Source organism: Falco peregrinus, chromosome 2 (genome assembly GCF_023634155.1).
Source record: "Falco peregrinus isolate bFalPer1 chromosome 2, bFalPer1.pri, whole genome shotgun sequence".
Lineage (NCBI taxonomy): Eukaryota > Metazoa > Chordata > Aves > Falconiformes > Falconidae > Falco > Falco peregrinus.
The window spans coordinates 106,788,537-106,848,319 of record NC_073722.1 but is presented as its reverse complement, the minus strand read 5'-3'; the positions used below and the strand labels follow the sequence as shown (position 1 = coordinate 106,848,319).

At 41.6% G+C, this 59,783-nt stretch overlaps 3 protein-coding genes across 9 annotated transcripts; all 3 read right to left on the bottom strand.

The window, feature by feature from the left end:
• Positions 1-1,503: 1,503 nt before the first annotated feature.
• On the bottom strand, positions 1,504-20,222 carry TMEM248 (transmembrane protein 248). Of its 2 annotated transcripts, none has more exons than XM_055794772.1 (7): positions 20,098-20,222; positions 8,956-9,130; positions 7,988-8,273; positions 6,589-6,739; positions 5,658-5,841; positions 5,042-5,185; positions 1,504-4,267 (listed from the first exon to the last, which is right to left on the bottom strand). In XM_055794772.1, the coding sequence occupies exons 2-7, from the start codon at positions 9,112-9,114 to the stop codon at positions 4,247-4,249; spliced, it is 945 nt and encodes a 314-aa protein (XP_055650747.1). In that variant the 5' UTR covers positions 9,115-9,130; positions 20,098-20,222; the 3' UTR covers positions 1,504-4,246. The 2 variants fall into 2 exon arrangements, with proteins under 2 accessions (XP_055650747.1, XP_055650746.1); XM_055794771.1 differs by lacking the exon at positions 20,098-20,222 and adding an exon at positions 19,185-19,412.
• Positions 20,223-21,734: 1,512 nt separating this feature from the next.
• Positions 21,735-46,274, bottom strand: RABGEF1 (RAB guanine nucleotide exchange factor 1). Of its 5 annotated transcripts, XM_055794766.1 has the most exons (11): positions 46,163-46,274; positions 35,664-35,849; positions 33,091-33,257; positions 31,922-32,041; positions 29,768-29,788; positions 28,688-28,854; positions 27,015-27,096; positions 26,085-26,217; positions 25,599-25,690; positions 24,974-25,230; positions 21,735-23,961 (listed from the first exon to the last, which is right to left on the bottom strand). In XM_055794766.1, the coding sequence occupies exons 2-11, from the start codon at positions 35,840-35,842 to the stop codon at positions 23,563-23,565; spliced, it is 1,617 nt and encodes a 538-aa protein (XP_055650741.1). In that variant the 5' UTR covers positions 35,843-35,849; positions 46,163-46,274; the 3' UTR covers positions 21,735-23,562. The 5 variants fall into 5 exon arrangements, with proteins under 5 accessions (XP_055650741.1, XP_055650745.1, XP_055650742.1 ...); XM_055794770.1 differs by lacking the exons at positions 29,768-29,788; positions 31,922-32,041; XM_055794767.1 differs by lacking the exons at positions 29,768-29,788; positions 46,163-46,274 and having other exon boundaries at positions 28,688-28,857.
• Positions 46,275-47,069: 795 nt separating this feature from the next.
• KCTD7 (potassium channel tetramerization domain containing 7) lies at positions 47,070-58,018 on the bottom strand. Of its 2 annotated transcripts, XM_013301641.3 has the most exons (5): positions 57,587-58,018; positions 56,601-56,770; positions 54,801-54,979; positions 53,930-54,302; positions 47,070-48,296 (listed from the first exon to the last, which is right to left on the bottom strand). In XM_013301641.3, coding segments are annotated over exons 1-5 (867 nt in total). In that variant the 5' UTR covers positions 57,731-58,018; the 3' UTR covers positions 47,070-48,295. The 2 variants fall into 2 exon arrangements, with proteins under 2 accessions (XP_013157095.1, XP_005240511.1); XM_005240454.4 differs by lacking the exon at positions 47,070-48,296 and having other exon boundaries at positions 51,083-54,302.
• Positions 58,019-59,783: the final 1,765 nt, after the last annotated feature.

The window sequence follows — 59,783 nt, the reverse complement described above, 5'->3', positions numbered from 1 at the left end:
TTACATAATTTTTCATTGCCCTTATTTCAGTTTGTTAACAAACATCATCGTTATGAGCAAACAGCCTGATTACAGTGTTATCAAATGAATCCCTCCTGCTCGCTCCACCCTTCCAACCTTCCAGCACCTGGAAGTATCAGCAAAACAGCCAGCCTTTGCCCCCTGCATCCTACCACCTGCTTAAAACACCTAGTTTTAAGCTGTTCATACTATCAAGGGGCATGAGGGAGCCCTGAAAGAACCTGACTTAAGGCAATGGCACTAAATTCCAGCAAGACTTTCCTCATCCAAGAGGCTTGGGAAACATTCCAGGCAGCAGGTTGCTCACCTTTACTTTAGAACGGGATTAATTCAATCCTTGATTTGCCAAGTACTTTTTTCCCCAGTGGGAACTTGGCGGAGATCCTCCTGTGAGTTTACCCTGGTGTAACTACGCAGTAAGAGCTATGAAAGCAGGAGTTTCTTCAAGGAAGTGGCGCTTCTATAGAACTCATTGAACAGAACTGTGCACTTGACAAATAGTGGCTGCTTGCGTTATGAAAGAGAGTTTGTTTAAGAAAACAAGTGAATATGTGTCCAGCTGCCTTTCTCTTCCACTTTGCTGGCTGAGGGACAGAATTCAGCAGAGGCCAAAGACTGCTTCGCTAACTGAAGTGGTGACAGACTTGTTCCAAGCTGAGACCATGCTCACACAGGGCAGCGGTGCTCGTTCAGGGCAGACATTTCAGAACTAGCCATGTTTCCTAGAGCCATGCCCAGGGGATGTGTAAAAAAAAAAAAACAAACAAAAAAATCTACAAAAATAATTTTTTCTATTAAGTTTCTCTGCCTGGTAAAAATTATTTTTAAAAAGTTACAGATTTGCTTTTAAACAATGCTCTCATTTGCCACCAGATTTGAATAGGCACCATTTGGATGCTTTGAACTGTTTTTTCAGAGAAGACAGACAAGCTGGCCTCCTTGCACTTTCAAGTACACGGCTTTTCAAAAGCTTCCAAGAGCAAAACGAAGTATGCTGTTCCTGCTCCCTCAAGCACCAAAACCACACAGGTGCAACTGGTTCCAGCTGCACAGTAACTGGATCTAGAAGTTAGCAAGTTACATCATCTTCATTTCAACAGCCATCCATACGTGTCCTCCTAGCCATCTCCTGCCACCTGAAACACTCAGCATCGGGTCTCAGTTCAGCTGAGGAAGTTACACAGCACTTGTAGTGAGGAAGCAGTGGAAGTAGTGATCATCCTCAAGGAACAGCAACAGGACAGAGGGGTCTAGGTCAAAAATTCTGCATTTCTCATGATGGGCACCAGCTACACTCACTACACTGCAATATACAAAGAAAAAAGTCTATGCAAGGTGCTCACTGCACCACAGGTACGCAAAGGGTTTGAAATTCCAATCTACCGTGGACTTACACCACTAATTTCCTCCGATGGTCCCTATAACACAGGTGATTTATGAAACCTCCACAGCAACTGGGCAGTACAAATAAAGACAACAGAATAAACTTCGTTGGTTTTATTCCGCAAAGCAATATGCACATCTTACAAACACAAAATTAATCTAGGAGAGAAATGTCATTTCCAAATCAGCTATTAATCATCATGCAACAAGACAAGTGAAATGTCAGAACAAAATAAAAAAGCCATCTTCACCCTACAATCACCTGCAGAGGGTCGAAAACCAAGGCTCAGATTTTCTATGTAATGCCAAAGAAAAACGCAACAGAAAATGGCAGCTTTCTAAGAACAAGAAAACACGTACAAATAGAATCAAAACTGATTCAAGTCATAGTTAAAAAGAAAAAGAAAACAAAAAAGGAAAGATCAATATGATCTGAACTTTAATATTAAGTTTTTACTCTTCTGTTTGGCTGCATTTAACTTTTGTACATTGCGCCTAGGAACAATCCAGTACTCCTCAGTATTACAGCACTGCAACCCGATGGACCCCCTTACCTCTCTGCTGCAATACAGGGGTGCAAAGGGGTAAACTAAGGCCAAAAAATGCAACTCTTAACATTTTCCCTTTTGCCTTTGTGGGTCGTAGTCTTCTTATTTCTGGGTACTTCAATACAGCGGGTGGTAAGTTGCAAAGCAGGCTCCTTTTATTATCAAATAGCAAAACCAGATAAAAATATTTCTTTCCCCCCCCAACAGACCAAATCCCAGTTCAGATTGGTATTTAATTTGCTTAAACCAGAAGGGACTCGGCTTTACTTTTTTTAAAGAAGTTGTGTTATGTTGGGTGGTTTCTAGCTATTTCCAGACCATGCAACACCACCCCAACCCATTTCCTATTCCTGCCTTTGGTCCCCAGATCAAGCCACCCTCACAGGCAACCCTAAAGTCAGTATTAATGCAGAGGGCTGGGTATGCATGAATTAGGAACAGCTCAGACAGTTTTCATGAGAAGCCATCTACCTGTTTTGACTTTACTGATTCTTCTCAGTGGAGCAGTATTAGCCCATAGCAGCATCAGGAGAAAACTGGAAGCTTCGTTTTATCCCTAGAATTCAAACTAGGCCATCTCTTAAAGCTTTGCCTTAACATCCCTGGAGAAAAACGCATGTTAGTTAACACCATTTAAATAACTGAAATTCTATAAAGGAAACATGTTCCGAAGAAAAATGTGACTATTTTGCTTGAAACACTCTGAAGACTCATGAGCTTACTGAAGTCTAATGCATTACAAACCGGTAGGGTACCATTCAATAGTGTCTATAGGTAATAAAGTAAGAATCTTATGCCAGCATAACTGAGACAAAATTGGGAGATTTTGACTTGTATTTCTTCTTTTGTGTAGGGTAAAGCAAAAGGAAGAGCAGGAAAAAAAACATTGTGTGGATGTATGCAGACCTACAGTTATACTACCTGGCAAGAAAGCTGAAAGACAAGATGAAAGGTCAATTAAGGCAACCAGTGAGATTTTTAAAAGCAGTGGTGGCAACGTCTGCAGGAAAACCCTGACTCCTGGAAATGAAGGAGGCTAACTCAGTAAGAAGCCAGAAAGAAACAGCAAAAGCCAGAATGGGAAAGGGAGAAACGCACAGAACAAACCCTCCGATTTAAGAATGGACAACAAGAACAGTATGTTTTACTGGGTAGTTTCTTTGACCTTAATCACAACAGCCCTAGTTTTATCCTTGTCATTTTCCCCTGAGTAGACCGCATTAAATGGAAATGGGACAAAGCTAATAAAAGTGTCATTTTCAGCTGCCCTTCAGAGATGGATGCAGAGTCCCAAAGTGAAGCTCTATAACAGACTATGGGATTTCTTTTCCTTTCATTATTTGCACTTGCCCAAGGCTGTGCGGAGCCCCAATAGACTGTTAATACAATACATCTTTTTATTAAGTTTCACTTTCTAGAAAAAAAAAAAAAGTTTACAGAAAGCTGCTCTGCAGCAGAGACGCACAATCCTGGTTTGAGGGCTGTGGATGGGAGGCCAAGTGGAAAGCTTTCCAGATAGTCTCTATGCTGACTGGTTCTCTGGCATTCAGCAAGCCAAATGAAAATTAAAAAAAAAAACAACCAAACCACACCAGGAAAAAAACCCCAACAAACCAAACAGTCCTCTTCAGCAAGAAATATTTTTAAATGGGACTTCACTTCTTAACTTTTTTTACTATGAATAAAAGCACAAGTTTACCCTAAATACAGCAATATTAAAATGTGAATATGTATTTCTTTAAAAAAAAAAAATCTAAAATGTTGATATCTTTTCTGGCAAGCAAGGAGCAAATGGAAGAAAGTATTAGGCCACACAAATACACATTTAATTCATGTAGTAGATTGGTGGCTTTGGAAATGCAGTATTATATCAAAGGTGCATACTGTTTCAAACACACTGTACATATCATTGGGCAAAAAACAAAGATCTGTTGGTTTGTTTGAGACACTTGCAAAGGCATCTTAACCTGCCCAGATGCAGCTAGACAAAAATATCTTGCTCTGACTATATGTAGCCATATCACTAAACATATCTACACAAACATTCGGCTATGTCCACAGGTAAAGACTGAAAATTTCTGGCCGCACTACAATGCGGAACAAGTGCGTCATCTGACTTATTCTGAATATACCTTTATAAATATGTACAAATCAATTACAGGCACTTGAAATGTCTTTGGTTGGAATAAACCAACATTGCAAGATAATGTATTCACAGAGTGTTAAGACCCATTCTGGGTTCAGCAGGCAATGATTACGGTTCTCAGTCATTCTCGGTAAAAGGAGACAATGGATTATGCTTCTGACAAAGCAACCTAAACAAAAGAAAAAGAAAACATTTAATTAGAAGTCAAATTCTTAATCCCGTAACAGTGATATTACTTATCTCCATGCAGCTGGCATATCTGTCCTTGCCTTTTCAAAGAACCTGGAAGAGTCTAACTTGGAAAGGAAATCAAAGTAAGTCTGAAGGTCTTTTTTGTACTTAGCATAATCAATTAAAAAAAGCCAAAAACAACCTGCCCCAAAACCAGCTTATACTACAAAATATCATTAAGATCAAAAGCTGCCATTAGCTTTCTCCTTCACAATTAAATATATTGATATTTAATCCTTCAAAAAGTGCAGGTCTCCAATGCAGTATGAATAGTGACCATTTCAATACCTTGTCATTGGTTTTAATTTAATTCTGATTAACCACCATTAGAATTACGTATCATGTTTTATTCAAACAGTTTTCAGTTTGTTCTGATAAAAGATAAATAAAACCACTCAATGCCATCTATTCAATCCTTCATACAAAACGGTGTAAGCAACATCAGAATTATAGCAGAGGAGCTGCACTACAGCATGTACTGAACTGCAATAATCCATTTCTGTAGGAGATAAATAAACTCTGAGGACCTACAAAGCACATATATATATTTTGTAGCATTCGTCTGTACTCTCCACAATTAAACACCCATGTCTGTCTAAGAAGGAATTAAATCTGTATCTCCAGAGATAACAAAAACCAGTCTGTACTATGTAAGAAAGGAGGTTTACTGTGTTTTCTTATCAGAGTCAATATTTTGTTATTACACACTTACCTTTTCAGAGCAGAATTCTGTATTGCTTTGCCTCAGTTTGCTTGGTCTGCCTTTAATAACTGCATAGCAGAACATTGTAATCACCATCACAAAAAGGAAGTAACTGGTATGCATGAGGTGCAGGTTTATTAGAGAGCGATCGTCCTGCACAGAGAATTAAAACCATTTACTGACAATGCACCAATAGCTGGCACTTTATATTAAAGCAATAATTATCATATCAACATGGAAATTACTTCATGAATCAACTTTCTCCCCTTTACGCAGCTGGTGTAGTGAAGAAAGTGACTCCTAATTGTGGCACAAAGAGCCAAAATGTTCCTTGTGTTAAAAATCTGTACTAGAAATCTCTTCCTATATATGGGCAGTGTCTTTTGTCAAACGATTTCAAAATATAAATTGTAGTTCTGAAAAGCTGCGAGGCACACGGGACACGTGCCCGTGTGACCACATGAAGCCCATCACACTCACCAGGGGTAAAGCACACCCAACTCAGCCCTTGCACTACATAGCCAACCAGCACCAAACATGACTATTTTATGAACAGAAACATATTCAATCAAAACAGAGCTAAGCATTTATTCAACATAACATATAAAACCACCACGGCACTTACATCTGGAACTATAACAGTTAGTTTGGGATTTAAAGCATGATACACTTTTCCGATTGCTCCTTTGTAACACCAGAAGGGGTTATAATCCTGTGCATATTTTGTATTAGAGTCCCTTGCTGTGGTGAAGATCTTGTACCAAAGTGTAGCATTGCTGTATGTTTCAGGAACACAATGTGGTGGCTGACTGCAGAAAAACAGAAATAATTAGCACCCCAATTACCATTCTCCATGTTCAGTACGGCTAACTTCAGTCTTCTCAATGGCAGCGTAAAACATGGTTTTAGTTTGGACCTTCCAAAACCACAACAAAACCCAAAGCTTAACCAAAAGTGTCTAAACCCCCCCTGTGATTCCTATACTAAGATCAGAATTTAACTGCACATTGTTCCAGTAAGTCGACATCCCACAGCTTCATTAGAAAACCAGCGGTTTTCCTAAATCATGTGAATCCACCTGGTGGCTCTCCAAGTTGTATTGAATAGTGTCAGGGAGCCTAGAGAAAACAAAGGGAAACTGTTTTGATGCGAGGTCTGGACCTGCTGGGGTATGGTAGCAAAGCAGCACTCGGCTTACGCTGATCTCGGCAGGGAAGAGGGTAAGAATCTTAGTGTCAAGCCTTAACTCTCACACAAGGTAGTGAAACTAAATTATAGGGTATCTTGCTCAAATATTCCTGGATTCTTTTGTTCCCAGTGAAGTTTAAATCACAGGCAGCACAGGGGCTATAGTTCAAAATACCCACTGAAAAAAATCTAGTGTTGCTAAACAACAGCAAAAGTCCCAAGACAAGTTTTTTACTGTGGGGAAAGGAAGGTTGGTACATCATTTCCACAGCCAACAGTGATGTTCATCAGGAAGTAACAACCTCAGAGACCCGGGTGAGGAATTAATCAGTAACCAGTCTATAATGGAGCGTTTGAAATGCACTTACACTGTGACAGGGAATACATTGCTGGCTGCTGTCACCGTCATGCAGGTTGTGAACACAACCTGTTCGCAGTGGCCGTGAAGAACACAGTCATCTGAATTCCAGGCAGCCGGCAGGGTGAACGTAATATTTATTTCCTCATGGGATTCTCTGCCTTTGAGAAAGAGAGAAGGAAAGCTTGTTTTCGTTCACAAAAGTATCTGAGCAACGATTGCTAGGCTAAGGCCAACACGCAAATGACTGAGGCAGCAACCACCACCATCACCTTTGAAGTCATCCAGGATCTTCACTATCAAAGAGAGCAAAAAGAAAGTTAAAAAACAAAACAAACCGAACTACAAAACCCCCAGCTGCTGGTCTTTCTACTCTGTCCTGCCCCCAGAAGAAATGGGGTCATTACACTCCTTTCAGAAATGAAAAACTCACTACTTGTACGTGAATTCACGCATGTTCAGAGAACTTTATTAGAAAGTAAAATCACAGATCTTTGGCCTTTCTCCTCCCAAAGACTTTGTTCCCCATTTCCTTTTTCTGGTGCTTACTTTTCAAATTGGAGATATCCTTGTAGACAAAAAGGTGCCAGCAGACATTGAACTGCAGATCAAGTAATGTACATTAACTCCATGTGGACATATTCACACTGGAAATAAATCCAGGCTACTGGAAATGGAACTTGCATTTGATAGCTCTTAAAGCAGTAACAAAACAACAACAACATAAAATACAGTAATACAGATTTAGAGCTGTGTTAAATGTCTCTTCACAGGTCTCTGAGGTTCAAGGCACCTTCAGGCATTAGAATAAAATGCAACCCTGGCTAAAAGCTAAAATTCAATGACGTTCTATTATCAGTTTCTACAATCTCCTATCAAAACTTACTGGCAGGGCAGCCACACAGCAGATCAGTCTCTTCACACCACAGAAACTGTAACCACTTTTTTGTTGCTGTTTTCGATATTAAAGCTTTTTCACATGCATTTTATATAAGCTATTTTTTTTAGACAACGTGCTACTTGATCTCTAATGTATATGTATTAATGCCTTTAAAACGCGAGTTGAGGAATTGAAGATGTATCAAGATAGAAGTGAAGATAGTCAACGCAGAAGCTTTTGCTGCTTGGAACTTTGTTGGCTTAAAAATGACCTTCCAGTCATTAGGTTAATCATTTAAAACTGCAAAGCCTAATTGTGGCAGACCTGCAGGTTCTTTTCCATTCTGCATGCAGGGAAAAGCTTTTTCTGCCAAACAAGTGAAGGGCTCTATATAGGAGTACACTCACAACAAATCTGGAAACACATCTATGTTCTAAACAAAAGATATATCCCACCAATAATAAGCTGGAGAATTTTTATTTGATTATAGAATTACCATTCTAATTTATAAAGGTCAAGCTTTGCATACCTGACAGTCCAATTTGGTGTCCAAAGATTGTGGAACTTAGATGTGTGACGTTGCGAGAATATCCGCCAAACGGTCTAAGCGGGTCCAGCGTCAACGTGACCGTAACAGAGATGTTTATCGGACCAGAGTCCTCAAGAGTCTGTGGAGACTGCGTAGAAGATCTCGCCTGCCCACTCGTCACGGTACTTTCTGGAGTTGTGGTATCATTGATGAGATGCTTTAAGGTTTCGTTCTCAGATATACAGAAGTCCAAATCATTAAACCTCAGGAGGAAAGTATTCCAGTCCTTAAAACAAACACGAAGATTTCAACCAGATTAGCAAGTTTCCCATTGGCTGCCCCGTCTCCCGGCAGGGCGGCACAGCCCTTGATGTGTACCATCCTGCCCCCAGTTCCGAGCCATTTAACATTTAAGACATCGCTCACAAAGCAAGCCCAAATACCACCATGGCTATCTCAACAATGGGGCAAGCTGTTTAAAGAGGTTAGACGTGTTCAATCCCAGCCCCCGCCTGACTGCCGCCCAGCGCAGCAGCAGAACATCCTCCTTTAAACTGCAAAAAGATCCTAGTAACTTGCTCTGTTCTCACCACGCTCGCGGGATGAGCAGTTTCTAGCAAGGTCTCCCTCATTACAGGACAGTACTACTAGAGAAGAAGTTTCACAAACAAGCTAGCTGACACAACAGATCAAGAAAAAGAAACGCCTCTAGGCATAGCAGGGAAGATCAATGTCAGATGATTTAGCCTCATCCTCGAAATAAAACAAGGCTATTCAAACATTCAGCCCAATAGCCTCCTTCCTTGTGAAATTAGAGGCAAGTATAAATGAAGACAACTCCCATAAGACACCACACACTCCCACAAGAGGGTTATCAGGGGGCGGGGGGAACAAACAACTCATGAGCTTTGGGCATGTTTTTCAAATTAGTATTCCCACTGTTCAGCTCAGGAACTTTTTGTACCTACCTCTGTCATTTCTGGTGACTTGATCTCCTTGATTTTGAAGAAATAACCCAGTGTCAGAAAAGCTATTGCCATAGCGCTTACACTGATCATAAAGACCACAAGTGGTGGTCGACTGCTGATGTAAACCTTCAGGTTCTCCAACAGGTTTATGTTGAACATTATTCTGATTGTTCGCCTGAAAACAAAGAACATTACAACAGAGTGACTGGGCTGTGTGTATTACAGGGTGGGGGCTGGTAGTTCACCTAAGAGAAACACTTGACAAAGAAAAATGGAATCCTATAGTAAAAGGAGATTCAATTTTATGACTTTGTACTTTCCATTGCCATCAGACTCAGTATGCCTTCGAAAGCACAAATCAAAACATGCTCGACATCACCTTCTCAGCACCTGAAACTGCCACCTGGGAACAGATTTTAAGAAACGAGGACAACTTCTAGCACAGCCAAGTATCAGTGATAAGCAATAAAACCAGTTCTTTTCATTCCCCACACACCTAGGCAGGATATATGCTGCTACACTTTAATTCCAGTAATATTTTAGTTCATCAAATTACAGTGCAGACGGAGCTGTAAGGCAGCCCATGGATCAAACTTTGCACATCTTTGCACATACTTTAAAAACTGTGGCTGAAGCCTTAAAGTTCCCCTTTACCCCTTTCCTAGCCCCAAATGCCTCTACCTTCAAAACGGGACCTGAGAAGCTGTCTACATCAATTAGGCTTCTGCATCAAGAATCCTGTGGTCAGAAACACCTCACAACTGCATTAGGGTGGAGGCTGGAAGCCTCCTTCCTTTATTTGCTTCTTGCAGGATCTAGAGAACTTTTGCTAGACTCTGTAAACAAAGAGAGGGCCTTACCCATGCTGAAGAAATGTACTCTATCTGTAATTTTTGTCCAAAATATAATCTCTTGTCCGATTCCCCTTTTGAATCTTCTTTTCTTGTGCAGAGCAGAAAGACCCAAACTAAGTTGACTGTATCAGCTTCCCCATCTCTACTCACAACAAAAAGTCAACAGCCCAGTGTTAAAGGGCAGCTCTGCAGCACCTGCTTCAGCAGCTCTGCAAAGAAGAGCTTCGAGCAAACCTCTTATCTTTGTCTGACCTCAAATCCTGGCTGAAAAGGCTTTTAACCCCAACTGAACAAGAAAGGCAGTAACTGTTCCCAACAATGTGTTGCTTATCCCCAAAATTCATAGGAAAAGGCAAATGTTCAGAACTAGCATCTAAAGAATTCAGCACTGCAATGGTTAACGCGTGAGCATTCATACAGATCTGATAACATTTAATTAAGGCAGGGACTCTGCTCCCTGCAGGTCTGGGTGATTCTCTTTGACTCTTATTAGAAGCCTGCGTCATTTACAAGCCAGATGTAGACAGCAGCGAGTGTAAAGTCTGAGGATGAGAGGGGGACAGGTCTCCAGAGAGAGGGCAAGGGAGAGTGATCTTTGATTTGATCTTTTGCTGTAAAAGAAAGCAGGAGAAAGGGAGAGAACAAGCTTTCAGACAGTCTTTTTCAGATCCCACAACGTACAACGATCACAGCTTCCTTGTGTATACTCGAGACTTTACTGGCAGAAATGCTTCTATTATACTTAACGGAAGGAATATTGACAAAACCTGCAAAAGTGCCCCAGAGAGGGGAAAATTCAACTCACGGAGAAGAGACCCGAGGTCCTGCGGCAACAGCACAGCACCAAGTTGTGCATGTTGACTATCCCCGTCTCCTCCACACACACCTACTTGCTCTCCTCAGGGAAATGTGCTGAAACAGTGCTCACTACAGAGCACAAGATCACATCCCGGGTTTACTATTTTGCACCATCAACCCGTTTTTATCCACTCTGCAAAGAACAGGAAAGCCTGCAACTTTTTTGATCTGCAAGAACAACTGGGTGCTGCAAACATCTCTTTACAGAAATACTGAATGTGTCCGAGAGCGAAAAGAGCAGTGCAGAGAAAGGGTGGAGAGAAGAAGAGAGGAAAGAAAAAAAAAAAAGAAGAGAGGAAAAAAAAAGTCATGATAAATGTGCACCTTACCAGAACTTGTACCTGTGTCCAAGACCAGCTGTGCTACGGCCAAACAGGCCAGCGAAGCTGTCAGAAGAAGGCAGGAGTGAGAGAGAAAGGGAGAGCTGGTGTTGGAAAGGATCATGCTGGGTACGAGCCGCACTTCTGTACGTTCTGCCTCCTATCTTGCCACTGGCAGCAAATTTCTTAAATGAGCCCTATTAAAAATCCCAAACGCTCCATCTAGAAACATTGGAGACACATGTTGAGATGGAAAAAGATCAAAAGATAAACCAAAAGCAGAGTTGTATTCAGTGTTCCCTTCTGAATTTCCTTTTGAAAATAACACCGCAGATGCAGGGCTTTATTACAGCATTTAATCAAAGCTGAATGTCACCCACAGCATCCACAGCACTGTGATTCCTTTTTAAAGGGGCTTCCAACAGCTCCATTAGCATGCTTGTTTACCACAGGGTCTAAAATCAGCCATAAAACTGGATGTGCTGAAAAGCAGACATATAAAAATATTTGGGCTAATATTTTTATGTAAGAGATCACCAGCTTTTAAGCGCCGGTCGCTTAATATGCTCCCATAACTCAGCGGCTTTGAAAGCAATTAGAAAATGCTTTAAGCTGCCGTTTCCGAAGCCTAATATACATTTTGAGCATTTGTGAGAGAAAAGGGAACAACTGTGGATTTCAATATGAGAGCTGACATGAAAACAGCAATTGGACACAGCGCAAGCCAGAACGAAGACTGTTTCCACACCGCTGCCTGAAGAACTACTGATTTTGTAACGAAATGAAGTGCTTAAATAACACTAATTATCAAAGAACTCGTGAAACGGATCAGGGCACGTAACCATATTCCCGCTAGATTTTAGGGGCTCAGTAACTGTCCACACCTTTAAGACGCCTCCTTTCTGTTGGGACCGGTCAGAAACACAACACAAATCCCTTCTTCAGCCAGCTCCGCTTGTAACTAACAGCCTCCTCAGCGTAAGTGAACAACTGAAAGAAAAGAATTTAAACTTTTCTTTCTTTTTCGCCAAGTCAAAAAAAGAAACCAAATGCTATTCCCTCCTGGCAGGTCAGGCAAGCGAGATCAGATTTCACTTTTTAGCTAAATAAATAATTTAGAAAGCGGCTCTAATAACTGCTGCCTGCCTCCCTCTGCTCCGGCTAAGCCTTTTAATACTTGTGCAATAAAAATCTCCACAGTCAGCCTAGCAAGTAGCTCAAGCGCAACGGGAAGAATGAAAACTGCCAGCCTGGAACATTGGCCACCAGCTCCAAAGTAATTGCTCGGTATTGAGGTGTACACATCAAACCCAAATGCCATGCTCAGGCAGAGGTACAGCTGACAGTACTCATCGGGAAACACTCCACAAGCACTGGAGACATAGCGTGCTCTTAAATCAGGCCCTACAAACCCTGGAAATTCTGTTATATAGTTCAAAAGATAAAAATGGTAAAGGATGGAAATACACAACAATTAATAATAGTCCCAGGCAGACACGGAATTAGGTAGCTGTCTAAAAAAGCAAGGAAATAGTCACTTACTCTACAGTTTTGGGAGTCTTCCTCCAGTACAGTTCAAGAGCATACACAGCAACCTCCAAGAAGTAATATTTTAAATGCCTCCTTATTTGTATATGAAAGAATATAGAAGAGGTACCTTCTGAAATAGACGTATGAGTTTTTCAAGAATAAATTATAAATAAAGAAAATCTTGAAGTCTATTGTAAAGACCAGTAAGTCAATTAAATGAGTCACAGAAGAAGTATTAAATTCCCATTTTGGGGCTGAATCAAAGGAATTGAACTCCTAACAATTAAAAAACCAAACCAAACCAAACAACAACAAAAAAAAGCATGCCATTTTAAAGCAGGTATTCAAAGTCAAATTCAGCTGCCAAAAGGAAAAAAAAAAACTCAAAACATGAATTTTACAAATATCAGAGTAAGCTTCTGACAACTTTTACATATCTTGCCATAATGTCAGCTACCATCTTTCCACTAGAAAGCTTAAAATCATGTAATTTTCCTTACAAGTGTTTCCCCTTCTTGCTGTGCATGTAAGATAGTCAGTTTAGAGGAGAAAAATATTGGGAGGGGTTTAAATAATAAAAAACCACCACTGAACTATCTTAAGGAGGACAACTGAGTGGAGGAGAAGGGCAGCAGGCCAGCACTAACCCATCCCAATTGCACTCCATGAAGACCTCGCATGTTTTCTAAGCCTGAACATCTTATTGCACATAACAGCGCTTTTAATCTTCACTGTTCAGTTTATTTATAAATCAATTATGTTTTCAAAGATGCCCCACTACTAGTATACAATGGGGGTTAGGAAATGGGTCACATCAGGGTTAACTACTTTAATGAAAATAATGTTGTGTGCCAGAAAACCACTCATAAACACAAACCAACCGAGCTGTGATCTTCCTAGCAAACCATCCATAAATAACACGCGAACAAAGAAACTGTGTGGATCCCAAACGAAAGTGCCTGTCATTTAAGAACAGTAAACAGTAGCAGGTACCAAAAATAACTTCAGTTTGGTTTTCTTCTCTTCAAACCGAACTTGATGTCTAACCCCTAAATCACTAAAACAGTAAAGCAAAATATATTGGAGTTGTGTTAGCTGTGAAGCTGGGGTCAGCATCGGGACCAGCGCTGCTTAACGTCTTTGTTGGCAACATCAACAGTGGGATTGTGCACACCCTCAGCAAGTTTGCCAACGAGACCAGGCTGGTGTGGTCAGCACGCTGGAGGGAAGGGATGCCACCCAGAGGGACTGGGACAGGCTGGAGAGGTGGGTCCCTGTGAACCTCATGAAGTTCAGCAAGGCCAAGGGCAAGGTCTTGCACCTGGGTTGGGGCAGCCCCAAGCACAAATACAGGCTGGGTGGAGAATGGACTGAGAGCAGCCCGCAGGAGGAAGACTTGGGGGTGTTGGTTGATGAGAAGCTCAACATGGCCCAGCAATGTGCACCTGCAGCCCAGCAAGCTGGCTGTGTGCTGTGTGCCCTGGGCTGCGTCACCAGCAGCGTGACCAGAGGGGCGAGGGAGGGGATTGTCCCCCTCTGCTCTGCTCTGGTGAGACCCTCCCTGCTGCCCTGCGTTCAGCTCTGGGGCCCCCAACACAAAAAGGACATGGACCTCTTGGAGTGGGTCCAGAGGAGGCCACAAAGATGCTCGGAGGGCTGGAGCACCTCTCCTGGGAAGACAGGCTGAGACAGGTCAGCCCGGAGAAGGCTCCAGGGAGACCTTAGAGCAGCCTCCCAGTACCTAAAGGGGCCAACAAGAAAGCTGGGGAGGGGCTTTTTATGGGGGGCTTTAGCGACAGGACAAGGAGCGATGGCTTTAAACTGACAGAGGGCAGATTTAAATTCGATATTAGAAAGAAATTCTTTACTGTGACGGTGGTGAGGCACTGGCACAGGTTGCTCAGAGCAGCTGTGGATACCCCATCCCTGGAATTGTTCAAGGCCAGGCTGGACCTGTTCTAAATGGTCTGTCAAAGCTTTATAAATACTAATTAATAAGAACGCCTGGATCTCTAACCTAACATCACCAGCCTATCTAACAGTACTAGCAAAAGTAACCTCAGCTGAACTTACAACTGAAAATAAAACCCCTGCTGGCTCTCAAAGCAGCAGCAATTATTATCCCCTCCTTTTTTTAAGGGAAAGGAAACAGAATACAAATTAAAATTAAACAGAAGCTTCTAAACTTACCAGAAGTCTGCCTTTTTATGCTCTGAAACAAACTACTAATTTCTACTACATAAACTATCTAGAACTTTTACAGTCAGTTTCTTCCAGGAATTGGGGAAGGCTAATCTAGATTTTTTACATAGTATTTTTATCATAAAACATACAGTTGGGAGGAAAAAGAGCGGTTTCCCACTAATCTGATAGGAAGACTTACTTTACCATACCAGTATCTGTGGGGAAAAAAAAAGAGGTGCCAGTATCTGCAGCTGTTTCAGTTAATCTTTCTAGGAAGTGTATCAAGACCCTGTGGGATGAAATTGTACAGCCTAAAACCTAAAACAGCAGCAGAAGGGCACGCAGGGCTAACTCCCGGAGGAATGAAGGGAGGGCAATCCTCCAGAGTAGAGCACTTTTTCTGTCCAGCTGATCCTCTTCCCCCTTCTCCTGTCCTTCAGTGTTAAAAAAATAAAGCAAAGTAAACAGACTCATAGTAAATGCCATCAGTCTCCTTCACAAAGTAGAGGAAGAAAAGCAATCAGGACATGCAGAGGAAGAAAGCCGATGAAAACATCACCCGAGATCTTTCAGTCCACTGCAACCAAATATAAGCAGAAGCTCAGCAACCCGCTGTGCACAAACACCCCGATTCCCCCAAGACTGCTCCAGGAGAAGGCACCCAAGTGAGAGAGAACAGTGAATTGGCTCAAACCAGTCAGTGGCTCATCACAGTCTTCTCAGCTATTTTATCCTATAAATATGTTTACTGATTAAATAGAAACCACATTCTCCTAGTGCCTGGAAGCAAAAAGCATGACAGGAAAAAATGGCCTGGCTCTTTGCACATACAAAGAGCACAGTCAGAAGACGCTGGGCAGCACAGGAGGAGAGTGACATCACCACCTGTTGAAAAGGAGATTCCTCGTGTTAATTCTGATAACAGAGTCAGTCCGGAGGCAGATTATTAACAAAAGCCTGAGAGCCCGCAGACTTGGAACAACAGAACGAAGCAAAACACTTCATAATTGCAAGAAATGTTTCTTTTCACCTCTCAAAACACTTTTCAAAGCGTAATTAAGCATTTCAACATCCCCAAGAGCTACATAAACAGCAAACATTTCAGTTCTACCCATAAAACAAAGCTAAGGGAAGTAATTTGTTCAGAGTTACAGAAAATTTTAAGGATCAAATTGATACTGAATTTCAAACACCAAAGTTCCTGACTACGATTCTCATATAAAAAAGAAAACTTACAATAAAAAGAAAACGAGTTTAAAAATAAAAGCTAAAATAGGTGGATCAAACATTATTCAATCTGTGTATGCAACATCTCCAGATACTTAACTGCCCCTTCCAACAAACACATGTTGTAGTTCAAAATGCCGGTGCTGGATTTAACACAAACACCAGCACAGCGTGTCAGCTGATGCTCCTGGGACAGCCAAGTTGATTTTAATTTACCACTTAAAAAGAAAAATGTATGCAGAACCAGACAAATGCAAACAAGTTCCAAATACCTTTTACAAATGCTGAGTTAAAAAAAAAAAAAAAAAAAAAAAAAAAAAAAAAAGAGAGAACCACCAGAAAAGGGTAGAAAAGTTCTAAGCCAGGAAATACAAATGATGGGAGGAAAGCTTTTTTTCCCTGGTTCAATGAACCCCAAATTCTGACTTTTGTTGAAAGTGAAAAAACACGATTTAAAAATATAACCAGCTGTAAAATAAAAGTAAACTTAACCGCTGGTTGAAAATAGACATTTTGCTGCCAAACTTTAAAAAGGCAACACTGTTTGCCAAGGGAGCCCTGCCATGGGAAAGAGCGCACTTTCATATACAAGAGTTCTGGCTTGGGCATTTTTAGAACCTTCCAACTTTTGCAAGTCAAAGTCATGACTTACAACATGACTTATCATAATCTAAATCATACAGACTAAAATAAAACATATGATATTAGACTTGAGGACTTTGAGTTTGTATTAAAAAATGCTGTTCTGGTTACTGCTGCTTAGCATGAGAACCTGGGAGAGGAAGGCAAAAGCAGAACGATTCCGTTTTATAGGATCTGTTGAAAGTTCCATGAGAAATCAAATCCTGCATATATCGTGCTGAAAATTGCCAAACAAATGCAGTTCACGGAAGGGCTTTACTCAGTAAGTATGAAAAGTGAAACAGTTTAATAACCAGAAACTGGTTTAGTGACCAGTTTAAGGGGGTTAATCGTTGACTTCATTAACGCTACCCATGCAGGAGTGCAGTACAGAATTCAGCAGCCTAAGTACAGAAAAATGCCAGAAAAAGGCTCTTCAGACTGTTTGTAATGAGAACTGTAAGGAGACAGAGACACAGACAGATACACAGCTTGAATTACAAGCAGAAAATGACTGACAAGTTGAGGAAATGGCAGCTTTAGTGGAAATGGCAAAATAAAGAGTTCTGGAAGTAGAAAGAAGGTAACACTGGCTGTGTAAGAGAAGTAGGAAAAGAGCCAGCAGCCACTATTGAAGAAGAAAATACAAACAGCAGCAAAAATGACCGAAATAAGAGATTTAGGCAACAGCTGAAATATCAAGGATATGGCAGTAATACTGCCCGTGTCTGTGTACTTCACCCTTACTGGTCAAAAAATGCCAGGACTTTAATTTGTTTAGCCCAAACTGACACAGGTAAGTACAATCCCCGTTTTACAGACAGGTAATTAAAAAAATCCAACATGCCAGGCCACACACAAGTTTTCTTCCAAAACAAACGCCAGGAGTTCTGAGTACCAGCTTAATTCACAGGTCGGAATGGTCTTCTTAAAAAAATGAAGCTCCCAACACCAGCATGCTTTCGGCAAGGGGAGACCTGGGAAAAGCAACAAAATTCTGCCCCCGAGGAGTTTTGTTCATATTTGGTTTAGGGCTTATTTGATACAACAGTTCCATTCCTACAAAAAAAAATGTTATGCTATTTAATTAAATTAAAAAAAAAAAAAAAAGGGGGTGATCCCAGCTAACAGACCTGCAGGAAGAGTGTCCGGGAGGGTTTCAGGAGGGAGTCGCACCCCTGTGGTACGCCGCCCAGCCAGGGGTGATGGACGTACCAGCCTCCCGTCTCTTGCCGGATGCATCCAGCTCACACAAAGGCCGCCGAGGTCTGTTTGTTCATGCCCTCGGATGCTCTGCCCCCCTGACAGAGCACAGTGTTTATTTTGTATTATTAGGCGGCATTTCAAGTTCTTGTCTTTCACATCGGAAAGAAGAATCACATTCCACCGGCCTTGAGCCACTCCTCGAATCACGGGAGGTAACAAAGCTACTAAGGTCTTAATCCTCTCTGAAGGGACTAACTCTGGGGTCAGAGAGCGTTCCGGCTTGCAGGCATAATTCAATATTAATTATCTCTGCTCAGCCTGCCTACAAAAGTTATCCCCTGCCCTGCGGACACCTGCCGACCAGGAACTGGATTGTAGCCATTCCCGGAGACCAGAGGGAGGGAAGGGAGATGGAAGTGGCAGTAGACCAACCTAGAACCATTTTGTACATCCAACCTCGAAGCAAAAGGCTCGGAATGTATTTCCTGTAACTCAACCATTTACAAAAACACGTTAATGAAGTATCATGAAAGATGGACCCTGCCACAACAGGCTTTCATCCTGTGACATACTTCCAATTGCAAAACTTCTCAGAAGTTTGATAAGGATATGGAGAGTAATCATTAATTAGTCGTTACCTAGACTCAAGGTTTGTTTTAACAGGGCAAATTTACCTATATAATTACACCGACAGAGCTAATCATGCCAATAAATTTCCCCAGAGACGACAACCTCTTCGAAAGCAAACAAAGAGAAAGGGGGGGGGTGGGGGGAGCTGTGCTGTAATCTGCTTTTTCCCTTGTCAGGCTGAAATGTTTCCCAGTGTCCGGATCTGCGATTATGATACATGGTTCGGATTGCACGGTCAGTATCTAGCAGCCATGTTCTAGGCATGATGCACCAGAAATTTTATCCTTAAAAATATGGTGACACCTTTAGAGTGAAATCCAGAAAGTAGAGGTGAATAAAACGTGGGTAATGGAGCAAGCAGTAAAACACCACCCGAGGGATCGCTATTCTGGAGCTGTTTTGAAAGGGATATATTTTTAGTACTACCAGAATTACTTGTTCTTACTGTTTTTCCCCGATACGACGCCACCACCCCAAGCCCACCCCCTTATTAAACCAAAACGTAAAGTCGGGAAGAGAAGTAAAACTGAGGTTAAAACGGATCGGCGCGGCCCAGGCTCCCCCTGACCGCCCGGCCCGGCAGGTGCGGCCCCCAGCCACCCGCACAGCGCCCCGCCGTGCCCCCCCCCCCCCCCCCCCGCCGACACGGAGCGGCCCAGCGCCGGGCCCCGCGCCGAGGCCCGCAGGACTTCCCGGGCCCAGCAGCACGTAGGCGACCCCCGAGCCGCCACGCCCGGGCCCACCGCGGGGGGATGGACCGGCCCCCCCCTCAGCCCGCGCCGCCCCGTCCCCTCCTTACCGGCGCCCCGAGGGGAAGAGGCCCCCGGGCCAGGCGGGTCCAGGCCCGGCGGCAGCGGCGGGCTCAGAGGCGGCGGGGCTGCCGTGCGGGCGGGCTCTGCACCATCCTCCTGCCCTGGCGGGGGCTACGGGGAGGGAGCCGGACCGGGGCGGGGGAGGGGGGGAGGCCACTGCCGGCGCCGCCGCCCGGACACCCGCCTCCTCCGCCGCCGCCGCCTCCCGCCGCTTCCGGGGACGCAGCCGTGACCCCTGACCCCGGCCGGCCGCGCGGACGGTGGCGCGGGGGGGGACAAGCTGCGGCGGCGCCGGCAGCGCGCGGGAGGAGCCCGGTGGCGGGCGGGGCCACGCAGCTCCCCGGCACCCCCGGCCCGGGGCGGCACCGCCGACCGCGCTCCGCCCGCTGCCGCACCGGGCTCAGCGCTCGGCCCCGCTAGCTCCCCTCTGCCCTGCCCGGGGCGGGGAGGGGGGTACGGCCCCGGCCGGGCCCCCGCTCCGCGCCCCCCGCCCGCACTCCCCCGCCGCTCCCGGTGTTTAGAGGCGCCCAGCACCTGCCGGGGCTCAGGATGCAACCCTGCCCCCGCGGGGTCACGGCGCAGCCCGGCGGAACGGCTGGGCTGGAGCGGTGGTGGCGAGGAGCCAGCCCCGCACCGGGACCGCACCGCACCCAGCCACGCCGGTGCACGGGGAGGGGGGGGAGGCAGCGCCCGGCTCTGCGGGACGGGGCAGCGCCGTGCTGCGGGGCAGGGGAGCAGCCCCCCTGGCTGCTCTGGCCAGTTACCCCCCCCGCAGCGCCGGTGCTCAGGGCAAGGGCCGCTGCGGCCCCCCCGGCTCCCGCAGCAGCGGCTGGACAAGCTGGGGGGTGTGGGGGGTGTCTGCCAAGTTGGGGGGTGGGGGGTCCTGACAAGCTGTGTTACCTTGGAAAGGTGAAACTACAGCATTTTCCCGAAGATCAGAAAGGTGAGAAGTGACCCTGCCTCCGAGGCAGTCCAAGGACTGTAGGGAATTACTCTTCCTTAACAACTCTTCTGGGCTGAGGCTTTTGGGAGGCAGGAGGTAGCGCTGCCAACGCACATTTGGCAAGCCTCCCAGTCGATTTTTTTTTTTTTTTTTTTTTTTTAAATCGTATACACTAGTCCTGCACACATCTCTGACAAAGGGAGGGTGGCTGTAGATAAAGGCAAACGGCACGTTAATCTCCTCCGGGATACCCACATGAACTATCAAACCCTTTCGCGCTGCAGCACGTGAGCTTCCAACGTTCAACTCTTTATCCGATGGAACACTGCTGCTCTCCCCCCAAACCCCTTCACCCCCCCCCCCTTTTTTTTTTTTAAACTCCTGTTAAAGAGCACTGGCTATATGCATCAGCACCTATCAGCATCAGATCTACCTTCAGCGCGAGACACCCAGCCACAACAGAATACGCGCTAGAGAATTTGTAAACGTTGGTAACTGGGCAGAAGGATTAATATAATTTTCTATTTCAGTTATGTGAAACCCAAGACATACAGTTTAATTAACCAACACCTCCTGTCAAATATCTTCTTTACTACAGCAAAATAAATAGTGAATACACATGCAAAGAAGTAGTTTATAATGTAAGCTCCAACTCCTAGTAATGAGCCGCAGTCTTCATTTTCATTAATACTGAGCTAGTAGTGGGCTGCTGAAAAAAACAAGTAATTTTGATACTTGCACAGCAGCCTGTATTCCAATTTACTTTTAAGACAGTATTGCAATTAAATTCTTTGGTTCACAAGTAACTTGTTCATAGGTACTATTTCATACTGCTCCTGTGGGAGCAGTACCAACCCTCTGGTACTGCTTGCTCGAGGGTTTGTCGAGCCCAGAACTGATGCAGCATCGTCCCGGCTCGCTCAGCAAGCAGCATCTCACAGCACCCTGTGTGTGATGGCCTGGCCACTCTGAATTTTTTAAAAATTTAAATAATTAATAACTTTCCAGAGTATCTGGAAAGATATTCTGCAGTTATTACTAGGGCAACTGAACTACCTCACTTTTAAGCAAGAGAGAAGTATTTACCTGTTTTACCTACAGACAGGTCATTCACTTAATAAAATACTGACCAGGTCTTAATGAGCATAGTTATTCAAACACTGGAACACAAGCTCCTGTCAGAACTGCTCCCAGCGTTGTTATTATCCAGGCTACACTACGGCTAGGAGCAAACCACTCCTACTTGCTAACTTTTAGATGAGCTATGGAAATCCATCTTACCTGCCCCACCAGGCTTTGGAGGGTATGTCTGCTGAAAATACTCACGCTTTAGCAGCTTGATAACAAGATGGCATATGAGTAAGAGATACTTCAGTTACAAATGTACCAGCAAGTCATTCTTAACTATTTAATGACTACAATGATCCTTCTGCAAAGAAAAAGACATTGTTACCTAAGACTTGCGCTTGAATGGCTAAGAAATGTCTCTCTCAAAACACAGAGAATGCAGAAGCAGCACTGTATATGCACATTAATCATTAACGGCACAACAAAACCCAGTGACGAGATTTTTAGAAACTCATTAACAAGGGTATAATGTACACACTTTTATTTAAACATGGCAATTATCACAAAAGCTAAAAGTTTGCTTTCCCCCCACCCCTCCTCAGGAAAACCTGTGTACCTGGACATCAGAATTAGCACCTACTGTTTATAGAGAGAGAAGAAAAAAAAAAAAAAAAAAAGACTTTACAGTGTTATTTACTGCAAGCACTGGTCAGATGCTAAGCAACTTGGGCGCTGTGAGACATGGATACATTAAATAATCTAATTTCTTATGATCATCTGATTAGCTCATTGCTTCACTTCAGCAGTGGAATTTTGGGTAGCTGGTTATCTCTGAAACACTGGGAATAATGCATAGTTCATAAGGCTAAATACATTTGACCAAAAAAGGGACAAATCACAGTTGTGGTCTGAAATTATTGCAGTGCAAATTTAAAACAACAGTGTTTTTAAAGCAGTGGAACATAATAAAGAGGTAGGTACTTTCCTCCTTGATAGTAAGATTTTAACATTGCTTAAAAGTGGTTCAAGCTAAGTAGCTTTATGTTAGATATCTCAGGTACACAAACAAATAATGGCAGACTGGATTAACTGGAAGATATTTCAAATGATATATAAAATGTTTCACTGGCATAAAAAAGTTATATTGCAAGAGGTTACTTTTTGCAGAATGAGCTAGTATACTTAACTTGAAATACACTGATCTAAACTCCTAGTGACAAAGCGACATTTACCTTGATGCTCAATGCTTGAGAGCAAGGGAAGCCCCTTTGCTAAAGAGGGTTGCTGAAGATCAGACAACTGGTGTTCTGTGAAAACAGAGTGCACTTTTCTGCTCAGAGCAACGGCTCATGCTTCTAAAAAGCAGCCTCTAATTATATCAACTTATTTATCTACCAGGATTGTCAAAAAAGCGATCAAGACCTAGCCCACTGATGGAAATTACTAGGCAATGCCAGAAAAGAAAGCCACTTCTGGTGCATCTCTTGCAGTGGCCCCTCCCCACCCCTTTTTTGTTCCACATTATGCAATTTTTAAACCTAAAATTTCTTCCCATTTCTGAAGCCTGATTCAACACTCTCTTCAAAAGCAGTAGTATCAGCACTTACGTGCACCACTGAAAGCTATCAGGTGTACTGACAAAGCAGAAAGAACATTTACATGAAGAAATGTCATATTTAAATAACTTTTTTCTTTTTTTTAACAAAGTAGATTGAGATGGGTGTCAAGTTTTCAAATCATTACAACAATATCCTCCTCTGACTGGAATTCATCAGTTATACCATCTAGCTTACTGAAACACTAACAGTGTACTTGCCTTTATACTGCAATATGATTTAACTGAAAGGTGCTAAAATGAATACTTTTATATCATTTTCACACACACACAAGATGTCATGCACAGCTGAAACATTAGATTTTTAAATCTATTTACAATTTTACATATTTTACAATATATATTTAATCTTTACAGCTACAGAATAAATTCAGACTAACATTGGTACCTTTTGAGTTTCTGCTGGAACTCAAATTCAAGTTAAACTAATTATTAAAAAGAAGTAAGTGCATGCCTAGAAGGAAGCTTTCAGGAAAGATGTCAATGGACTAGTGTTGCTTAAAAATTACATCGGTTTGTGTAGAAAATTTAAATTCAGTTCAAAAACCCACAAAAGCCTAATAGAAATCTACTTGACTAAAATAAATACAAGTCATTACACTTAACAAAAAAGATGTACCTTTAAAAATGTACTGATTTAAGCTCATCTGATTTTTTTAGCCTTAAATTTACTTCCCTTCCCAAGTAGCAGATAGCACTAGGTGAAGATAATAATGCTTTTCAATGTTAACACTGATAATTACCCTGCATAAACCTGAGGCTGCAGTGGTGGGGGCAGCTTGTCATTCTCCACATTTTCAGAGTCAATCGCTGCTAAGGCTTGATTTTTTGGTTTTATGTCTAAAGGATATTTCTCAACAATATCTTGGACTTCCTTTGTAATTCCATCAGTCCAATCTATCAGGTCTTTCTCAAGCTTCTTGGCTTCATTGACAATTCTTTCCTGTCTCTCATTCAGCTGAGATAGGAGGTCTAAGTTTTTATACATTTGCTTAACACCCAGGCACACATCAGGTGAAAAACTGTCAGATTCTTGCTTCTTTGGGGATGTCTGCCCAGTCATAAAACGATCAAAATCTTCTTGGCTTAGATTTAAAGACTGAGCATCCAGTTTTTCAATGAAGGCCACAGCACAGCACTACAAAGAAAAGAGAAAGTATCACTGCGCATTGCAGATTGGAATGTATGTGTTCCATTTTATTTTATCCTGCTGTTAAATCAGTAACTGTTTTATTTAATGTCTCAACAGATTGCTCCTAAAGAGCTTTTCCAGAAGCTAAATACATCAGACAGTTCATATGCCTCTTTCCTCTCCCCAAAGTCTAAAGAAGCTGAAAACTCTGAGAACAATACAGGAAGGACACCACTTCAGTACTGACCCACCGGATAACGTACGTTACAAACCTCAGGGTCACGGCATTTTGGAGGTGAGAGAACAGAAAGAACATGACAACTAGACAAAAGCACTGTATAAATATTTAATAATGTGCTCAGCAGAGATCTGCTATGTTCTCTATTCCTCTTCTGAAGGAAGGAATGTGAAAGCCCATCTTACCTTGTAGATGCTCTCCTCCTACTGAAAGGAATTTCTAACATTTTAAGTATTTCATTCAACTACGTATTTTCCCTCAAAAATTGCTTTACAACGAAGTGCAGAGAAGCCAAGTTCTTAATCGTAATTCCTTCTAAGGTACACAATCACACCAACAAATGCCTCCTGCAGAAGCTTTAAAAAGCCCATTTACCTCCACAGGTTAAAGTCCCTTGAAGAGACAAAACTCTGATGGGCTTACATGGGGAACTTTGCATCCATAACATCTGCGCAGTCCAAACTTGGGATTTTATGAACAAATAGTACTTATCTACTCACAGAATAAAAATATACCCAAGTCTTAGCATCAGACTGTTCAAATAAAAGAGTTTAATATTACAAAGAAGGCAAAGCACTGTCTGGTTTGGAAAGCAGAGAAGGAAGAGTGAGGAAATGCAAAGCAAAAGAACTTGCTGTACTCTAACTAACCTCAACCACTGTTTGTAAGATTAGTTTTAATTTTCCTTCTGTGTTATGCTGTGTTTGCCTTTACTGGGAATTCCTACATCCAAATAAAAGACAGTTTTATACAAAATGTCAACACTATTCCTGCACTTACCAGATTGGTAAAATAGTAGCCGTCTTCTCCTGTCATTAACCTGCTTGGATTACAGAAGCGTGTTATATACTGGATATTAGACTGCAGACGGGGCGGGTTTCCCTTCAAAACAATGTATATAAGTGTTGGAAGAAAGTCATCAGCAGAAGCTGGTTCATTTTTTGTGATTTTAATAGCGTTAAATATATGCTTGCTGCACTTGGTGATGCATGCTAATTTATCACGAGGGACACGCTTTGAATCCATTTCAATAATATCTGTAAGATAAAAAGGTTCTCAAATCATTAAAACCATAGTAATCAAGACACCTGAATGAGTAGAACACTTACTGGACAAAACTAATATTGCATCATCTTTATCCCTGGTGCTTGCTGTTCCACAAAAGTATCTGTTTATTCAACCACTTCTTGGTTCAGTCCAAGTATTTCAAATAGATCAGATAAGCCTAAACACTTCTGTAGTAGAAAAGTTATTCCTGCTTCACAGGTAACATACTAGTCCAATACCACAAAGGTTCCTGCAAATCTAAAAGCCTGGACCCCTTCTGATGACAGCAGAAAACAACGTCTATGAGCAAGACATAAGAAATTTAAAGTTGTAATTGTAAACTTCATCATTCACAAACCTGTAATTGCTTTTACGACCATATCAGAAACTTCTGGAATTTCTTCATTGACAGGAACACACAGCATTTGTGGAGTTACCCAATGCAAAGCCCTATGACAAGAAAAAAAAAAAATTAAACTGTTCTGTGCCAGTAACATTCAGGTGTTTGAAACCAGCTGGTTCTTGAATTCAAGGCACAAGGAGTGCTTTGTGTAAATGAGGCACCAATCCAGTCATAAGCTAGTTTATTCCACTGAAGTAATTTATTTCCAGAAAAAACACTTCTTTCTTTGCTATAATTTAACAAAAGCAAACCAATTAGTTTTCCTAATTTAGTCGCTTTCATTACTCATTCTCTTCATTCTGTTTCTTAAATAAAGTGCTCTTAACACTTTTGGTTAAAAAGCTTGCCATTTTTATGTGCACAGCAAAAGATTTTTAACATGCTTGATCCAGAGCTCGTTTACAGGACTGCAGATTACTCAGCCATTTTTGAAAGACTCACCTGATTCTCTTTTGGACAGCAAGATCTTTCTTCTCATCATCAGTCGTTTCAGGGCAAAAGACATATTTATACTGTCGAGTCATAATGTATTTTTCAATCTGATCCATTGCTTTCTCAACCTTTTCAGGGGACACTGAAAGGTACAAATCCCAGCCCCAATACATTAAATAAAATATTCTGTGGCTCTTGTGAAGATTTATTACAAGTTGGTCCTAACAGCACTGAATCAGTGCTACTAACTTGAGCTAACCTGAGTTAATGAAGAATGGATATATTGGGAGTATTTTCACTCTCTACAGCAGAAGTGAAACTACAGTGGTGAGAACAGCACAGTGACATGCCAAAGTCAGTACATGCACAGGTTCACAACGAAGCACATTCAACACACAAATCAGGTTCAGCTCCTTGTAGCTTACAAGAACATTGCTTGAAAATACAGTCTTTGAGAATAAAACCAGTCAAGTCTTCCAAGTCCTCCGTTCCTGTTTAGGTCTAACAAAATCCCCAGGTATGTTTAAGCTGTGCCACTTACATACCAGGCACATAAAAGCAGTCCACAACAGAAAGACTCCCCCTCACTGGCTTCTTATGCATTACAGTGTAATGTAAGGCTCACAGTCTGTTAATTGGGTAGAGGCTACACATTCAACTTCAGTTTTAAACAAATGGTGTTGAATTTAGAACAAGAAATGAAAACAACTGGACCCCATTTAATCGAGAGTTTAAGAAAAACCTGTAAAACCAAGTAATTCAGACTGCAAAACTTTATAGAACTGGTGCTGCTGGGAATAGTTCTATGGTACTAGAATTCTTTAATAGCATTTCTGAAAGCTGGTTAGGAACGCTTTCTTTTTACTTGAAAATGCAAGAGGCTTTATGCTCAAATCATTACTTTTTCAACAGAAGATATGAGGAAGAGGAGCACGGTACCTTTCCAACGTGTCTGTAATTTCTCTGCTACATTTTGATAGAAGTCCTGGGCACATTCAGATTGCTCCTCAATACTTAAGTCCTGTAACAGAAAACGGATTAAGTGTGCATATGTGGAAGAAATGGCAGCAATGCCTCTGATGTTTTGTTTTTGTTTAAGGAAAGCGTCCAGCTGCAGTAACAGTCTGAGAATGCAAATGTATTGTCAGTGGTGTTTATGTTGGCTAAATCATATTCAAAAATTATAAGAAACCAAGACGTACTTGGCTCTAACATGTGAAAGACTCATGTTTCTTTGCTGAACAGATTTATAGCAGCAATGGAATTGGACAAGTGCAATGCTGTTTCCCCCTGCCCCCCATCCCTGAGTAACAGCAACAAAATAATGCAGACTATTAAGCAGAATCCTTGCTCCCAGTTTTGTCTCTAACTTTTTAGAAGATTACAGTATATCAAAAAACTGAGAACATAAACCATAATTTGAAAGAATATCAATACAATAGACACCTCTAACAATGAAGTTATTATGAAATAGCTTCACAATGTTATTTGTGAAAACAACACCTTCTTTTGGACATTAACTAACTGAGCTACTGAAGAACACCACAGAGGTTTGAAGAGTTAAAATTAACTTTACCGATCAAGTCACTTTTCACCACTAAATGGCAACATAAAACCATACATTAAAAAAAAAAAAAATGGAGAAAGAACTTAGTTCTGAATTCTCTAAGGCCAAAAACTAGACAGTTATCCTGCACACAAAGTCTCAGCAATGATGGCAATGCTGCATTTTAGGCCTGGTTTACACGTAGTAGCAAACAGGATGTTTTGACAAAGACTTCTTTTTGACTAGCACGAACTGCCAAGGAATCAGGAAGTAAGAGTACCTTCAGTGTTTTTAACCAATAACAACTACACACTATTTTCACAAACTCTATGCTCAGAATGAATCAGTTCTAAAAGAAAAAACACCTCCAAGATGTTTTCAAAGTGAACGGCATGCAAGATTCCATCAGAACTCCCTTTAATTTACAGTCAAATTTGAGGATGTAATTTCAGCAACTACATAATAAATAAGAAAGGTAGGGGAAGAAAAAGAGGTGTGCTGAACACTGACTCATTTCAACCATAGGTGGCACTACACACACATTAATTCATCTTTTTAATTTTAAATTTTGATTTTTATTTTTTTTAATGGAGAATTAAGATGTAACTCTTATTCCATATTAAAAAACCCCACCACAGTCAAGTTCCCTTTCCTCAAAGAAAAGGAGATATGTGGGTTGATTCTGTAATTTTTAGTAACTTTTTAGACTTAAGATATCTAAAAACTCATTATGTAATACACCATAATTTCCACAAGTCATATTGAACTAGAAAACTGTTTGTTCAACAGACTATGTGGGATTTATTCCGAACTAATTTATTTGGGATGCAAAGGAAAGTTCGTTCAGGATACCCGAGATACCGGGGCTGGAGGGTTTCTTTTGTCACATACCACATCAAAAAGCAAGGCATTCCAAATTTAAGACTGCCACTAGATCATTTGGCTAAGTTTATCAGCTCGACTCCTGTGTACAATATATAAAGAACAAACTGCTGGAAGAAATGCAGCATTTTTTTCTTTCTCTCCCTAATTTCCCTATTTTATATGAAAGGCATGTAAAACTTACCCTTTTATGATTCATTGTGTCCAAAAATAGTTTACATTGCTTATAGATATCTTGTCCAGGCTTATGATATGTCTTGAGAAATTCTATGAATTCCTTGGATACTCGATCTGTCTCGATGCTAGCCTGCCGGTTTATAGAAGGGCTGGGAGCCTTGGCTTCTTGGATCTCTGCTGAGAAAATTTGGGCACATCAGATTAGCTTTTTTTACACTGATGGATGAATTCAGGAAGCATTTAACATGTCTTAGAACTTCAAGTTGTTTTTTTTTCAACTGTGCAGATGAACGAGCATTTATTTCTCCAGCTTTACTAGGGAAAAGCTGGATATTATGGAACAGAACTCTAGGAAAATGAGTATTCCACTGAAGTGAAACATTTATAGCCACATACCCATTTACACGAATGGCCTTTTTATTATATTAGGAGATTACTGTAACACGGGCTTGCTTTTGGATTTCTTACATTTTCATTCCCAGATAAGATATCTCCATAAAATCAAGGCTTCCAGATGGAATTCTGTAGCAGTTAAAGATAATGGAGTGGTCCCTTTTCCATTCTCCCTCACTTTTACATTCCTGCTCCTCTGCTTGCACCAACACAAGTACTCATTCAGCTGGCTCATGAAGTAGCTCAGAGAGTACTAGTTTGGGGCAGTCCTAGTCAGAAATTAGCGTCTCTTTCTGGGGGTATTTTTCAGCTTGATCAGCTCCCCAGGCTGGCTTCCCACCAGTTCCCAGGAGCAGGAGCAGCGCAAGAGAAGGAATAGGGAGCACAAGGTTGGTGCAAACGCAGCAGCCCTTCCTTGCTAGGCTGCAGATGCCACAGAATCACGCCTGCAGTGCAAATGAGAACTTGGCCATTTGTGTTTCAGCAAGAGCAGAAGCACCGCGTCTGTTCAAGGAAGAACTTCCTTGGCACTCAGGAAGGAGGCAGGAACACAGACTGCACACAGCACTGGATGCAAGTTTATATAGCTGCAACCACAGAATTTCTCCACACAAACACATCTGATTTTCCAAGGCATGTTGCAAGTTAATTGGACTGATCCAACACCTTCGCTACCCAAGTTTAGTTCACCCACCTTTCAACTTGCCAGCCAACACTGTTCAAAATGAAGGATTGAATAGAGATGATGTAAATGAATATGATGAAAAGCAAGCAGCAGAGAGACAGAAAACATGAAAATATTCATGGTCAACACGATACAAACATACCTTTAAATCTGAAAATATTAACATGCACAACACAACAGTCCTTGTTTCAATAAGCATACATGCAGAACTCCAAAGTAAAAGGAAATAAATGGGATTGGGGTATTTAACTCGGTGTGTTTAATTTGGACTTGAGGTAGCTCATCTGTTTGTTTGTTACTTGCTTTTAAAGAGATGCAGCACTTTAGTAAATTCAAAGCTGTACAATCCAGTGACTAACAAGCACCGATCATCTGACCAAAGCACAAGACTTGTTAGGACCTCTACACTTCAGCATAAGCTTCTCTGGATAATAACGTGGTCAGGTACCATTACAACATCTATGGCATTTAACTCATAAGAATGGAAAATGGTTTTGCAAAGATTTAAATTTCAACTGTAGCAATCAAGATAGAAAATACGATTCAATCACCTTTCTAGTTACACAAGAGCACTTTTCCAGAGGGATTTCCTCCAGTCTTCTTTATACCCAAGATCCAAAGTAGAATGCTTGTATAGTATTCAAGCTGAACAGCAACCATTACTATAGGTTGATCTAAATTTATCACATTTAGTACTACATAACCAGTTAAGCAGAAAGCATAGTTTGGAAATAATAAAGAAAAAAAAATGCTACCACTTCTGAAAGGGCAGAATTATAAAATGTTTTTTCCAAGATCAATTACTGAGTTCAAAGAACAGTTGAAGATTTATTTACTTACTTCAGCGTTGAGTTCACTATATTATAAAAATAATGAACTTCATTCTGCTATTTGACCTTAAGGAACATGAATATGATTTTTTCAGTCACAAATTTAAAATAGATTATTTTTTAGTTACTAGAGAGATGTAGTCAACTGAGGCAAATTACTGTTGAGGTAGGCATGATGTTAAAAATTGAATGTTAGAATGAACTGTCTTTTTAATGAGTCCCACCAAAACTTACATGTAGTCACTCAGAAATGTTGCAACTTCAGTAATCTCTATGTTAAAATCCTGATTTAAGGAAAATGAACATGCACTGATTACTAAGGACTGCAGGAACAAACGTACTTTCGGTAACAAAATATTTTCACCTTTGCCATGTACTTTGAAAGAATTAAGTCTAACTAAAAAGAAGCTGATTATCAGAACAGAAATTCCATTTGAATAAGTTAAAGAGAACCTAGTAGAGGAGATATGCCAAAATGAAAAGAGCGAGCATGGGAAGAGTTAAGAAAGGATCACCTTTACAAAGAATAAACACTATTAATATTAAAATCTTTCTCAAGGCATTCTACAAAAATGCTAGTTGTCACAGCAGAACATTAGCACTCCAGTGATTCACTATGGTTGTGCCATGGTCGTGGATCTGAGTCCAAGCCAAGAATATAAAAAAAAGGGTTTGTCATTAGCTCTACTATACACACCCATTCATCATCTTCATCTAATTTGCAAAATAAAGAATTGTACATCTTCACAATTTCTTTAGTCAGGAGAACATATCAGAATTCCAACCAAATAGCATAGGACAAGATCCTAAAGCTGTTTGCATCCAGAGTTTCGGTATCCTTTTGGTTTAAATGAAACTAGTATGTCTTCTCTTGCTATGAAATTGTCTTCTTGATTAATATAACAAACATCTGGAGATGTTTTGAGAATGCAAGAGTTCTTGAAGTGTGAACTACTAAATTGAACTAGTTTCAACTTATAATCAGATTTATAATGGCAACCTGGCATTATTTTTTGATAAAAATATGAAGTAGCTACTTCTTACAAAATTCTTATTTTACTGAAACTGCATAATCCTTCAAATGCCATCCTAAAGTAAAACTCAAAAGAAGCTTCACCTTTATTCCTTCCTATATTCTCCCTGCCAAAAAGCACAGAATTGGTTTAGAGATTCAAGTTTACCTCAAGATGCTGGACTTGCTTCTTTTGCCATCTTCATATTCAACAGCACGTGTTATAACTGGCACAACCCTAGTTTGTACTTTGCAAAGCCCAACCAAGAAGTAAGCTTGCTAAAATCAAGCAGACAGCTTGCTCAAGCTGTGCTGCATTACCTTCAGTAGGGGAAGCCAGTTCCCAGGAGGGAGTAAAAATCTCCTTCAAATCCCTGAGAATGTTATCAGCATTTCGCTCCCTCCCAAGCTGTCCTTGCTTAACGATTTTCTCTTGAGCCACTGAAATAAATGCAAAAGCAAGCAAGACACCAAGAGTGGGAGCATGTCAGGAGAGACGGTGAAGGGGATAAATAAAGAAAATATGGAAAGTGAGAAGAATGAACATAAAAAAAAAAAGTTTTTACTACACAGCTGAATGCCTCATTTAGCCAAATGCTGCCCATGCACCAAGACAAATTCTAAGATGAATTTCAGACATATTTAGAATTTCTTATTACGGAAATCCATCGCCTATAAGGCTAAGATAAATTAATGTTGCTTTTTCTTCTGAAATGGCTACTCCACAGCCTAGCATTTTTCAGGTTTTGCCCATATAAGTTATTGCTATGCAAAGACTTCAGTGCCATGAACCATTCTTACTTGTACCACATGCTGTAGAATAAACATTCAGCCAACCACAAACTTGACAGTCACAACCCACATACACATAAACACAACTAAGTTCCCTTTCTCATTTATTTTCATTTAAAGGCACCCTTGCTTACACATTTCCTTTTTTCCATTAAAGCTGTCAAAATGATCCATTATGGCAGCATCATCTCATATTTTATATCAGCATTTCTATCACATTTAGAGATAGCAGTTTGTTAGAGGTGACTGACACCCAGTACCTTTTCTCCTGCGTTCTTCAGGAAGAGTTCCCCTTCAAGAACGAAACCACAGCATCACACTATGGTTGACTCACAAATCTAGCAAGAATGTGCATCATATGAACAAGATACTTCCACTCAGCAGTGCAGTGGTAGACCCCCACCAAGAACACATTTATACTACACTTGAATGAAAGAACTCCTGTATAACACAAACACGGCCACAGGTTTAGAAGTGCAATGGTCTATTTAAAATACATCTGGCATCACCCAAACGCTCACGTCTTTCTGGGTTTTCAGTAAGACTTCACATACAGCAATCGCTCTCCAGAAGCATCATTATTCCAACTTTTTAACAACTCACAGAGCGCTACTCTGCTTTTTAGCACAATACATCCATCAAAAACACTTTCTAACTTAATTTGTTGAACAGAACCATTAGAAACAAAGGAGAGTTACCCTTCTTAGCTCCTGTTCTGGAAGAAGCAGTGAAGAACTTCTTCACAGTAGTGACCTTTCGTGTTTTCTCATTGGTTTTCTTTTCTTCAAATTTTGAAAAGGTCAGTGACTGTGCTCCTTGGGTACTCTGGCTGCTGGCATATGCTTCTTCCTCCTCACGCTGAAGCCTGGAATTAGAAAAAGTTAAGTCTAATTTAAGTGCTTAAAACCAGCACAAATAAGCTGATTTCCTGTGTAATAAATTAATTACTCATTTGACATGCTAATTCTCCTCTGTGTCCATCTTAATTTCTTGCTTCCTAGCAAAGCTTCACTACATTACGTCCGCTCTTTCCATGTTGCAATGGCAAAAATGAGGGAAAGCTCAAGATGACTAGGGAAGATTAAGTAGTACGGTCAAAAGAGAGAGGACTGAAGTATAATCATGGTCACCTTCCCCTCATGCCACAAAGGTAGAGGTGAGGGGAAAGACTATGGAAGAACTTCCAATAACCGGTTCATTTGCCTTCCTCCCTGCCATCATGTTCCGAGTTTCACAACCTATTACCCACAGGCAACCCCTTACCATCTTACTGAAGATAAAAACTGCGGCTCACAGCTGAGCAAGTGAAATACCCTGCCACAATCTCGGAAATATTCTGGGAACTAGATCATTGTCGTCATAATTTGTTTTCAAAGTCTTGGTAATACGAATGTTTGAATGAATGAATGAAGCAAACCACTTCACTACAACACTGATGGGTGGTTTGCAAAGACCAAGCCCATCTTTTAACATACATGCACAAAGTAGGGGAGGGCAAACATACTGATCCTTCAACAGCTACTTTTCTTCCTATGCAGGAGGATTAAAATAGGTTAAATTACATTGCTCAACCTTTTAGCATCTTGAAGGGCAATTTTCTTTGAACATCCATCCAGCTCAGGATGGACCATAAATGGTCATGCATCTGCAGTCTCTTGAGGTAGGAACTGTGTCTTATCTGTGCTGACAAGCCTGTCTGTTCACTACAACAATCACAGCTTATCTGTGCCTTTAGCATCTCCCTACTGAACAGCTACTTATTAAAGAAGTCCTTAAATGACCCACTTCATTGTCCACAGATGTTGTAAGACTGACAGTGTAACTATCGACTCTGATAATACTTAGATTTTTACTGTTTAAGCCAAATTTATGGCATAGGAAAAAAAAATTACACGTCCTCTGTACTGTACTCAACTGCTTACCTGGCACCTTCTGGTTAGGCTAGAAAAGGTTTCAAGCACTTCCTTCTACCTTTCCTTGCAGTTCATCTGTTCCAGTGCCAGACAGTAAAGAGAACTTTAAAAGCAAACAAACTACTTCGAGGCCTAAGGTAAGAAGGTCTAGGGTATTTAGGTATCGGAAAACTTAGGGCTTCCAAACTATAACCAACAGTATGGACCCAGCTCAAGTTCACAGAGCTTCCAAAGATGCCACCTGCTTCAGGCAGGCTGACGTCAACAGTGAACTTAACGCCTTTTTTTTTTTTTCTTTCCCCTACAACGACCTTGGTTAACATACCACTAGGTAGCTCAAGTTCACCAAAGGGTTCCAAACTCAAGTGCAGTCAGGTCTCTCTGGCATTTGTACTTCTTCCTAGAGCTCTGGCATACACCACTAACACATTAAGATAAGTGTATGTAGAGAATCTGTGTCAATATGAACAAACATCTTGGCCAGCTCGTGTCAACTGCCCATCAACTCCATAAACAGCTAGATGCTCTTCTATCTCAAGAAATCCACATAGCCCTGAAACAATTAATTCTGAGTGGATGTCATGTAACTCACACCTGGAAGTGACAAAAAGGACTGCCGTAGTACAAAGAGGATGTTTTGCAGTATTTCAGGCAGTGGATAATGCTTGTGCTTTGACCCAAATCCAACAAAAAGCAGTTGTAGCTGCTCTTGTTTTTTCATGCAAGCATGAGAAGCATGCAAGCATTTCTCACGCAAGCATAGATTTCTTTGAACACCTATTTTCAGAGTCAAGCATTTATCACACCTGGAAAACTAGACTGCTTTGCAGAAAATACACCCTTAGAAAAATTACCTAAATTATTAATGCTAAAGCTTTGATGCTTTTGGGTTTAACCCTTAACCATAACTTTGAATGAGTGACCACAGACAAGACTAAACCCCATTTTTGAATCAGTAGCTGAAATGTAAAACCATTGCAATGACTATATTCAAGACAATAACTGCAATCTCCAGAGGCAGAGGTGTTTTAATCAAAATTGTCACTTTCACCCTTCCAACTGCTAGTCAGAATTACAGATTTCACTATGCAAATTAGGTCAAAGTATTTGTTGAGATGTTGGAGGGTGTTTACAGTTGTTACTTCGCAGACTTTCTTTTGAAACCTCTTAAATTAGAATGTCATAAATATTCATCTTTGCATCAAAGGGAAGATTTTTATTCCTGCTGGAAAGGTCAAATTTGAGAACTTATGATGAAACTGAGCCAGAGCACATAGGACTAGAAAATAGGAGACAGGAATAGTCTTTAGTGAAGTCACTCTACTGTAAAAGATGAACCAATGAAGGGGGCTCTTTACCGCTCTGCCAGCTCCCAATCCTCTTGAATCTGTTTCTGCCTGGCCTTATGGTATTCCTCTCTCCAGCACTTGGAGCAAAATCCCTGCCAAGCAGGATTGCCATAGTAACCACATCCCTTCTTGCACAGTAGCTCCGACTGATCAACGTGAATTCCTCTGCGTTCAGATTTCAGGTTCATTTTCTTCCTGTTTAAAGAGAGAACGGTTACAAGACAGAAACATGATAATGGCCTGCCAGAAATAATTTCTTTTGAAGGCTTGCCTTTTAGAGAGAAGTCACCTGTTTTAATTATTTAACAGTCCCATAGCAACAAAATAAAGGCCACAGGAGGAAGGGCACAGTTATATAACCACACAGCCCCCCCAAGCCAACTGCAGCATTGGGATGTGTTTGCATAGCTCTGACCTGCAAACAGCACGAGACAGCTGGCCCAGGGCAGGCCAGCAGTACCAGTCGCGCAGCTACGTACACATGTGGAAAAAGGCACAAGTCTCTGATCTCACCAGCACATTATTCCAACAGTCGCAGAGGCACAAATCAATGGAGGAAAAAAGAAACGGAGAAAGTTACAGTCACCAACTAAGGAAGCAAACTGAGTAAGGGGCAAAACGTAAACAGGTTTGTATTGAGGCTGAGACTGTCTTTGCAAAGAATCACACGGGTGAGGCTTTAGGTAACGTATCTTTGGCCTCAAAGAGTATGTCTTCACAGCACAGTCAGGTATCACAGCTAACCCAGCAGGGGACATTAACATAGATGAGGCGCATCTCCATTTCCTTCAGTACTCGAGTTACTTCAGAGTCAAGTTGGGTGTCTATAATACAGCACAGCTCTATAGAATTTCTATATAGAAACTGCACAAAAAGATTTATTCTCATGCCTACACCACCACTGTGCAGAGCCTGTCTTCCAATGTTCCACCCCTCCTCTTTCTTTTCTTGCTTGACAGAAACCATCCCACATGCCAGCTTGCTCCCAAGGGCATTTCTACTAATCTGTTCTAATTGTAAATGCTGGATTCATTTTAGGAGAAAAGCAGCACAGGATCACCTGCATTTGCAAGTTTAAGGTCTGTATATTAAAACATTAACATTCGGTTTGCAATATTGACACACACAGACACCAGAAATATCACAGCAAGGCACTGGAACGCAGGTCTTTGTCAGCAAATCCAGCCCCTTTTTCTTCCTGCAATCCTCAGCAGAAAGTGCTTTGCATAAGCCGAGCAAGCCCTTTGGCAATTCAGTTTCTTGCTCTCACATTCATAACCAAAAGTGTCCCTAGGACATCCTTCCTCCAACAGGAAAACCAGAATATTTTTAAACCAACACTGTCCCACAGTTTGAAGACCCTGCCCTCGCCTCCGGCACATTACTTAACATCACACAAGGAAAACAGAACACACGTTGGGATGCAATGTACGGAAAGCAAGATGAAAAGTGATTTTCTTAAACTGAAGAACATCAGTAATTGTCAAGAGTAATCTTGTTTTCCTCTGAGATCCATAATGACCCCTACATTCATATGTTTGAGGAATGTGGACCTCTGGTTGCTCATGTTTCTGCCCAGCAGAGGTTACTCACCCCTGGAAGCTCCTGCACGCAACAGTCTCAGGAGGAGCCCCACACTCTTCTCTGGGTCATCCAGCGGAACAGACATGATATGCACAGCTGTCAGTACCACAGGTAGTTTTTTCTGCTATAGGAAGTAACAGCTATTTTGTTCCAAGCAGAATTACATAAGATCAACCATTTTAAAAGACTGATAATGATTAACATTTCCCATTAATCTAAACAAGTTATTTTAAGTAAAGTAACAGGAAACACATATGATTTTCTCTGAGGGGTGAACAAATTAAATATTCCATCTTATGTAAGTATTAAGACTCCTTCCACTAACATCTTTTCTATCTTTGAAAGAAACGAGTTCCTAAAAATAATCTAAAATAGTTTCACTGTAGAGACCTGTATATTGAGGGAATCAGTTTCTTAATGGCATATTTTATAGACACACATTTTCTCATTTATATAGATGGAAAGCAGCTGAATATTCTCTTTCCCACAGAAAAGTCTGACAGCTAAACAGACATTAATGCGCTTTTGCAAAGCAAAATAAAACAACTAGATTTTAAATACTTGAGAGCGCTTTACTTCATTCCCATATGGACAATTAACAGAGGAAAATAAGCTATCACAAAAATAATTTGGTTTTTGTACTACCTTCATTTTCTGATTCCTCAAGTAAGGTCTTTATGCTGACTATAATGGCACACAGATCTGCTGACTGACAATCTATCTACCAGACCAGAAATTAAACGTCAAGTGTTTGTCAACTGCACAGCCTGGGACAGAAACTGCATGTTGGCAGTATTTGCAAACACAGCCCATTCTCAGAGCATTACACATGCCCTTTATCACCAATTCTGAAAAGAATGGGGAAGCAAAAGCTTGAAACTCTCCAATTGCTTCTGATCCAGTTTAAAGACCACTTCCTAAAAACAGAGGCTGCAGCAGCATTTTGATTAGAGACTTCTATTGCAGGTGCCTGTACTGGAAAAAACCACCATGCATAAAAGTTTCAATACTGCCATTAATGGTAAAGCTGATCAGTCTGAATGCTTTTGTTGTAAACTACAGGGAGCTAGCTATACAGACACAACAGATCAAAAAATTTTCATAACAAACACTTCAGAGAAATTTTACACCGATCCCTATCACCCAAGGAAATAACATCCCTGATCCTATCACCCACTACAGCGGAGTAAGTTACAACAGTTTGGCAATTGCAGTCTGTAAGCCAATTTCACAAGTTCAAGTGTTTGCTGTTCTTATTCAAAAGCACCGTGCTTCAGATACTCAAGATTTTTCAAAAACTAAAGGAGCAGAATTAAAGAGATGACCTTGCTTCTACCTCACATCAATGTCTTGCTTTCTGAGAGCGTAACAGCATACTGTTTCTGCACCAGCTGCGCACTTTCACTATCTCTATACAGACACACAAACATTAGCTTTCTGTATCCACAGAGTAGCCACACACTAGTGCCACAAGTGCCTTGGCATCCCACTAGCCTTTGTGTACATCAGAACTAAAAATAAGGTTCTGTTTAGTGTCACAGTTCAGCAGGTTTCCCTGGAGTAAGCAAAGCAGTCTCTTAGTAGCCAGATTCTTTTTTTTTTTTTTTTGCACGCTTTCAGGAGATGTTCGTAAACAGCTGCACTAGAAATCAAATTGTTCTGTCTCCTCCCCTTCAAGCATTTTCGATTGCAGTTACATCGGTTTCAGATCCAGGGACGAAAGAGGTCACCCTGAATCAGTATGAAGAAATCCCATGCTGCACTTTGAAGGAAGCAGAATGCCTCTGCTGTAAGACATACAGCCACTACAAAAAAAGTTTCAGAGCCAATTTTTGCAGGTCAACATTTATATTTTAACAAACAGAATAACTCAACAAGTTTTAATAAATTGAATATGAAAAATCCATCTCAAGTCAACTTTCTGCAACTAAATCTCTGTGTACTTTATGATCTTCCATTCCTAAAAATGTTTTGTTGGAACTTTTGAGTGTCCAAAATGCGTTTTTTCTTTCTCTACTTCCTTCTCTCCCACTCCAGCTAAGGGTGTATCACTCTTTATTCAAAGATCAACTCCTCAGTGTATTTGCACAGTCACACCACTTATTTTGCATGGTCAGACCTCTTATTTTCATTCACGACCTGAGCTCACTTCTGAGTAACATAATCTAAAAAGAAAGAGCAAATTTGTTGTTCTCCTGGAGTCAGAGAGGTTGGCAGGCAACTCTGAACAGCTTTCACACTGCCTCACCAGTGAGAAGCCAGCAAAACAATAGTAAGGAAGGTAACAAACTTCCACATTAAAAAAAAAAAAAAAAAGATTAAAAAGTCATCTAATCAAGAAGGGTAACAAAGTACCAGAAGATCAGATCTCAAATAAAATTAACTAGTACAATTTGGAGAGGTGCACTGCACCAAACATCCTTTTCACATGTGCTGTATCCCAAATAAAACACTACTCAACAACTTCAAGAAGCACCATGTCTCCCTCCCAGGAGCAAACACCTGTAATTAATTTAAAGTATACTCATACCTGCTTTGCTCAACAAAGTCCTTCAAGTAGTTCTGCTGTGTATATCATCAGGGAAAGCAGAAAATACACTTCCTTACACATCTCACAAACACCATGATACAGAATCTTCTTTTCAGCATTTCTGTACCGGTACTAGATCTCATCAAAGGTTAGTATCTATGTTAATTAGCAGCACCCCTTTAAAAAGTTCAGAAAAAAGCCAGGCTCTTAAACTTTGTTACATCATGACTGCAACAGGGGATTTATTCTGGACAACTGCAACAGGGGATTTATTCTGGACAACTGCAGCACAGAAAGCTGTCCCATTGCTGGCAATCAGCGTATTTGTACCACAGCTAACAGTGGACTAGACTGTAAGGACACCAAAGAGCTCCTTGTCTTACTGCCACATGCATTCCCAGGCCAGTACCCACTGGCCTGCCAGCATACCCGCTACGAGCTGCAGCGGCTGCCCACAGCTGCAGCTTTCCATGCTGTTCTAGACACCAAGCTTTATTTTTGCAAACTGCAGAGGTATCAAGAGCAGGTGAATACTTGTGCACTGTTGGTAGATGAGGCAGACGACGCGTATTATGTTAGATATAATTGAAGGGCTGCACACCAAACGTCTCTAATGACAGATCAGTTCTCCTTCTGTAGCTTTTTCATAAGCATTTTAGAATATTTAGTTCTGTTATGATGCCTAGCATATGAAAAAACCCATCCCACTGTGGTTTAATTCAAAATTCACTTTATACTTGCTTTAATGCAGTTCATTCTGAAGATCTAATATATCTTCCTATCCACACATTTTTCCTGTTGTACCTAGATTTCTCTAATTTTTTTCAGTTTATTCAGTAGTATTTTGAGCACCTGTTCACTTAGAGCAAATACTTTTTTGAAAAAGTGCAATTACCAGCTCAGAGGTTTCTCGTCTCTTGCTCACACCCCTAGATTTTTCCTGTCAAGTCTGTCATCCAAGAAGAATATCTAATAAACCATAGCGCTTACTTCAGAAAATGGAAATCCACATAAATTTTCTCGGAAGGATAAACCAGCTGTCTGCCCAACAGTTCCTCTGTGACTCTGTCAAAGCTGCAACTGAAAACATACGTGCAAACAGCACAGGGTTTCGGTTACCACAGTCATAGAAGCAGACATCTGAGCCAAAACCAGAAAAACCAACTTTTCTGCAAAATACCGCTGGCTGACAGCCACATCACTTTCCCTGAGTCACATATTTCAACCTGCCTTTGAAAATTTACTAAAGAAAACACAGAAAGAGTTAAGACATAGGAAACATGCATTTTGTTGCAAGTATTATCAAAGAAAAAGAACCATAAGCATTAAGGCCAGCCAGGGGTGGAGTTGAGGGGAAGAGCAGAGGAAAGAAGAAACGGTTTTTCTAAGCAATGTTTTACACTGACCTCAAGTACAACACTATTCATTGAATGCGGGTGCTTAAAAAACCCTATGGTCTAGTTTTCAAGGATCTTCAGTTTCAGGTCTTAGGAGCCCACATTTCTCATGGGAAGCAATAGGGATACACTGAAATCAAAGGGATTCCATCTAAGCATTTAGTCTTCAGACAACGTTGGCAGACTGCAATCTACAACCTTAATTCCCTACACACCGCTGCAACAGCTACAAACACCAGAACACAATCTACCACAGTCACCAAACACTGGCAGCAACACCCCGCTTCCATCCAACTTAGATGCCTACATTCCTGTACGGGTCTAGTCCCCAGCATATCAGGCTGGCTGTCCAGTCTCTGGCATCTGGACCGCTCATATAAAAAGACACCCAAGTTCACCAAGATCAGTGCAGAACTAACCAGGTTGCACTGACACAGAATTAGGCAACCAGATCTCATTTTACTTCTTTTTTCTCTAATGATCTTCCATTACATTCCCACAGGACTAAAGACAAAATCTTCATAATCAGTACTATTTCACAATTAAAAACTATGGGATAAGAGGGCTCAAAAGTTTGCCAACACCTGATGATCACATGTAATCTCTTGATAGGCAGGCCACTTACATAAAGCACAAAACTAGCTGTAAGTTTCCAAGAGCTGCTCCCTCCTCCAGTTGTAAGTCCACAAATCCTTAGGCCATTTTGGTCAGTATCCCGTAATGGGGACTGAAGTAACAGCAATTACTGCTTCAGGACGTTGTACCTTTTGTATCAGACTCAAAAGCTCTCAACAGCAACAAAATTCTATATTCTAGTTTTCCCACAAACCAGATTAAAAAGTATCAGGAAAAATTCACAGTGAACTTATTAAAGCAGGTATCACAGTCACAGTAAAGAGCAAGTGCATTCTTAGCTTTTATGTGGTATGAAAAAGGGGCTCCTTTCATCAAAATAGGATCTGTCGCTAAGGGCTGATTTAACACACACATGAAAGAGACTACACTTACATAACACATTCTTTTCAGCAATAAACCTAAGATCATTTTCATAATGCATCAGGGCTTCCAAAGACTGCAGACACAGCTTTGGCTTCAAGAAAAGCACTGTGTGTGAAATAAGCTTTGGGAGTAGTACAGATTTATCAAGAGTTCAGACACCACCAGCTTGTTTTTCTTGTTCCTTTCTACCACGTACCTGCCTCGCTTGCCAGGGACTGAGTAGGCAGATACCTTTACCTTCGATGCAGACTGCACCACTGCCACGACAGGCTGTTGACTCTTTCATCAACTATTTATCAGTTCTGGATTGCTTAGGTCACCTCTGATGGAAGAGCTGGTTGGAAAAGTTCACATATCAAAGTGGATTAGAAAGGGGTCTCATTTAACCAATCTATAGACACCTTTAGTAACAGGCAATTACAAGCCAATTTATAATTATTACAAACTATGAAAAACAGTTTCTAAATAACTCTGCATATTAAAGCAGTGACTTTGTAAGACTGTTCCGTAAATAAGTTTCAATACCAGTATCGAAGTTCATTAAACGTACCTAAAAAAAGGAAAAGACTTCACATAACAGACTCAACACAGGCAAGCTGGCACAAGGGTATGAAACTGTCTTTGACACCTGGGAAGCCTATTTCAGTCTTCTACACTTCTGACCACAAACAAAACAAAACAAAGGTTCCTAACTTCAGAATCCCTCCTTTTGCATTTGGTTTGGTTTATGTTTTGTGTGTTGCTTTTCCCCCCCTCATTCTCTTTACCTTACTCCTTGAAATCAACAGATTTCTCAAAAAAAACCCTTGGCACAACTATTAGCAACAACCTACACCAGTCTTTCCACTGGACCGAAGCGAACGTGGCTTGATTCTTCAAGTTTAAATATTCACACCACTCAATGAACAACTGATTCTTCTCAAAAAAAACCCGCAAAAAACAAGACAAAAAAACAACAACAACAAAAAAAAACACAAAAAAAACCCAACCAAAAAAAAAAGGATGTGCTCCAAAGAGTGTTCACTATGTCTCACACAGTATCACTCACTGCAGCTGCCTGGTCACGAATGGCTATCCCCCAGGCATGGGATTTTAAAGCAGGAAAAGAAGAAAAACTGGGAAGTCTCCAAACACACAATTCTTACAGTAACAGGCTGCTGGTTTACATCTCACTAGTGCCTGAATAGTACACCATATTTCACATCAGATCAAGAGAGTTGTGAGTCCCACCTAAAAGCACAGGCAACTTCAGTTACTGAAAACACATTTATGAGGTAAGTTAGAAAGTACATCAAAACCGAGCAGGTGGAAGGATGGGATCGAGTTAAGATCTCCAAAGAACAACCACTGACCCAAATGTCACAAAATTAAGAGCCACCCAAGTGTTGAAAGAGTCGTGATTCATGTGTAACCCTAAACATGCAGGCATGTAATTAGCAGAAGGATAATTACACATGAGCTAATTTCCTCTAAAGGAAAGGGTGGGGCAATATGATCTAGGAGACTCATGAACAGAAATACAAAAGCCATTAGATAACTTAGGAATTGGGAAACACCGTTGCTATCTTTGCGAAATACGTGGTATGAGTCTTCACAGTTCTAATGTGCATCTTTCTCGCAATCAAGAAATTTCAGCTGTAGCAGTTGTTTCCTCGTATAAACAGGGCAGGCTGCTAACTAATGATCCTGATCACCCACCTTAAAATAACCGCACTGTTTGGTACTGTAATTTGATGGGAAATTGCAGCCACTACTTCAAACCTCTGAAACCTAATGGCCACGAGGCTCCAACACCCTACCCACAGAGCTCACCAGTCACTTCCATGTGAAGACATGCTTCCCCTCTCCAACATCAGTACAGACCTTAAGTTACAGTTTTGTTTGTCCACATCAAATTCTTAATTTGCCCACAGCAATGACCACTCAGCCAGGAGCAGCATGCACTCATGAACCAAGAGATTGTGTCTCACCATCTGCATGTGACACATAACTGCACTTTTAAATGAAATCACAAGAAACATCTAAAAACCGCTTTGTACTGCTTGACTGGGAATTCAAGAATATGAAGACGATTAGCTAAAACTTCTAAAATCTCCTCAGAACCAGCAGCGATTGGCTTCTTCATGCTCTGTGGTTTTGCCAAAATGTCAACCACATTCACCTGGATACAGATGAAAGCTAAGTTTGCTCAGAGAAAAACTTCAAAACATCTTTTGCACTTCATACCTGACTTGTTACTGACAGCACTTTAATAGGACTTCACAAGCATGACTTTTAGGTTTCGCTTTAGGTCACAAGGGGGGGACGATAGCAATAACTGGGGATTATACAGCAAACATCAGGAGGGGAAGGCAGGAGTTAAGAGACTGTTCTAGCTTAGGTAACACTGCAAAACACAATTAAATTCCAGAATCATGAACCATCTTCAAGCTTATTACCATAGATTGTTCTGTAAAGTGATCTTATGAATTGGTATAATTTCCTTTATGTCCTATTCTTCACTTTTATTGTGTGTTGGTTTGGGTTTTTGTCAGCAGAGCACTCCATAGAGTTACAATGCTCTTCCTAATCCTCCTCCTTGCAAAACGCTTGTGTAACCATGTCCAGAAGGCCACATATCCAATTCCGAGTAAAGTACTGTTCCTGGAAAACTCTATGTCCTTCTATGCCGATCGGTCATTAGTCCCAAAGGAGTCTCAGGTAACCGACGGACCAGGAGCTGCTCAGTACACATCCCAGGGCACTGCACTAGGAACTGCCAACACAAAGCGCAGCTTCCAAAACAGTTCTGTGACCATGAGATCAAAGAAGGAAAGTACGCCAAGTCTTACCAAACAACACATTCAAATCACAACCTCCAAAATGCCACCCTTTCTCCAGAACTGTGCAGTGCCACCAACTCCCAGCACCGGGCCAGACCAGGGCCCCACTCAGCCCAAAAAAACTTTTTATTCCCAAGAACCCCCTCAGTCAATCCATCACACCAGCGATGGTGCCCCTGCCACAGACCAAGTCACCGCAGCCCGCTAGGATTTAAAAGGGTGCGGAACCACGCCTGAGGAGAATTTTTTTTGTTGCTTCAAGCGCGTCATCCATCAGTTGGTGCCTGCCGCCCTCTGAAAATGCTGCCACTCCCTGCTTCAAGGGAGCAGCCCGAACACCGCACAGGGTGCGCGGTGACAAACGCTCACAAAGGCACTCGAAAGGTGTTGCTCAGCACCTCCGACACCCTCCAAGCTTTGAGTTTCAAGGCCTCCAACCCCCAGGCTGACAAGGAGAAGCCACGCTGCCATAATACTTACAAGCAAAGGGGCAAAACCCCCTCGGCCCTCAAGGAACGCGGCGGGCGGGCGGGCAGGCGGAGGGGCTGTATTAGAACGTTATCGGTGACACCTTCGCCTTGATTGACCACTGAAACACGCCCAGAGAATTAAGAAATTATTAATAATTAAAAAAGCCTTTCACCTTAGGAAGTGCACACGGAGGAAGCTGGTTTAATAAGTCTCTCCGTATGGCAAGCCCCGGGCCGCCGGGGGCCGGCCTGCCCCTTCCCTGAGGAGAGTGGCCGGGAGCGGGGCCTGAGGCGGCGGGGCCCGGGTTCAGCCGCCCCTGCCACCGAGAGTCACACAATTATAACGACCGGCGGCGGAGAGGAGGAGGGGACGCACAGACGACAGACTGGCAGCCACCGAGCTGTCATCGTCACAGCTGCCGCGGCGGGGTAGCCGAGCCCACAGCCGGGCCCAGCGGCACAGTCCCCGGGCAGCCCCCCGGCAGGGAAAACCTACCCGCAGCCGGGCACAGCCCCCACGGTGGGGAAGCCGAGCCCCGGACTGCCCCCCTCGGTGGGGAAGCCGAGCCCGCAGCCGGGCCCAGCGGCACAACCCCCGGGCAGCCCCCGGTGGGGAAGCCGAGCCCACAGCCGGGCCGAGCCCAGCCCCCGGGCGCCCCCCCCGGCCCCTCAGCGAGAAGCGAAGCGGCCCGGAGCCGCGGCTCACCGGCTGCCCCGGGCGGCAGGGGGGACCCGCCGCTCCCGCTCCGCGCTCCTCCCGCGGCGGCGCTCCCCTCACAGCGGCGCGGCGCTGCTGCCCTCGGCGGCGGCGGGTGTGTCCTCACTTCCGGGGGCCGGGCCGCTTCCCGGAAGGCAGCGAGGGGCGGCCGCGGGGCCCGGCAGGCCTCGGGGCGGGGGGGGCGCGGTACCGTCACACACCGCCTGGAACCGGCCTCAGACCCGCGGCCCTGCGCGTCTCCCCCCAGGTCCTCGCTGCCTGCCCCCCCAGCCCCCCCCGCCTCCCGCAGCCGCTGGGGCCTTCAGGGCTGAGCCCTGCCCGGAGGGGACAGCCCGGCAGCCTCTGTAGACAGAAATAGCTACTCCTATTTAAAACTTACTCCTTTTCTCGTTCACGCGGCGCTGTTGTGTGCTGGGTTTGGTGGTGGTTGGGTTTTTTCCTTCCCCCCCGCCCCCCCCCCCCCCCGCAGGGCCTAAGGCAGCTGCCCAGCTGGGACAGCAGCAATCGCTTTAGCAGGACTAGTGGACAGCAAGGGAAAGTGGCATCCCAGTTACCTCAGAAACACGGGGGAGACGCTGCTGAACACAGCCAGCTATGCAAATCCAGAAACAACTTTCTGTTCAAGCGCCGCACGAGCAGGGAGGGCTGCTGGGGTCTTCTTGCTGCTCCATGCGGAGGGGTGGGCAGGGAGGAGGACGCAGAACCAACACCCTGTGGTACCGGTACTGCCACGCAGGTAGAAACTGATGGAGGAGGTTGAGGTTGGTGCCATCAAACGAAGCCGGAGGCTGGTGTCTGATTGTCTTTGGCAGTCACGCAAAGCCAACGCAAACCACAGGGGAGGTGAGGAGGGGGAGGGCAGCTGCTGCCGATCAGATCAGCCAGATGCCAACGATTTTCAGTATAACTCACTTTTATTGCACAACACAAACTTTATATCCACATTTTTTCTACATATTTTAAATAAAAAACATAGACTATATATTACCTGAAACAAAAAGTCAAACATAGTAAGAAATGATATGCTACAATACCCACAGTATTAAACATCACACATCAGCTTACTTAAAAACAAAACACATTTGGAGATAATTCCAAACCCTGATCATTAGCCTCCAGGCTGGATTTTCAAAGGCATTACAGGTTACAATGCATAGACACATACAAGTTATAATTCAGCAAAACAAAATCCATTTATAAAAAGTCACAGTGAAAGTGGAGGTAAACTTATACTAAGCTTGTGTAAGTAAAATGACTAAGAACTGCTGTTCTGGAAAGCAATTTCCAGTTAGAGGACTATATGCAGAAGATAATAACAACACAATTACCCTCTGAAATCTTAGCTTATTTGCAGAAAGATAATGAAAGACTGGAGGTTTTCTCTGTTTGTTACATGAAATTATGTTTCCATAGCCCAAATCTCTGAACTACCCTGGGTCCTCTCTACTGTGTGTGAACAACCTGAAAACAATTTACAATTGTTCACCTACAAATAATTAAAGAACAAAGGGTTCAGTAATACCAATCACAACTTACAAGCCAGCAGGGTCTATAAATTGTCCAGATTAAAGTAGTTATTAAATGAAGAAAGTGAAAGAAGTATAATCTCCCAGAGGTTTATGAGGTGTTAAGAGATCGTTTTTCTACAGTATTTGCTGTGAAGTCTTCTCTTACCTGTCAGGGGTTGCATCCCTAACTTGATTACTTGGCTTTGCCATGCAAAGAAAGATCAGTGCGTAAGCTGTGGCATATAAAGGTCTTCAGACCTCCAAATACCAATGCCAAAATTCAGCTAGTGTGACCCCACAGCCACCTCGCCTGTCACTGCTGTACTTCCCAGGGTAATCCACAGACACTGGATTTTCCGACCCACTTAATACATCACAGTACAATAAACTTACACAGAAAATGGATGGACACAGTGGAGGTTAGCTGGGCTTCCAGACAGGGCTGGATCCTCTGCCTGATCTCACACATAAATGCTGCTGAATGTTCCTCACAGCACAAGAGTTGAAACAAAATGGAAAGAACACTCTGCAATGCAAACAATCAGCTCTGACAAGAGATTTTCCCTGTTGGCACTTCCATCGTCTTCCTCATCATGTCACCTGTCCCAGGTCATCTATAAACAAGAATGAGCAGTGAGAATAAAGTTGGGAAGGCACATTCCCAGGGGTTGCAAACGCCAAATGAAGCTAGAAAATCACGACCTTTAATTTTATTGCTATTTAAAAAAAAAAAAGGAAAAAAGCAAACAAATGAGAGATCACGGGCTTATCCTTCAGCTCAGAGCAAGCAATAAACAAGGCCCTTAAACCCCAAAATACAGGCAATTAGGCTGAATACATATTACTATGAAACAGATGTAAGCCCTTAAAAGAAGAGTTTACATTTCTTAACAGTCTTCAGAAAAAAATAAAGCAGAAGAGTGAAATTAAAGTGATTATCTATACATAAGGTTTCTTAATTCATTTATTCAGGTAGTTTTGTCAGTAATAAGATTTTCTCTGATTCTTTAGTAACTATCAGTCACCATATTGTAATATTAGGAGAATCTCTTTAGTTTAAAACAGATTAAGTATTCACCTTGCAAACAAATTTGAGGGTACAGCAGAAAGAAGAAATAGGTTTCCTGCACATAAAGTTGTACATCTGAAAGATCAGAGAACGGGGCAAGGACCAAGGGGGAATCCAGGCAGAGTCATTATCACACTGTGAATCTTCAGGCTGGACACCTCATCTCCTCATGCCTCTTACACTTCATCTAACAGACTGAGATGTGGGGGAGTGTGGATGGGGATCTCACCAAAATCTTCCTTCAGAGCTTACGAGGACTGTCCCTGGGAAATACACTGCAGAACTAATTCCCTCCCACTTTTTCATATTTGCAAAAACCAGCACAGGCTGAATGCACAGGATACATTTTAAACAGGCTGTATTCGCTTCTGGGGGGCAGTGAGCAGCAACCTCTGCTGGCTTTAGATTTCGCTAGGAAAACACAGACATACCGAGAACCTTCAATAAAAGAACTGGCCAACCTGTCTTTCCCAATACATACATTGGAACAATCTGGCTCAAAACAGATTAGGGCTTAGCAAAGCTATTGTTTAAAGCAGTTTAAAATATCAATATCCTTCAGAGTTTGCTGGAATTTTAACCGTCGCTTCAGTAAAGGCCAGATTACATGCTTGTGGCAAAGAGTACATTTCTCATACGAAAGAAGACTTCTGCCTTCAAGGACGTGTGGTAGCCAAACCCAACCCTGTGACTACTTCGTTTGGCTGTTGAAGCCACAGGCATCTACACAGAGCAGAAGAACAGAGACCACAACTGAATTGACAAGTGCTGGTTCTCTTAATGGACTCACTGTTGAGAATCAAGATTCTTCATTTTCCTGTTACTGTAACAGCCTCCACTCTTTCAGACATTGAACACCTCTGGGATGAGCGATTTTACAAAATGAGGGCAGGGGATATCTAAGGCATAAGCAGGCTTATCCGAAAACCAATGTTTAACTCAACCCTTAACTATCCTGCTAGTCTCAGGAAAGAGTATTACACAACTGAACAACAACAAAACCTCAAAAATATTCACATTAACAAATTCAGGTCCTTTCATATATTTTACATCATGAAGTGTCTCCCAGGCAGACTTCCTAAAACTTAAAAAAAAAAAAAAAAAATCCATCAAAAGGGGGGGTAGACAGAACTTCCTGCTGCAGTAACTCACGGCTTTTACTGTTCAGATAACGAAGTCCTGAAAACCCCCAACACAAACCAAAGAACCCACATTCTCCTCAATGCAGAAACTGATCCTTCCTTATAGGTTTTGGTTAAAATCAGTTGGTTTTTTTTTTTTAAAAAAAGAAACAAATCCAGCAGTCTCGGAAGAAAACATGCACTACAAGGACAAAAAGAATCTGCTTATGGCTCAAAGACTTCCCAGATCAAAGATGCTAGCACCTTCACTTTCCTCCAAGGAGGACAGAAGTCCAGCAATGAGTATTTCAGGTTACTACATAGAGTATTGTGGTACTCAAGTTAAGAAGCACGCACCAAGTTGAAAAGTTATGCGATTTTAAAATTTGTCTTAAACTCTTGAAATCAACATCATTAAGTGGATGCTGCACAAATATCTTTATCATGTCATTTCTGAGGGCTTTACAGATGAGTAGGTATCCTTCCTATTTTACAAGCATAAAACAGATGCAGAAACTTTTAATGTGCTATGAAATTGGCCAAGTCACTTAATATGAGACCCGATAGTACGATCTCCCTTTGCTCCCCGTTAAATACCACCAGACAACCCACATATAGATGGGAAGTTAATATGATGAGTCATGTTTTTGTTCAGACACACAGCAATCTTAAAAAAAAAAGCTAACAATTCTACTTTTTAAATAACTATCCCTCAACTCTCCCACCATTACCCCCAGTATTCATAAAAAACAGAGTAATCACTACAATCCAGGTATGTAATCAGTGAAAATATTTGAGAGTTCTTATTTGGGGAGGGGAGTTTATTCTGACACGTATTCCTTTATGTCAATTTGGGACCAAAAATGGCATGTATCCTGCCTCAGAACATGAAATAAAAAGTGTCTTTCCCTCTAACTACATGAACTAAATGGACTGACATGTACTGTCCTTTTAATGATCTGCAAACATGATATACATAGCAACATCATATTGATGACATGAGACTGTTTACTGTATGACCGATTTGTCTATGGTGTCAACTCACAAACACAGGGTATTTGGGAGCATGGGGTGGAAAAGTAGCAGTGTAGATGATAAAGTGGCAAAAAGCTAAGTAGGAGAAGCACAGAGAAATAGGTAAATGTGTTCTAGCAATCCTCTAGCCTAGCTAGGTATGAAGAAAAGTCCTAAAGAAAAAAAAAAAGCAGTATTACATAGGTATTTAGTTTAATTAGACAATTATAAAGCACTCACGATATACAAAACCATCTATCATCTTAAACATGGATTTAGTAGATCAGCTACTCACATTTTTGCTGCAAATGCAGATTTCAAAAATTACGCTATATGCCAAGAAAAGTCAATAATGTCATATAAACCAGTTATTAGATTATACTCCCTCAACATCCACCTGCACAACTCTTCTGTTTCTGCCAAAAAATGAACACATATTAGGTAATATCTTCTAAATAATTGTAAACAAAGACTGCTTAGAAGAAGTGTGTCATTGCTAACAATATTGTTAACCTGCACAAATCACAACACAGAATGTATGTATTCAATGAAAGCATGTCAGCTCAAATCCATGTTTTCTATATTGCACTTAATGTTTGCTGTCTTCTGGAGGATCTGAAGGATGAAAGCTTCAATTAAGATGTACATGGTACAGACCAAGATTTTAATCTTATCTTTTTGGTTAGGTAGTCTTCCTTCCTTATTTAAGCACTAAACAGGAGAAAGTTATAAAATATTGGGGGGGTGTGCACATTAAGAAATAACAAACATGATCAAAACAGGGATTTTGTTATTATAGCTTCTCTAGAACAACAGCAGAAAAATTCTTAAAGCCAAACTAAAAACCATACTGTTAAATCAGACTTCCATTTCTGCAAGTAGTGCTGAAATTCAAACCAGAGTCACGTGCCACATAAATACATGTATGGGAAGCGGCAAAACCCACTGAATAACCCAGTAAAACTGCAATCCTCATTGTAGTCTCCAATTAAACAGATACTGAAAATCTTGAACTTCAATGTCTCAAGTGTACAAGCGGCCAAAACTTTGTAAGCCTCACCTTTAAGTTCGTCCGTCATTTTATCAGAAATTGTGGTTTACAGTTTAAGATTCTCGGGGAGGGGGGAGAAAAATGAACCCAGCAGAGTAGCAAAGAAACCATGCAAGCTTCCTCACCTTTTAGGGAAACTTCACTACTCTCAGCTTGACTTTTAATTTTGGGGTGTCAAACAACAACTTGTAACACAAAGGCCAATCAATATCTTGGAAAACCATTTAAACATACTTAAAATTAAGATTCAAATGCATAAACTTCCTCCTTCCCTCCATTTCAAAATTTAAGCTCTGAACTTGAAACTCAGCACTTGACAAAGACCCTCTGCAAGTAAACTTTGCAAGTAACTCTGCAAGTAAAAAAATAAAAAACCAGAGATCATTAGAACTATATGCCCCCACCTCAGAGAGACAATTTACTAAGAATTCCTAAATTAAATACATAAAAGCATGACAATGCAAACAATTTGCCTCTGTTTTGCAAGACACTTTGATCATAAAGTTCTTAGAATTATTCTGAGAATTACCTCAGGTAACTGAGAATATTAATCATTGTAATTAACATGTTTCCTAAGTGTTTTGGTCAAAAGTTTAAGTAATATTCTTGGATTAACTAATCCAATGGAATGCAATATGCAAACACTTTCCCTCTCCCCTCACGATTATTTTGAGGCCACTTCAAGTGGGGTCTTCTAGAAAAATACTCAAGCTTTCTGTACCTCACAAAACAGTAGTATTTTCAGATGTTTGGATCAATCTTTCAGGTTTAGACATAAAGTAAATTCAGCTTTGAGATGTGATTAACGTCAGAAACGCAACAATTACCTTCTGAAAAGAATATGATTCTGCAATGGCTGCCTCTTTCAGTGTGGAAAGAAATTTCCTCCTCAGATATACCCATTTATAATTGGAGAAACATTTGAATATGAAGATTGACCTTTTTTCCCCTGATATCACACCAGGAAGGGTCAACAAATACGTTAAAAATGAGACTTAATTGTCTGAAGAAGGTGTGGTGAAGGAAGCACTTGTCTAGTATCATCACTTGACCAACTCTAGAACAGTTATTCTCACAGAATGTAAAAAGAGTCAGTAACAAAATAATATACATTAAATATTCCTCTAACTTCTGCTAATAGGAACATACATACAGGGTTTTCTCATTTACCAAAAGCCTTTGTAAATGACCTGATTCTATTAGAGCTTCTTTTTTGTAAATACTGTAAACATTTAGAATTTCTAAGGCTAAAAACAGGCACAAGTCTTCCATGAACAGTTATTATTCCTAAAAGCATTAAGGAATATATTCCAAATCTGCTATTCCTTTTTCTAACAAAGAAAATAACTGAAATATCATATTATAATTCACAATGCAGATTCTTAATTAAAAAATGAATATAGCTTCATCGTGACGACAATTAATAATATATAGGGAATACTCCTTGTTTTGTTTTGTTTTTTAAATGACCTATTACATGAAAATTACATTTCCAGAATCTCTGTGCTGGGTGTTACTCAGTTTTATAAAGTGGTAAGTTTAAGTGGTGATTAGAACATTTGTAAGTGGGTAAAATTGAACCATGTTATGTCAGCATTATTAGCACCCCAGCTTTATAATAATGCAGGTGAGACCTGCAATATCCATTTTGCAGACTATGATACTAAAGCCACGTGTCAGGTGGCACCTTTTAAAAGATGTTAAGATGCTCCTCTCCATAATTTCCATGAGGTGATTTTGTTTTGTGCCTCGTTAAGGTACCTGAGCCAACAGTCTTGTTTCAGGCTGGTTTTTCAAGATTTCAGAGGTTTTTCAACCTCAGTAACAGGTGCCCTTTTGCTGAGCAGCGAAGCGTTAGCCAACACTTCAGCAGACTGATTCCAATACATGTTAGCAGCAATGCATTTCCAGAGACATGTTGCAAAAATATTAAAAGCAATTGTCGTCTAGAAGTCCTTTTATGCCTGCACCATTCTGGACAAAATAACTCACCACCAAGTAATCTTGAATTCATAGATAGGACGCTTGCAGTAATAGTGATTTATCAGGTGTTTATCACAGACACCAATACACTGATGATCCACAGTTATCCCTCTGTCAGACAGGTCTGTCACAATACAGTGCAGAAGATCATATACATCAGCCACAGCCTCCCAGGGGCCAAAAGATACATCTACTTCGCAGTGATGTTCAAATAGCTTTGTCTCGCTTTCACTCCTTTCAAAACGTAAAGAATTGAAATGTGGGCATTCATAGGGAGTGATCGGCATCTCTTCTTTGAAGACACAGACCTTCAATTTTGCAAATCTTGCTTTTCTTTGCATAGCTCTAAGCTTTGCTATTTCAATTATCCGCTCCAAATGATCTAAAAAAAAAAAGTTGAAAATAACAATGAAGCCTAGCAAAAGAAAACAAATACAATCATTTTGTGTGAAACATACTACTGCAGTGTTTAACAAGTTATTCTTACCATAATACTAGCAGCAACAGGAAGCTGCACATAGCTAGGTGTAGAGTAACTGATTCAATCTGCTATCTTTTGTCCTTACTATAAGCCCAGGTTTATTCAGTGGCAGGTCCTAACAGAACAAATGCAGAGGCAGAGAAACCTTCTCATTTAATAAGCCTTGCATGTTATGGCCTAGATCTTGCTCCCTTTTAAGATAGCAGAAAAATCCGCATCCTTGGATGCGGCAGGAACAGATCTGGCGTGGAAACCTCAAAGATCTAAAGAGCATGAAAAGTATATAATAAAACTTCTCAAATACAATGAAATTAGTTTGAAAGTTGAAAGCAGATCTGAAAGCACCATGTATACTATTCAATTCACGCTAGAAGAAACAGTCAATACCATTTTATTTACCTTTGTAATATGGCATTAGGCCCAGGAAAGCTTGTCTAACTTTTTCTCCTTTCAGAGGCTGAATATCCTCTAGATTGTCTAGCAATGGTCCTATGGAATAATACTGAGCTTCCTTGTAAACTGACCTCACTCGTTCTCTTGGTGGCAGGTCACCAGACCGCAAGAAGTTAAGTATGTCTCTAAAAAAAGGGCAAAAATATTATTAATTAACACAACATAACTGTTGCAGGTGGGAAAGGAGAGGAAATACTGGATATTCGTTGTTTATTCCTTTGAGACAGAAATCCTTACACTTAGACAGCAACTGAAATAGGCATCATATTTCCAGCTTTTGTTTTTAAAAGCATTTGCCACATTCAAGTTTCAAAGTCATCACTTCACATTTTGCCTCTATTAATGTCAAAACTCATTCAAAAAAATACCATCATATTTTAAACAAAAAGTTCAAGGTGGACTAAGCACTTAAAACAGAGGAGGACACAGCGTTTCATGGGAAAGAGATCATAGTTACTGTATTTCAAATTTAGGTTTGTGACAAAATAGTCTTTTCCATTTTCCTGGTGAATCATATACATGGACATTTTATCCCACACAGAACCAGGATTCTAGCTAAATGGATGGTGCATTTGCAAAGGAGGTGTTCTTTTCACAGGATCAGGGCCATATATGCTTTGTTATTATAATAACAGAGACAACATTTCCTTGTAGTTCTGAAACAGTGTTAAGCTGCAGGATTTTTTAACAGGGAAATAAATCACTTTATAAGCATGAACCAACAAAACTGTTACTGACCATATCAAACCAAACAAGTGTTGCTGCAATCTTCATTAGAATGCCAACAAACAGCACGTGCTAACTTGGCACTCTTTGCCAGCTGTGTTTTCAATTCAGATTGATAACATCACAAATGAATTGGTTTTCCAACAAAGCAGGAGGCACTTCCAAATTGCCAAATGTAAAGAAACAATTATTTTCAAATAAATATAGTGGCTTAATCTATTTCTGTCCCAGATTATGCTACAATCCGAATGTGCTTTGAAAATAATTCAGTACTGTTGAAGAGATTAAGGAAATGTCTACAAAGCAGGAAGAAGAAATGTAAGTTAAATTGCAAAATCTGCTTTGGGCTAAGACATTAACCCATGAACGCTGCTTATCTTTTATAGCAATCTCAGACCAGTTCAAACAGAGCATTAGTATGATCATGGTAGTTTAATTAAAAACAAAGCAAAAGCTAAACACATAAGAAGAAATCCTGAAGGTGAAGGAATATGGCACTACCAGCACAAATAATTAAAAAAAAAAATTCTACGAGGCTTGTTTTTTTACCAGTTATGTTATAACCTGTTTAAACACTGAAAGCATCAAACTTTCAACTGTTTAAGAAACCTAGATGCATTCCTTCCATTCCCACTCTATCATAAACACTGTAACATCAATCAAAAACCAGTGCTGTACAACAGAGCTTCCTATGAAAAGGACTGCCAAATACATTCTTTTTTAAAACATCAAAACAGCTTGATACCTTGGAAGGGGATACTCTAGAGGAGACAATGTACAAATTCAAGACATTACTTGTTTTTATTTTCCCGCTAAGTTCTTAAGAATAAAACAAATAGCTTTTTAATCGCAATATACTTGAGATGTTTTGAAGGTTTGGATGCCAGCCAGTCACATCTACCTACTACACAAATATGACTAACTAAAAGGAAAAAGTAGTGTTAAAAATTAATTTTTCTTTAAAAATAATTTTCTTCAGTAACAACTTTTAAATTATACTGCTGAGGACACTGTACATACCCAAAGTAGGTTCCATCTCTGTCAATAAAGTATCTGCCTTCAGCATCTGTTGGAATATAGTGTCTTCCACTAAACATAGCTGCCAACATTGTGTCCTCATAACGTCTCAGTGTTGACAGTCTTGTTGTAAAATACATGCCTCCTACGTTTAGTGGAACAACTTCTGGAAACTGCAAAAGCAATCACATCATCAGAAATGAGCCTCCAGTCCTCTGCAGACATGTTCAGGCCAAAAGGGGTACAACTTCCAGAAGACACAGCATGTGACCTTTGCCACTGTGCCATAACTTGGTGCAAAAATGCTTCTTTCCTGGCCTGTTGCCACAGAACAGTGAGGTTCAAGGGTTAACAACTTGAGTATGTTGGTTGGCTTCTGGGTGTAATCAGTGAATGTTTTAATTTTACTTGGACATCTGAAACAGCAGTAATCACTCATCAGCTTTAATACCAGATATTCATTAAAAGCATTTGTGTCTCCTCGTAACTCTTTTGGGGAAAAGGAAAAACAAAACAACATACACAACCCAACCCACCCCCCTTAAACACACACACACGCAAAAGGTAGGAAATCTCAGGCCAACCTCGGGACTTGCACTCAGCTGCTACTCCACCGGGTTCTTTTAGATTACGCTACTATATGCTGGAAAAAAACCAACCCAGTGATTCTGTATTTACATTAGGTTTACAGCAGGCCTGAAAGCCGAGTACCGCACCTTCAGATGCCTGGTACTAGGCTAAACACTTAGTTGTATCTGTCAAGTACAAATATGGATGGTAATTCTGAGTAACGCTGCCAAGCTATTGAATTTAGTAATTTTATTAGAATTCAAGAGACTTCGTTTTATTCAACCATTTTGTTACTAATGGAAAATGAACTGGCTATGCTTAAATGCTCCAGCAAAGATCTCCGGAATGCTTCGGCCGCTGGGCGGTACGTGCTGCAGGCAGAGGACCTTCCCAGCTGCACAGTGCCGGAGAGCCCTTACCTGCTGAGGCAGCAGAGGTAGCGCTTGTCCCGCCTGGGTTGCGGTAGGAGTGGCCGGCTCTTGGAAATCATCCTCCGCATCCGAGCTCGACATGGCATCATCCGGGTTCCCACTCACTTTGTTCTGCCCCGTAACTACCACCATCCCTCTGGCTCCCCTAAGCAGCTCTGCTGGGTGGGCAGCCGTGGCACTGCCAACTGGGAAACCGGACCCAAATGACCCCGGCGCGCTGCCCACCGGCTGCAGCTCACGGGGCAGGCAGGGCACGTCCCTCCCCGGCCTGACAGCGGCAGTTCACCGCGGCATTGCTACGCGGGGCAACGAGCGGCGGACGGGCTGTACGGCGCTACCCCCGCGGGAACGCCGCTCGCAGCGCCGTCCCCAGGTCCGACGGGCACCCAGCCCCGCCAGCGGCCGGCTGAGCCAGCGGCCGCCATTGGCTGCGCGGCGCGGTGCCTGATTGGCTCCGGCAGCCTTTGCAGCACAAATGGCAGCCGCTGGGTGGATCTGAGTGGCCGCTGCCCCACGCCGCCCACCGCCATTGGCCCAGCCGGGGGCCCCGCCCCGCCCCCGCAGCGCAGCGCAGCGCAGCCTGCGGGGCACGGCCGGCGGCGCGGCCCGGGCGCTGCTCGCTGCCCGCCTTCCCGGCGACGTGGGAAAAGGGATTTTCCGACCACACGGAGCGAACGGGCGGCCTCCAGCGCAGTGCACCGCCTGGCGCTGCGCACGGAGCGGCATACTCACGGCTTTAACGCTACGGATTACCCCGCGCCTCTGCAATGACCGTTTTCCTGCACAGCGACACCAGCTACGCGGCTGTCACAGGCCCTTTCAAACGGAGGGTGGGACGGACCAACCACAAACTGCATTAAAATCATGACTGAACAATCAGCACTGAAAAATCACCATTGAGCAATAAGCATTGAAAAAACACCTCTGAACAACAATCTTTGAACAACAACCATTGAAAGAGCAGAGGAGGAAAAGCTCGAAACCCTACTGTTCTCTTTAGGCTGCGCTATGTTTAAAAAAAAAAAAAAAAAAAAAAAAAAGCACCTCCCGTTTCCAGGGTTGCTGTGGTGTCTCCGCTGGCGTAACAACATCCTAAGGAAGGTGCTGTACCACTAGAGGCTTCGTCTGGCTCTCTGACCCTGCAAGCTCCTTCTCTCAAATCATTATAAAATGGAAAAAAAAAAAGGAGGAATATTTGCACAAGCACATCTACATGTATTTATTGACTGTTTCATAAAAGTTGCTTCCAATCAAAATAAACAAGCAGGAATGACATACAATTTTTACAACCATTATTAATTATTTTGCCTTACTAATTCTGCTAATGCAATGCAGAGAGAAGTAGGATACTCCTGGTCAAAACATATTCCTTACAGAGTTTATCAGAGCAAAACCTCCATATTCAGTGGGACTGTACACAGCCAACTCTCACAAAAATTTGGAGATGAGTTCTAGATGCTGTTTAATGCCCTAATAAACCGAGATAAGTAGGTACCATTAAGTTTCAAAAATTTCTTTTTAAACTGCAGCTTATTAGAAGGTTTATCTCAGCTCAAGACAGTATTTAATTTCTCTACAGTTCAGAAGATGGGCTTTCACTTCATAATCATTTTTCCACCACAGTACAATGCATAGGCAGATAAATAAGGACGGAAGGGCTTCTCAATGTCCACAGCTTATTAACAATTTTAAAATTTGTCCTGAAACGTTTATCCTGACATCATCAATTATCAAAAGAGTTAACTATGCCTCACAGATAAAGAACATGGACAAAATAAATGAAAGATTATTTTGGTAGGACTCTTCTAAAAAGTAAACAAATTATCATCAAGAAACAGCTTGCAGAAGCTTGATTTACAAGATCCAAAATTGAGTGCAAGCCTGTATTTACTGTGAATGTATTATTTATAATGCTGTGACTTGACACCAGTGCTTTGATGCTACATTTCCAGTTCTCTTACCCTAAGACTACTGAAAAGAACTCAAGACTGACCAAAAATGTGATCTTTAATTGTCTACATTTTTCAAGAATGTCCAATAGATTTCAAGTAAATGGAGAGTACTCTGAATAAACAAATTCAGCTCCATTAAGCATATTGGAATCATAGACCACAGAATGTGTTTTGGGTAAATTCATCCATTTAGCACTTTACCACAAAGGTCCTCTACTCCCAACAGAAGCAGA

Coding starts and splice junctions, on each gene's coding strand:
- TMEM248 (XM_055794772.1), bottom strand. CDS start 9,114: ATGTTCAACATAAACCTGTTGGAGAACCTGAAGGTTTACATCAGCAGT. Junction 6,740..7,987: donor ACACCAAATTGGACTGTCAG/GTATGCAAAGCT, acceptor TCTTTCTCAAAG/GCAGAGAATCCCATGAGGAA. Junction 5,186..5,657: donor TAACTGTTATAGTTCCAGAT/GTAAGTGCCGTG, acceptor TTCTCTGTGCAG/GACGATCGCTCTCTAATAAA.
- RABGEF1 (XM_055794766.1), bottom strand. CDS start 35,842: ATGAACCTGAAATCTGAACGCAGAGGAATTCACGTTGATCAGTCGGAG. Junction 28,855..29,767: donor GTTGGCTGGCAAGTTGAAAG/GTGGGTGAACTA, acceptor TTTTCTCAGCAG/AGATCCAAGAAGCCAAGGCT. Junction 25,231..25,598: donor GGTCGTAAAAGCAATTACAG/GTTTGTGAATGA, acceptor TTTATCTTACAG/ATATTATTGAAATGGATTCA.
- KCTD7 (XM_005240454.4), bottom strand. CDS start 57,730: ATGGTGGTAGTTACGGGGCAGAACAAAGTGAGTGGGAACCCGGATGAT. Junction 54,980..56,600: donor AGAGATGGAACCTACTTTGG/GTATGTACAGTG, acceptor CCCTTTTTTTAG/AGACATACTTAACTTCTTGC. Junction 54,303..54,800: donor CCTAATGCCATATTACAAAG/GTAAATAAAATG, acceptor TTTTTTTTTTAG/ATCATTTGGAGCGGATAATT.